Source organism: Rhinoderma darwinii, chromosome 4, assembly GCF_050947455.1.
Source record: "Rhinoderma darwinii isolate aRhiDar2 chromosome 4, aRhiDar2.hap1, whole genome shotgun sequence".
In the NCBI taxonomy this organism is placed as follows: Eukaryota; Metazoa; Chordata; class Amphibia; order Anura; family Rhinodermatidae; genus Rhinoderma; species Rhinoderma darwinii.
Window position 1 is genome coordinate 219,539,424 of NC_134690.1, and position 72,089 is coordinate 219,611,512.

The window sequence follows — 72,089 nt, forward strand, 5'->3', positions numbered from 1 at the left end:
TTTCTATTATGTTTCTTTTTTATATCAGTTTTCTGTTTTGTACCAATTTCATCCCCTACACCTTAAATCTATCTAGGTGGGTAACCTCTGTTTCTAAATTTGTTAGTGATTTTTTTTTATATTCTTCAATCTTGCTAAAAATCCTTCAAGCCCGCATGAATTGACTTTTTGATAAACTACTAAAGACATATGGGGCATGACAGCTCGTGTAAAAAAGCAGATTATTACGATCCGCAGGGCTTAGAAAAAAATCTTGTCTAAAAAACATCATTTTTTCGCCTTAATTCCACATCGAAATAATGTACACCATTGACTTCATATTTCTATGTAAATTTAATGGTTTCATGGCAGCAATTGAGGTAATTAATTCCAACAAGGTCTTCGCATCATCTTTACATAACATGAAAATATCTCCCATATAGCACAGCCATATGGATGGTTTTCTTACACATAGTTTACCAAATACATGTTGTTCCTCCTGAGATGGTAATACCCCTTTAATAGTGGCAACAGAGGTAGAAGAAAACAAGCTAAAGACAAGTCAATACAGGTACATAGTACACACACACACACACACACACACACACACACACACACACAATACTATGCAATACACAAAAAAATTTTTTTACAAGTGTTTAGATTTACTTAAATAGGTGAAGCTTGCATAAAAAAACCCAAGAGCTCATCGTTTCATATATAATAGCCAACAGATCTTTCCTAATGTGCTGTTTATCATTCCTGCATAGATCTGGCTGGCATTCCTTTGTTAGCCCTTCGAGAAAAATTTATTAGTGGTTTGGTTATTATGAAGAGATATGTCACGTCCTATAAAAGCTATTACATGTAAAGTCCATGCATTAGACCCTGTTGATTTTTTCCCTGCATTATGTGAATAATCTCAGGTTCCTGCGGAAACAAAATCCATGCAGTACATAATGAGAAAATTATTTTCCCTGTGCTTATTTTGTTGGCACTTGCAGTTTGGTTGGATGTGAGATAGATGAAACATTTGCATCTACTATCTGCATAATGAGCCCTATATGGAGTGATTGCAGCGCATGCAAACGACAGGGTGGCATGTTTTCAGTTTTAATGGGGACACTCAGAAAACTTCCAATCTTTCCTGACATTTCCTATAGCAAATAAATGTAGTCTTGGCTGGAGTGTCTATTATGAAAATAAAAGAGGAGCAAGTCAATTATATTTCAATGACTGAATAGCCAGGGGTCCTCATTAAAATGATCAGAAAAGGCTTCAGTGTTGCTTTCCTATATGTAGCCACTGATTAAGTTGTAGAAGAATGACATGGCCTTTTTGTTTTAGAGAAATACAGAGTAAGCCCTGGTGAATCGCCAGCCAGCCAGAAATTGTTGACACTTCCTAAAGTGAGATGTATACAGAATGAATGAGAAGTTGCTACTCATGGGGTCATGGACTCCTAATAAATGCAGAAGGACTTACAGCTGTTTTGCTGGAGACAGTAACAGCAAGTTTTACAGTTGCACTAGACTCAGATGAAATGCCTGTGGTGGGGTGGTGATATGCTTCGCTGTGTTTTCTGCTTCATTCTCCTAAATCTATATCTCTACATACCAGGAATATTAACTTGCTGCCTGCTCCCCAGTGAATTCATATTTAGAAATCAGTTCTTATTTTTATTGTAACCATTACCTATTTTCACTGTACAGCTTACAAATACAAATCATCATTTGTTTTACTCTTTTATAGAATTAAAGCGATCACAATCTGGCAATCATTCAGTAAAAAAAAAAAGAAATAGAGTCTGCATTGGTTTCAAATCTTACAAAATTGAATTTGTTTTTCTTTATGCTTATTAGGGTCGTACCTAAAATTCTGATGTAATTTCTGTTGGATTCTAAAACATTTACTTTTAAATATATTTAAATACTACATATAAAGTCCATGCAGGACAGTTTACTAGAATTTATTGTGTTCCCACCTAATAAACTTTTACCATCATTAACATAAGAAAAGATGTATATATGTGTGTGTGTGTGTGTGTGTGTGTGTGTGTGTGTGTGTGTGTGTGTGTGTGTGTGTGTGTGTGTGTATATATATATATATATATATACATATATTATAGAAAAAACGGAGTGTGTTTTATGTTAGTGAAGACAAAAGATGTCCAGCTGTCAGTAATCCATATGCCTATACATATGTCAATGAAAAAAAGCCAGCAAATTTCCAAATGTCAACTATTATAGTCAGATTAAAATGTCTGTTTACTATGATTAACATGTTACAGATAAGTACAATGTAATTGTAGAAATTTGCATGTAAGAAATCCAATAATTATAATAATTGATTCACGAATATATTGTAAAAAAGTGATCCAGTAAGCATGACCTAATGGCTACATTGAGCTTATTTTTAACCAGCCCTTCCCAACCTGTGTCTTATCAGAATAATTGGCCTTTTAGTTGATTTGACTAACTGACATCATGGCCACTAATAATTACCTATGGCAGCTTTTTATTTCTAAGTTTTATAATAGAATATGCTACTAATGAGTGTGTCTAGGGCCAAATAAAAAGAATGGTGAAAGCTTAAAGTATCATTTAGATAATTCCCCTGGAGTTGTGATCTCATATGTATGATCACAACACAGACATTTCATTATATTAAAATGGTTATAAAAGCACTCATGGTCAAGGAGCTCATTAGCGATAGACTTAATATTGTTGATTTTTTCTAATATAATAATAATGCTGTGACAAGCTTTCAGATTTATTTATGTATAAGCATTATAATCATTATTAGACACAATCACGTTGAATAACTTGATATGTTTAAATCTCCCAGGTCTTAGATATTAAGGCTTTGTACCTATCGAGGCTGTATGTGTAGCAATGTAAAATAATAGTAAGGAGTGTTTCAATGAATCAGTGACTAAGAGACACAACAAAAGGAAGCTATAAATTTCAAGGTCAGATGCCGTACAGAATGATATTTTCGGATGAAAGAACCACAGATTCCGATACTTGGGTAAGTTCTAATATAATATAATTTGTATGAGCTATGCAATTCTTATGTCGATATTTAAAATATTGCAATGCATTTGAATGACAGTTATAGGCACAATGTCTCAGTACCAGTACTGAATGTTCCCTTGTGGTTCTTTTCTAAGGTTTATTTAACAGTTGACACACATTGAAATTGAAAATAATTATATTCAAGGTTGACTTATTTGAATTTCAAGTATCTGGGAACCATGATAATTAATTATAGCCAATTGTAAGCAAACCCCTTTGTTTCAGCACAAATGTAAAATTTAGGCAAAAATATAAAATATATATATTTATCAACTGTTGTAAACCACATTTCCACAGCAGTAGACTTACTATAGTTTTCATATTTAAACAACATTAGTCAGTGAAAAATCTATAGTATTGTTTAGACCCATATTATTGAAATGATCTTATTTGCGAATGTAACAATTTAACACAATGGTGTACATTGCATAGCAGGGGTGCCCTTTTCTTGCTTTCGGTTTTTAATAAAATATGCCAATCAGATGCCTACGGTGCTGTGGGGTTTACATGAGTGTGGATTCTACATCCATTTAACTTGAAATTAGCTAATTTATTGATTCATATGTCAATTTAAAAAAGTATTCTACATGCAAATTATAGTTAACAATTTTTAGTCTAAAATGAAACCCATGCTCAAAATTAAATTAGATTAAGGAAAGGTTTTTTATTCTGTTATTATTTAGCAAGACTTTACGTTTTCAATAAACCTAGAAATGGAGGCAAAGTATATAAACAAATCAAACCTAATAAAAATGCATTAATAATAAAAATACAATTTGCACTCTGGCCTGAAAAATTGCTTAGATTTCTGGCAAATAGTTCACAGTGATATATAAAAATGTATGTAAAGTTAAAACTGTTAAGCAAAGAACATGTGTATGGAATATTATTATTTACAAATGTCAAAATACATAATATACAAAAAAATAAAATAAATTAATAATATTAAAATATAATTTTATTACAATTTTATTGAGATTAATTACAAAGAAAACAAAAATTAACAATATGAAACAATGTTAAATTTCCCCATCATTAAAATGTCCGCTTATCTATCTATTATTAAAAATTACTACTGATTAACCCCTTAGTGCCCAGCCTATTTTAGGCCCTAATGACTAAGCAATTTCTTTCGTTTTTCTATAGTCGCATTCAAAGAGCTATAACTTTTTTATTTTTTCGTCGAGATAGCTGTATGAGGACTTGTTTTTTTGCGGGATTAGTTGTACTTTTTAATGGCACCATTTTGGGGTACATACAATTTTTTGATTAACTTTTATTAACTTTTTTGTTTGGGAATAGAGAAAAGCCCTGAAATTCCGCCATTCTTCTGTGTTTTAAATTCACGCCGTTCACTGTGCAGCGTAAAGAACATGTTACCTATATTATATGGCTCGGTATAATTACGACGATACCACATATCTAGAGGTTTTTTATGTTATACGACTTTTGCACAATAAAAACTCTTTTGAACTAATGTAGTGATATGAGGGCTTGTTTTTTGTGGGACAAGACATAGATTTAAATGGTACTGTTTTGGGGTACATGGGACTTATTGATTAACTTTTATTATGACATTTGGCGGGAAACGGAAAAAAATAGCAATTTCGCCATTGTTTTTTGTGTTTTTTTTTACTGAGTTCACCTTGCAGTTTAAATTACATATTAAATTTATTATTTGGGTCATTATGGTCGCGGTGATACCATATATGTGTACTTTTATTTATTTTTTACACTTTTACTAAATAAAACCACTTTAAATGTTTTTATTTATTTTTTGACTGTAATTTTTATTAATAATTTTGATTTCACATTTATTAATTATTTTATTAGTCCCACTAGGGGACTTTACTATGTGATCTTTAGATCGCTTCAATAATGCTTTGGTATACTAATAATTAGTATACCAGAGCATTATTGCCTGTCAGTGTAAATCTGACAGTCTATTTGGACGTGCCTCTGGTACGTCCTAATAGGCATATGCCCAGGGCAGACCTTGCATTTGCGGGCCGCCGATGGGTGACAGAGGGAGCTCACTCCCTCTGTAAATAAGTAAAATGCCGTGGTCGCTATTGACTGCGGCATTTAACGGGTTAAACGGCCATGATCGAAGTAAACTTTGATCGCTACCGTTGGACCAGGAGCCCGGCTATAATTAGACAGCCGAGCCCCGGCTCCAGCTTGCACGAGACACTCGTGCAGTACTTAGACTGGGCCGCTGTGAAAAGGCGACAGCCTAGTCTAAGGCCTCTTAGTGACCGCCGTGAAAAGGCTTATTGGTTGTCACAAGTAGCATATTCCATATTTCATACTATCAAATATTATAATTAATATTATGACATAATAAAGGACTTGTTAAGGAAACTATAGAGTGTAAATAAGCAATATGTCCTTATTCATTGACAAATTTGAACTATTATAAATTTGGAACCTAATGTTTTGTCATTTTGAGAAATTAGTTTTTATAGTGAGCAAACAGCAATATTAAACATCATTTTTATTTCAACATTTACAGTTTGAGCAGTACAAACAATAAAACCCCCCTACCCTCCTACCTCCCCCAATCCTCTGTATCTCATGTATTGGGTCACCGCTGCGCAGGCACTATCAATACCAGTAATTGCATATCCCTTGAGCAAGCATTGAAATACAAGGCACATTTGTACCATGTATAGTTACAATGTATGATCAAGGCTATTAATAGTAATACAACAATAAATGATATATAAAACAACCATTTGTGTGTACTTATTGGAAACAGAAGAGACTATACATATGTATACAGACATACATCAAAGAAATACCCGCAGCATATTAAGGCCTCAAATCATAAAGAACATTCCAGACATTATCTACTTTCAACACCCGGTATCCGATCCCTGGCCAGTGACAAGGGAGCATACCCCAACCGATCTAGCCAGTTAGCCCAAATATTTTATAATTTAGCAGGTGTATCCTGCTTTAGATTCACCCATTTTTCAAATGCGATCAGCCAATAAATTTTATTAGTAGATTCAAGGAAGGTGGGAGGTGGTTCTAGTTAATGCCGTGTGATGAGTTTTCTTACCATGTATAGTATACGTGTCAAAGCTAATTCAACATGTTCTGTCATAGGAATGTCCTCCAAGTATTCCAAGAGTCATAGAAAGAGATCATTCAGGCACACTCTGTATACTAAAACTCAATCGCAATATCGGTTCAGCTTTGGACACTGCCCAGGGGCGTAACTAGGAAAGACTGGGCCCCATAGCAAACTTTTGACTGGGGCCCCCCCTCTGCTGGGTATCACACAACCCCCCCCCTTGTAGATAGTGCCTCCCTATAGATTCCACCACACAGCGCCCCCCTATAGATAGCACCATACACAGCCCCCTGTAGATGACGCCATACAGCCCCCCTGTAGATAACACCATACAGAACCCCTCTGTAGATAACGCCATATAGCCCCCCCCCCCAAAAAAAAAACGGCCTATAGTTTGTCCTACAAAAGACATGCATCCCCTATCCACAGGATAGGGGATACATGTGTGATCGCTGGCAGCGATAAGGAGAACGGGGGACCGAAAGTTCCCCGAAGTTCTCCATGACTAACCTCAGACTTCCGGCGTCTGCGCAGTTCAATAAAAATGAAAGGAGCGCTGGCCACGCATGCGCATAAGCGCGACCGGTGCTCGATTCATTTCAACGGAGCTGCCGACAGACCCCGGAAGTCCGAGGTTTGTCATGGAGAACTTAGGGGGGACTTTCGGTCCCCCGTTCTCCTCATCGCTGGGCGTCCCAGCGATCCCACATGTATCCCCTATCCTGTGGATAGGGGATGCATGTCTTTTGTAGGAACAACCCCTTCAGTGGCGTCGCGCTGTAGCAGCCATAGCGGCTGCTAGCGGAGCCTGCGGCCATGGGAGGGGGCCGTGCTGGCGGGTGCCACGGGCCCCCTCATGCTGCAGGCCCTGTAGAAGTCGCTACGGTTTACGTATAGGTTTGCACGGCGTAAAACTACAGCTCCCAGCATGGCCGGAACAATGGTAAGGATATGCTGGGAGATGCGGTTTCACAAAAAAATCCTATCACCATCATCTCGCTGCAGATCATACAGTGACTACAATACTGATTAGAGGCAGAATAAACATTTACATTAAGTGACTCACTGGTGACGTCTCAGATTCTAGTTCTTTTCTTCTCCCTCCGGTTCAGACATCTATGATGGATTTCTCCCGGCCATGACCCATTTCTGCAGTTTTCCGTTTAGATGTCTTCAGCTTCTCATTTCTGCACCTATGAACAAAGTTAAAATTCTCAACACATCTAAATATAACTGTCACACACACACACACACACACACACACCGTGCCCCCTGTAGATAGTGACCTACATAGAAGCCCCTGTAGATAGTGCCCACATATGGACTCCAAAGCTGCAAGGCAATAGTGCTAACCACTGAGCCACCGTGCTGCCCTACATATAGCTTCCCCTATAGTTAGTGCTCCACGTATAGCCCACCTCTGTAGATAGTGTCTCACATATAGCTCCCCCTGTATATAGTGTCCCACATATAGCCCACCCCTTTAGACTGTGCACTACATATAGCCACCCTGTTGCTAGTGCCCCACAGGTAACCCACCCCTGTATATAGTGTCCCACACATAGCCCACCCCTATAGAAAGTACCCTAAAAAAATAGCTCCCCTATATAGTGCTCTACATATAGCCCATCCCTGTATATAGTGCCCCACATATAGACCCCCCTGTATATAGTGGCCCACATATAGACCCCCCTGTATATAATGGCCCACATATAGAGCCCCCTGTATATAATGGCCCACATATAGAGCCCCCTGTATATAGTGGCCAACACCCCCACATATAGACCCCCCTGTATATAATGGCCCACATATAGAGCCCCCTGTATATAATGGCCCACACCCCCACATATAGACCCCCCTGTAGCTACTGCCCCACATATAGACCCCCCTGTAGCTACTGCCCCACATATAGACCCCCTATATATAATAGCCCACATAAAGACGACCCCCCCCCTGTAGATAGACCCCCCCACTATAGATAATGCCATTCACATTTGTATGAGGGAAAAAAAATTTTTTGACATACTCACATGATCCCGTTCACACACTGTTCACTGGCGAAACAGACATGCTCTCTTCTGAGCATGTCTGCAGGAGCTGAACGAGCATCCTCCAATGACGCTGATTGGCGGGGCAGAATGACTTGCCCCGCCAATCAGCACCTTCCAAACATGGAAGAGGCGCGATGATGTCATCGCGCCGCTAGCCAATCAGTGTCATTGTAAGGCACTGGATGGTCAGGCACGGAACATGCCCGGCCATTCAGTGCTAATACATGTATTTGGCTGCCGCTAGCACTGGGGCCCCCTCCGGTGCTAGCGACACCTACAGGCATGAGAGGGCCTGTGTAAGGCTCGGCGTCGCGGGCCCCACAGTAGCGGCGCTACCGCTGTAGCAGCCATAACGGCTACTAGCGGCGCCACCGGGCATTTGGGTGGGCGTGTCGGCTGGCGGCACGGGCCCCCTCAAGCCCCGGGCCCCGTAGCAGCCGCTACTGCTGCTACCGCGGTAGTTACGCCACTGACACTGCCATATTATATAAAGCAAGTCAGCTTGCTCAGTCTTACAACAATGACATACAATAATGGACTATCTCGCAATCCAATTTTGTATAAGAATAATGGGGTTCTATGTACTCTACGAATACGGAATATGTGGGAAATTCTATGCGCCCAACTAAGAAATATTTTCGGAGGAGCCTGCAGCACATCCCTCCACTGCTCTTGTTCAATGACACTCATGTCACCCTACTATTTATTCCTTAGTGTCAGTGGGAACCATTCTAAGGCTGGGTTCACACGACCTATTTTCAGACGTAATGGAGGCGTTTTACGCCTCGAATTACGTCTGAAAAAACGGCTCCAATACGTCGGCAAACATCTGTCCATTGCTTTCAATGGGTTTGCCGATGACCTGTCATTTTACGGGTCGCTGTCAACAGACGACGCGTAAAATTACAGCCTCGTCAAAAGAAGTGCAGGACACTTCTTGGGACATTTTTGGAGCCGTTTTCTCATAGACTCTATTGAAAACAGCTCCAAAAACGGCCAAAAAAAGGCTGTGAAATCGGCGCGAAAAACGCAGCGAAAAAAGCGAGTTGCTCAAAAAACGTCTGAAAATCAGGTGCTGTTTTCCCTTGAAAACAGCTCTGTATTTTGAGACGTTTTTGAGTTTGCATGTGAACATACCCTAAATATTTAGTAAGTAGTAGCTGAAACAATAAACAAATGAAATGTCATTCATGACCGAGGCCAATGTGATCACTCCACTGCAGGATTATCTTGCCGGCTGCATGTCAACATTCTGCCGAAAAGGCATACCTCTGATGTAAATACTTATAAAGTTTGGTGTGAGGTATCTTATATTAACCCCTTCCCGCTCCTGGACGTACTATTAGGTCATGGTAACTATAGCGTTCGCGCTCCATGACCTAATAGTACGTCTCGGGAGTAACGGCCGTTTCGGCCGTCCTCCCGACACATACAGGAGCTGTGACAGCTTCTGTCTTGTTCAGCAGCTGTCACAGCTCCTACAGCGGGGACCGATCGCTGTGTCCCCGCTGATTAACCCCTTAAAAGCCGCGTTCTATAGAGATCGCGGCTTTTTAGGGGTTAAGCTGCCATCGCCGGCCTGCTACACGATAGCGGCCGGCAATGGTGACTGTGGCAACCAGACACCAAACAATGGCGTCCGGCTATGCCATAGACGGAAGCCTAGTGGGTCCTGACAACGTCAGGACCCACTGTGCTTGCTGTCAGGGAGTAGCTGACAGTTCTAATACACTGCACTACGCATGTAGTGCAGTGTACTAGAATAGCGATCAGGGCCTCCTGCCCTCAAGTCCCCTAGTGGGACAAAGTAAAAAAGTTAAAAAAAGATGTGTAAAAATAAGAAAATAAAAGTTTTAAAAGTATTAAAAGTAAAAATCCCCCCTTTTCCCTTATCAGTCATTTATTATTACTAAAAATATATAAACAAACAAATAAACTATACATAATTGGTATCGCCGCGTCCGTAACGGCCTGAACTACAAAATTATTTCGTTATTTATCCCGCACGGTGAACGCCGTAAAAGAAAATAATAATAAACCGTACCACAATCACAATTGTTTAATCACTTCACCTCGCAAAAAATGGAATAAAAAGAGATCAAAAAGTCGCATGTACCTAAAAATGGTGCTGATCGAAAATACAGTTCGTTACGCAAAAAACAAGTCCTCGCACGGCTTTATTGATTGAAAAATAAAAAAGTTCTGGCTCTTAGAATAAGGTAACACAAAAAGTGAATGATTTTTTACAAAACGTATTTTATTGTTCAAACGCCATAAGACATAAAAAAAAAACTATAAACATCTGGTATCGCCGTAATCGTATCGCCCCGCAAAATAAAGTGAGTGTGTCATTTATAGCGCACGGTGAACCCTGTAAAAAAAAATAGAATAAAAAAACAATAGTAGAATTGCTGTTTTTTAGTCACCTAAAAATAGAATAAAAACTGATCAAAAAGCCGCATGCACCCCAACAAAACTACAATGCATTCCTCAAGGGGTTTAGTTTCCAAATTGGGGTCACTTTTGGGGGGTTCCCAATGTTTTGGCACCACAAGACCTCTTCAAACCGGACATGGTGCCTAATAAAAAAGAGGCCTCAAAATCCACTAGGTGATCCTTTGCTTCGGAGGCCGGTGCTTCAGTCCATTACCGCCCGAGGGCCACATGTGGGATATTTCTCAAATCTGCAGAATCTGGGTAATAAGTATTAAGTTGCGTTTCTCTGATTATTCCATTTTTTTTACAACACAATTGGATTTAAGAGGATTTTCTGACAAAAAAAAAAAATGTAAACTTCACCTCTACTTTGCTCTAAATTTCTGTGAAACACCTAAAGAGTTCATAAACTTTCTACATGCTGTTGTGAATACTTTGAGGGGTCTAGTTTCTAAAATGGGGTGTTTGATAGGGGTTTCTAATATATGGGCCCCTCAAAGCAACTTCAGAACTGAACTGGAACTTAAAAAAATAAATGAATTAGGCAATACTTCGCTTCTTACATTATACTGATAATGAGCCGTGCCCACCCCGAGATGACCAAAGTTTTGACCGTTTGTATAAACGGAGACCCCTATTAGACCGTTTCAGTGCCCGGTTTTCCCAAGCATACACCCCCGAGAAGTGTATTTCTATTGATGAGTCCCTGGTACATTTTAAAGGGAGGGTTCAATTCCGCGAGTACCTGCCGGGTAAGAGGGCAAGGTATGGCGTGAAGATGTCTAAGCTGTGCGAGAGTGCATCAGGGTATACCTACAGGTTTAGGATATATGAAGGAAAGGCCACCCCCAAACCAGACTGCATCCTGGACTACAATAGGTACATGGGAGGGATGGACTTATCAGATCAAATCCTGAAGCCCTACAGCGCCATGCGGTGTGGTATAAGAAGCTGGCCGGGCACATAATACAGATGGCTTTGTACAATGCGTACGTGCTACGTCGATGTGCAGGCCAGACGGGAACTTTCCTGGAATTTCAAGAGGTGATTATCAAGAACCTAATCTTTAGGGACCAAGAAGGGGGGGCACCCAGTACTTCTGGAAGCGGGGCCACACGCATCGTACCAGGGCGGCAACACTTTCCAGGAGAAGTTCCCCAAACTGGCAAGAAGGGAAAAAGTCAAAAGAGGTGCAAAGTCTGCTATAAGGGATGACACAATATATCAATGTGACACGTGTCCCGAATAACCAGAGCTCTGTATGAAAGAGTGTTTTAAAATTTATCATACATCCCTTGGTTTATAATTTACCCCAATTTTACTTACCCTGATGCACTCCGCACAGCTTATCCCCCCTCGTCTTTCCCCTCTGAGCCCTGCTGTGTGCCCAGGCAGCTGATAACAGGCACATGTAGGGTATTGCCATACCCGGGAGAACCCACATTACAGTTTATGGGGTGTAGGTCTCCGGTCAAAATGCTCACTACACCTCTAGATGAATGCCTTAAGGGTGTAGTTTTTAAAACGGGGTCACTTCTTGCAGGTTTCAACTGTACTGGTACCTCAGGGGCTTCTGCATACATGACTTCGCACTAGAAAATCCCCAGTAGGCCAAATGGTGGTCCTTTCCTTCTGAGCCCTCCCATGGGCCCAAACGGCAGTTTATCACCACAAATGGGGTATTGCGGCACTCAGAACAAATTGCGCAACAGAATGGAGTATTTTATTTCTTGTGAAAATAAGAATTTTTGAGCTAAAATGACATATTATTGGAAAAAAATATATATTTTTTTCATTCCCAGCCCAATTCAAATAAGTTCTGTGAAGAAACTATGGGGTCTAAATGGTCACATTACCCATAAATGAATTCCTTGAGGGGTGTAGTTTCCAAAATGGGGTCACTTCTGGTGGGTTTCCATTGCTTTGATACCTCTGGGGCTCTGCAAATGTGAAATGACACCCGAAAACCAAACCAGCAAAATCTGCACTCCAAAGAACACACAGCGCTCCTTCCCTTCTGAGGCCTCCCATGAGGCCAAACGGCAGTTTATCACCACAAATGGGGTATTGCCACACTAAGAACAAATTGGGCAACAAAATGGCGTATTTTGTTCCCTGTGAAAATAAGAAATTTTGATCACAAATGACATTTTATTGGAAAAAATGACATTTTTTTCATTTCACAGCCCTATTCAAATACGTGCTGTGAAAAAACTGTGCGGTCAAAATGGTAACAACAACCATAAATGAATTCCTTGAGGGGTGTAGTTTACAAAATGGGGTCACTATTGGGGGATTCCTACTGTTTTGGCACCTCAACACCTCTTCAAACCTGGCATGCTGCCTAAAATATATTCTAATAAAAAAGAGGACTCAAAATGCACTAGGTGCTTCTTTGCTTCTAGGGCTTGTGTTTTATTCCACGAGCGCAGTAGAGCCACATGTGGGACATTTCTAAAAACTGCAGAATCTGGACAATACATATTTAGTAGTGTTTCTCTGGTAAAACCTTCTGTGTTACAGAAAAAAAAATCAATAGAATTGAAATTCAGCAAGAAAAATGAAATTTGCAAATTTCACCTCCACTTTGCTTTAATTCCTGTGAAATGCCTGTAGGGTTAAAAAACTTTCTAAATGCTGTTTTGAATACTTTGAGGGGTCTAGTTTTTAAAATGGGGTGTTTTATCAGGGTTTCTAATACATAGGCCCCTCAAAGCCACTTCAGAACTCAAGAGGTACCTTAAAAAAAGGCTTTTGAAATTTTCTTAAAAATGAGAAATTGCTGTTTATGTTCTAAGCCTTGTAACGTCCAAGAAAAATAAAAGAATGTTCAAAAAACGATGCCAATCCAAAGTAGACATATGGGAAATGTGAACTAGTAACTATTTTGGGTGGTATAACTATCTGTTTTACAAGCAGATGCATTTAAATTCTGAAAAATGCTATTTTTTCAAAATTTTCTCTACATTTTGCAATTTTTCACCAATAAACACTGACTATATCGACCAAATTTTACCACGAACATGAAGCCCAATGTGTCAGGAGAAAACAATCTCAGAATCGCTTGGGTAGGTTTAAGCATTCCGACGTTATTACCACATAAAGTGAAATATGTCAGATTTGAAAAATGGGCTCTGAGCCTTAAGGCCAAAACTAGGCTGTGTCCTTAAGGGGTTAAGGCTGGAGTTGGACAAATGTTTTGAGATCCACTCCTTGCATTAGGTGTACCATACATCTCAACCTGAACAAGATTAAATTTGTCATAATCCCTAAAGGACATAGATATAACTATGCACACATACTTGAAGGATGTCGCACATTGCAAAAGAATATGACCAATATCTAAATCCATAGACAAGACATTCACAGTTATTACTACAGACTTGGACCAGTTAATGGTCAGTCCAGAATAACTACCAAATTATTAAATTATCCACATGGATGCAGGGAGGGATGTCTGCGCATTATTTAAAAACAAAAGTATGTGTAACGTCCGTGGTCGCTGACCACGAAATCCTCCCATCCTGCCGACGCCTTTCTCTCCAGAGATGCCAGCACAAGCGGCCGTCTTGTTCCGCAGTGACCACTAGGGTGCGCGCGCGAGCTCAGTCCAGCCTTAAAGAGCCGGAGCGCACACATGTGTGAGATTGAGCTGATTGCTCCCAGATTACCCTGGACTATAATAAGGGCCCTGCCCCTTCCTGCATTGCCTGACCGCTGTTTGTACCTACCCGTGTCTGTCTTTGCAAATTGTCCCTTGAGTCTTTTCCAGTTCCAGTGTTCCCGTTCCTGCTACCTGTATCCTCTGTCCCGTGCTACCGCGTTCCTGTGCTGTACAGTGTTGGAGTCGTGTTGTGTCGCCTACTACACCCGCTGTGTTTCATTGCACCTGTTGTCTGCCTGCTACCAGAGTTCCATCCGAGCCAAAACCATCGCTACTGTCTGAATTGCCACAGGTACCTTATCCGAACTATAGACATTGACTTTGCACCCTGTTTGGCCAGCTGCTATACCGCTATGGCAGTACGGCCCAGTGGGTCCACACCACTGTCGTGACAGTATGTCATCAGCATAAAGTGCACATTTTTCTTCTAAACCACCATACAAAAATTACTACATCCACTAAGACACTTGCAGCTGCAATCCTGTCATCAAAGGAAACCTGTCACCAGCATTTCACCTATTAAACCATCAATACCTGGTGGTAGGGGGTGAAAAATCATTTGTATATAACCTATAATTGTCTTCTTAGTAGCTCTGTAGCTTTAGTATTCAGTTTTTTAGTGTTCCCACACGTATGCTAATAAGCATAAAAGAGTCATATCTTCATTTGAAAAGAGTCATATCTTCATTCCTCGAGCCTTTCCGAGTTGACCCGCCTCCTTACTTTTGATTGACAGCTCCTCGCCTTCCCCCAATACACAAAATCCCGCGCTTCTGCACTGATGTCCTTTTCTGCTGTGTGCGCACAAAGGGACACCGGATTATTATGATAAAAGGAGCAAAATGTTTGCAGACCGTTATTTACAGTCGGAGGAGGAGAACTTTTGATAGCAGCGTCCAGTGAGGAATAAGTAAAGTTCAGTAGGTGAAATGCTGCTGACAGGTTACCTTTAATGCCAGAGCAAATAGCAGAGGTGATAGAGGGAAACCCTGATGTGTTCCTCTGTTCAACGCAAAGTCTCAGTACTATATCCATCAACTCATATAGACGACCTGGGATTCTAATACTGTATAACAAGTGCATCCATGATATAAAAACTGGCCCAAATCCCATTTATGACAATACAGTGCAGACCACAGATCCATTCGACATTGCGAAAAGATGCAGACAAGAATGATTACTCCCAGTTAGTATCCCATATGAGTGAAATATAAATAATGCCCCATCCATGCTCTATGTATAGTTTGAAATTTATCATTAGTTAAGTGAATCTCTTGGAGACAAATAATACCAAGTAGGTATGGTTTGATATAATTAAACACATTAGCCCCTTTAGTTAAGTCTCCCATGCCTCTCACGTTCCATGCCATAATAGTTTTCACGATCTATGGGTATGTGGACCCACTAGGCCTCCCCGCCGTAGCGAAGTAGCAGCAACAATCTATAAAGTCTATGCAAAGTCCTTAGTACAACAGTACCTGTAAGAGTCCAGACAGTAGCAGAGGCTTTGGCATGGATGGAACTTGATGTGGCAGATGATACCATGCAGGGTACATACAGCTGCATGGCAGATGACACCAGACGTGGTATATTACAGCAGGCGTGGCAGATGACACAACACTGGATAATACACAGGCACTAACTCAGCACGGGATACAGGAGACAGGATTCGGGAACACCGGGAACAGGATAACACTAAGGAACCAGTTGCTAAGACTAACATACAGAATAACGCTCAGGCAAGGAGTGAAAGGGCAGAACTCTTTTTATAGTCCAGGGGATAATTGTTAATAGTTTGCGCACCCTAGAGGACACTTCAGAGCAGAGCAGCCGCGTGTGCTGGCGTCTCCTTTGAGGGAGATGCTGGCAAGAAGACAGAAGTCTGCGTCTTCGAGGGGTAAGTGAAGGCGACGGCCCCCCTTTCGCCCCCTCTTCTTGGGTCCAGAGCGTGAGAGGAATTTTTGAATGTGGGTAAGGGCATTAAGGTTCTCTTCTGGACCAAACCCTTCTCCAGTCCACTAAATAGAAAGTCCTTCCTCCTACACTCTTAGGGTATGTGCACACACACTAATTACGTCCGTAATTGACGGACGTATTTCGGCCGCAAGTCCCGGACCGAACACAGTGCAGGGAGCCGGGCTCCTAGCATCATACTTATGTACGATGCTAGGAGTCCCTGCCTCGCTGCAGGACAACTGTCCCGTACTGTAATCATGTTTTCAGTACGGTACAGTAGTTCCACGGAGAGGCAGGGACTCCTAGCATCGTACATAAGTATGATGCTAGGAGCCCGGCTCCCTGCACTGTGTTCGGTCCGGGACTTGCGGCCGAAATACGTCCGTCAATTACGGACGTAATTAGTGTGTGTGCACATACCCTTAAAGTCCAGGATCTCAGGAGAACCACTGGGTGCAACTGCAGAACTAGGAGCTTTAGGCTATGTGCAAACAGAGTTTCTTGACGAGTTTTTTGATGCGGAAACCGTGCCAAAAAACTCGTCAAAAACGGCCCGAAAATGCCTCCTATTGATTTCAATGGGAGACAGAGGCGTCTTTTTCCCGCGAGCGGTAAAACCGCCTCGCGGGAAAAAGAAGCGACATGCCCTATCTTCGGGCGTTTACGCCTCTGACCTCCCATTGACTTCAATGGGAGGCAGAGAAAGCGTATTTAGCTACGTTTTATGCCCGCGCCGCTCAGTGGCCGCGGGCAAAAAACGCCACAAAAAACGCTGTGAAAATCGACGTGTAGGGAGAGGAAATTCTGCCTCAAACTTCCAAATGAAATTTTGAGGCAGAAATTCCGCCTGCAAAAAACTCAGTGTGAACATAGCCTAACTGTAGAAGATCCGAACCACAGGTTTCAGGAGAGACACATGAAAAGAGTTAGGGATTCTGAGGGTAGGAGGCAGCTGAAGCTTATAGGAGACAGGATTTATCCGTTGCACAAAAGGTCCTAGGAACCTGGGAGCAAACTTATATGAGGCAAACTTCAATTGAACATTCCTCGAGGAAAGCCAGACTTTGGTTCCAGGAAGAAACTGAGGTGATCGACTGCCAGTAGAATAGATGACCTGGTCTGTTGCCAAATGTGAAGAAAGTCCCTGAACGCAGAGTCAGCTGTGGGTACCTGAGATGTAGCAGGAAAAGGAAGAGGAACTCGTGGATATTGGCCGTAGACGATGTAAAATGGCGTGAAAGCAGTGGACTCACTTGTGTGGTTGTTATAGGAGAATTCGCCCAAGGAAGAAGCTGTACCCAGTTGTCATGCTGCATGGAGATAAAGTGACGAAGATAATTCTCCAAAATTTGGCTAAGCCTCTCAACTTGACCATTAGACTGAGGATGGTAGGCTGAGGAAAAGTCCAAACTCACATCGAAGAGTTTTACAGAGGGCTCTCCACAGTTTTGAGATGAACTGATCAGACACGATATTAAGAGGCAAGCCATGCAGGCGATGTGTAGAATGAAGAGATATGTCAGACGAGAAGCAGAAGGTAGGCCGGTTAGCGGGATAAAATGTGCCATCTTAGAGAACCGATTCACAACCACCCAGACAGTATTGCATCCTATTGAGGGAGGAATATCTGTGATAAGTCCATAGCAATATGCTGCCAGGGAGCATTGGGAACAGGTAGAGGTTGGAGCAGACCGGAAGGTCTGGAAGGTCTGGAATGGGCAACTTTATTAGAAGCACAGACAGTGCAGGAAGCGACATAGTCCACAATATCTTTGGGCAGCGTAGGTCACCAGAAATTACTATATATCAAGTCTCGTGTTTTACGGACACCAGCGTGCCCAGCCAGTTTGGAGCTGTGTCCCCAGCAAAGAACCTCCTCCTGTCTGCTGACGAACAAAAGTCCTCCCCGGAGGGATGTCTCTAACTTGCAGGGGATTAGCAGGGGATTAGCAGAAACAATACAGGATGGGTGTATGATACATTGAGGGGTCTTCACAGTGTCCTCCATTTCAAATTACTTTGACAGGGCATCTGCCATCACATTTTTGTCAGCAGGACAGAAGTGGAGCGCATACTGGAAATGGGTGAAAAACAGCGACCACCTGGCTTGACGGGGGTTTAACCATTGAGCCGACAGAAGATAGATGAGATTCTTGTGGTCGGTGTATATCAGGATGGGGTGAACTGCACCCACTAGCAGATGTCTCCACTCCTCCAGTGCCAGCTTGATGGCCAGTAACTCCCGATCCCCAATAGAGTAATTGCGCTCTGCGGAAGAAAAAAAGTCTTGAATAATAGCCACACACTATTGCCTTCCCCTTGAAGCTTCTCTGGAACAGAAGTGCACCTGCACCAACAGAGGAAGTGTCCACCTCCAAAGAGAACTGTCGAGATAAATCTGTATGATGGAAGATCAACGCTGAAGTGAAGGCACTCTTGGGGCTATTAAATGCCGACTCTGCCTCCAGAGTTCACACCCTGGCGTTCACACCCTACTTAGTAAGGGTAGAGATGGGAGTAATCAGCGACGAGAAATTTGGGATGAACTGCCGGTAGAAGTTAGCGAATCCCACAAAATGCTGTATGGACCACAGGCCCTGAGGACGTGCCCACTCAACTTCTCTCAATAATGCATTTCTCCGGCTTGGCATACAGGCAATTCTCCCTTAATCGCAACAGGACTTGACGGACATGCCTCCGATGTGTCATCGGGTCTGCAGAGAAGATTAAAATATCATCCAGATAGACCACCATGCAGAGATAGAGGAGATAGAGGAATATATCGTTCACAAATTCCTGGAAGACCGTGGAAGTGTTACACAGACCGAAGGGCATTACCAAGTACTCGTAGTGCCCATCTCGAGTGTTGAATGCTGTCTTCCACTCATCACCCCGATGGATTTTTTCTTGACCGTGATTTGGTTGAGACCATGGTAGTCGATGCAGGGTCGAAGATATTCATCTTTCTTTTTAACAAAGAAGAACCCCGCTCTGGCCAGGGAGGATTTTCATATAAACCCCCATTCAAGATTCTCCTTAACATAGGCCGACATGGCCTGAGTCTCTGACAAGGAGATAGGATATGCCCGTCCACAGGGAGGTGAGGCGTCTGGGACTAGCTTGATCGGACAGTCGTAAGACTGCTGAGGAGGAAGCATCTCAGCCTCCTTCTTGCTGAAGACGTCTGAAAACTGTGCATAGTTAGTAGGTAGTCCCGCTAATGACTGGAGCAATGGGGCTGAACAGGACGGAACTGTGACAGGCAGCGGTGGAGACACTTGGAGCCCCATTGGAAAACTTCTCCAGAATTCTAGTCAAGAACTGGGGCATGTAGACGGAGCCAACCCAGGCCCAGCAAAACAGGATTGATGGCTTTAGGCAGAACAAGGAAAGTTATCAGTTCAGTGTGAAGAGCTCCAACTTGGAGCCTCCGTTGCTTAGTCTCAGACGTGATAGGATCAGCCAGAAGAAATCCATTCACCAAGGCAACAGCCAAGGGTATCTCTAGGGGGACAGTGGGCAACTGAAGACAATCTACTAGGTCCTGTTGTATACAGTTTGCCGCGGGCCCGGAGTCCAGGAAGGCAGAGACCTAGTGCATTCTTTCGCCGGACACAATGGTCACAGGAATGGACAGTTTGGGAGAGGATTTATGATTTAGCACCGTTCCACCTAGGGTTGTCACTCCAACCAATCGTAGGCGCTGGAGATTCCTGGTTTCTGGGGACACAAACGCACAAATTGGCCTCCGAGGCCACAATACAGACAGAGTCCCGAAGTGCGTCTCTTTGTTTCTTTTGGACTGACAACTTGAGTCGGTCCACCTGCATGGGTTCCTCTAGTGAAATAACTGATGAGGGCAGCAGGGGTCGCCCGAATGTAGGAGCCAGTCTAGGAAATCTTTTGTCCCAGCGAGCCTCTTGGACACGTTTCTGGATCCTCATGTCAATCCGGGTGGCCAAAAGAATCAGAGCATCTAGGGTAAGTGGCAGATCTCGAGCGGCAAGCTCATCTTTAATGCAAGAGGACAGTCCCTGCCAGAAGGTAGCCACAAAGTCATCGTTGTTCCAGGCCAGTTCTGCGGCCAAGGTATGGAACCGGACTGCATACTCGCCAACGGAGGTGTCTCCTTGTCGAAGTGTCAGCAGGGATGCAGCTGCAGAAGATTCTCTCCCAGGTTCCTCAAATACCATACGGAAAGTCTGTAGGAAAATTTGTAGATTATAGGTTTCTGGACCCTCACGTTCCCAAATGGGGTTTGCCCATGCCAGGGTCTTGCCAGTAAGAAGGGAGATTATGAAGGTGATCTTTGCGTCATCAGAAAGAAATGACCTCGCGTGCAGTCTGAAGTGGATCTGGCATTGATTTAAAAATCCCTTGCTGGTTTTGCCGTCCTGATCATTGCGAGGAGGTAGTGGAAGGGAGAGTCTGGGATCAATACTGACAGGAGGTGTAGCAGGAGGAAGAGCAGGCGAAACAGGAGCAGGTGCCTTGAAGTGCGGCTTGAGTATCCAGACGATGTTCAATTGCATTCACCGCCTGGAGGAGTAGGTCCTGCTGTGATCAGAGGTTTCGCATGTCTGCCTGCATTACTTGTGATATCGTCAAGGTCTTAGGTTGACCAGCAGGATCCATGGCCTGAGCTTACTGTCACAATCTGTGGGTATGTGGAGAAACCCGGCCGCACCGCCGTAGCAGCTGACCAAACAACAGTCTATAAAGTCTATGCAAAGTCCTTAGTACAAGAGTAGCTGTAAGAGTCCAGACAGTAGCAGAGGCTTTGGCACAGATGAAGTTTGATGTGGCAGATGACGCCAGATGTGGCGGATGATACCAGACAGGGTATATACAGCAGGCGTGGCAGATGACACCAGACGTGGTGTATTACAGCAGGAGTGGCATTTGACACCAGACGTGGTTATAGCAGGTGAGGCAGATGACACAACACGACTCCAGCACTGGATGAAACAGAGGAACAAACACAGCACAGGATAAAGGATACAGGAAGCAGAATACGGTAACACTGGGAACAGGATGACACTAAGGGACCAGTTACTAGGACTAATATAGGACTAATATAGGAATACACAACAACCATCAGGCAAGGAGTGAAGGGCAGTGCCTTTTTTTTTTATAGTCCAGGGTGTTCTGTGGATAATTGTGAATAGTTTGTATGTGCGTGTGCTGGCCCATTAAGGCCTGGAATGAGCGCGCGCACCCTAGAGGACACTTCATAGCACAGTGGCCGCGTGTGCTGGCATCTCCTGGGAGGGAGATACTGGCAAGAAGACAGAGGTCTGCGGTCGTCGAGGGGTAAATGAAGGCGGCAGTCCGCGACCGTGGTCGTTACAATAGTGAAACAATTAGCCATGGCCTTATGAAAAGACAGAAATTGTAATCCATTAGTACACACACAGAATGAATAAGTCTATTCTCCACCCCAATACAGAAGTCTCATACCAAATAGATATGGAAATCAGAAGCCGCAAGCAAAAAAAATATAAAAGTTCAAAATAACCAAAGAACTTGTACTGTAGCACAAAACTTGTAGCACCAGTCCTACGTGAAGCTGTACACGTGAATAAGTCTTACCATCAAACCAATAGGATCCTACTCCAATTCCACAGGTACCAGGTTCCCATGTGTGTGAGCAGCAAGGTTTGAGTTCCTGGGAAACAAGTTTGCAATCTCCTCACTGATAAATCCTCATCACTCTGGAAGAAGCCTTAATTCTGCTGACCTCTCAGGTGACCCCCAGTCTATTCTGCAAAGTCGTCTTTTCATGTTTTAGAAACATACTTTCTTTGGTTGCATCTCTGCCGAGTAATCGGAAGAAAGCCACCTTTGAACCATCCACCACAAAATCTTTCATGTCTCTTGCATTGCGCAGGATAATATTCACTACACTATATTCACATTTTCACTACAACCGACCTAGACGGAGTGCCAGGTGTGTAAGGTCGCATAGGAACACGCTGCGTTCGCTCCACTGCAAACAAGGGGTTGAGAGAGTCCTTGCCAAAGGTGTTCAGGAGACAGTTTTCAGAGAATTCAGATGAGTTAGCGGCTTCAATCTTTTCAGGCTTACCGACTATGCAGATTTTATTTCTGTGCAGTTTGTTTTGACTAGTAATGCATTTACCGATTTCCCGTTTCTGAAAACATTACGTTATAGAGGCTTAAACTAGTACTCCATAGTAAGCTCTTCCACTGCAGTCATCGGCTCAGAAGCTCCATGATCTCCCTTATTACGAGTAGTCTTTAGGGAGCAGTAACAGAAGACCTTGGTCCATTCAGCGGCTGTTTGTGGGTAAGAGGAGCAGGTTTCTGGGTAGTAAATATACCCTAATTGGTATCCCAGGACAGGATAATAAATGAAGGTGTAGCTGGAGTGCTCAGTCTTTGAATGCTCTCTCATCGCCAGCCACGCCCACGTAAACTGTAATATTAATGTTATGTGAATTGACAACTATAAATATACTGATTAATATTTGACTGAAATTTATATTTGTACTTTGTAGACTAGTTAACAAATGAATATTCATTTTTTTTCTTCTTCAGGATCTTATCAGTGATGTGGAGGGCTAGTCCTATCAATAGGTTATAAATGTTAACTAGACAATAACATTAAATTGTATAAATATTGTCCTTCCATTTAAAAATAAATCCAAATTGTCCCAATTGTGTGTAAGACAGTGAAATTAGATTGTGAGCCCAATTGGAAATAGAGATAAATGAGAGTGATGACAATCTCAGTATATTGCTGCAAGATATGTAACACTATATCAGCAACAGGAATAAATAAATATTATTATGAGAGCCTATCCCCAATTATTAATAGGTTTTACCATTTTGAATATATACAAGAAAAGAAAAAAAGAATCCTACTTTTCTATATTTTTCAATTTTGTAATTCTTGCCCAGTTGTGCACCACCAATGTAAGTCATAGAAAATTGTGGGTATGGGGAAAGAGGGAAAGTGGGGCAAGAATAATTGATGTTATGTCACCTACATATATTGTCTATGTTGATACCGACAATTATAGGAAAAGGAATGTCCAGTGCAATGTCTCCTTGAGTTGCACAGAGAGATACAATTTTTATTTTTATTATGCTTTGTTATTTTTATTTATGTTGTATATTTCTCTTTATTTCAAATCCCATCAATTAAACCTTCCATCCTGTATGGATGGCAATGTCTGCATTGACTCTGATCAGCGAAACGTACGTCGGGATAATACCGACCTAATAGTAGGGAATGTAACAATAGAGGGAGAGATTAGTGTAGCAATATACAATCCTTTCATACTAACTTATTGCCTCCTAGCCGTAGCGAGAGTGAGCGAGAGTAGCGCTCACACCGCTCGGTCACGCCGCTCAGTCGTCGAGCACTGATGACAACATAGTCATTCTCGGTTAACACTTCAGCCGCCAGCAGCTCTAACCAAGCTGCGGCTCTGTTCACCGATGGTCTCGCTGCCCAAGAGAGAATTTCTCAGAGCAGCGACACTGTGAGTACTACTAGCGGCAGCATCGTAATAGTAAATTGTGGGCTGGTTGCTCGTGCGAGATATTTGCCTGCATGACGGTCACATAAATAGTGCCGCTGACCAGGAGAGAGTAGCTTCTCCTGGCCTGCTATACTATGGCTGTCTGCCACCACCAGCAGGTTATGTGTATGTCACCTTATGGATTGAGGTTCCATCCAGGCAATTCTCAATGAGAGGATTTTCAATGAGAACAACTGGAGGTTAACTAAGTCCTTAAAATATATATATGTGGTTTACCACATTGTTCTCAAATTCAGAGATCTATGAACTATTTTACTAGATCTTCAAGCCACACAATCATAGCTCTAAGAGCACTCCCTCCCAATTCCCATTGATGCAGATATTGCCATCCATACAGGATGGAAGGTTTAATTGATGGGATTTGGAACAAAGAGAAATATACAGCATTAATAAAAATAACAACGTATAATAAAAATAAAAATTGTATCTCTCAGTGCAACTCAAGAGGCCATTGCACTGGACATTCCTTTTCCTATAGAATAAAAAGAGGTTCCAGATCCAAATAACATAGGCATGAGCTCAGTAGAGTCAGTACGGTGCCAACCTGGGGACAACACTATTATATTCAACAAAAGGGGGGGGGGGGAGGCAAAAGAAAAAGAAGGAGGGGGAAAAATCAAAAATAACCTCTGGAAAAACAGGCACTCGGCTAAGCACAAATATAAAAAAAAATATATCAAGTTTATTAGCAAAATTAATTGAATAAAACAAGGTAGCATAGATTGCAGTCCCTTGTATAGACAGCAAAATGAAACAACACAAAAAACAAACACATACATAAATTACAAACATAAAAGACGTCACATACCCGGCCAGGTCAGAGAACAGTTAGCCCACATATAAGAGCGTATAAAATATGCTCAGAGTGCAAAGCATGTGATTACAGCCAAGTTTTAAACACAAAGTGGAGTCATGCAAAATATTTGGTCGAAATTTAAGCACATATAACTAGTGCAGGTGTGGACCTAAGTGTAATCCCATACAGTGAAGGGAAAACAGGAGTGAATGGTCCAGCTGATATATCTCACGTGAGAACAGACGTCTGATCAGCTGTGGCTGTATAGTGAATGTTCGTACGGCCCAGACGGTGATCAGTCAAACAAATCAACACTAACAGACATCAAGCTTTAGCCACAGAGTGGAACTGGTTAACGTAGCTTCAATAGCATGTGGAGAGATTTATACTGCAGCATATACTCATCGCTTTAATAGCATGTGGGGAGACTTTCACTGCAGCGTATACTTATCGCTGTCAGGTGCATTCTCTATGAAGATGATCAGTGCATCGTTCTCCACCGGCAGATTTAGCTTTGTAGTTTGGGAATAAGGATCATCCGTCCTAGTCCTATGTCTCCTTCTGCAGCTTGTTTGTGGAGGAGATGTAATATGAGCCCCAGTATCAGCAAGCTGATTAGCAAGTTTAGTCCGTACAGAGCCCAGCAGGGCAGATCACATACAGCATCGATCAGACCACGCTTGTATTCAAGCAGTGTGCTGGATCAATCCACGAGCTTCCAGCATGTGACGTCAGAACACAGACAACGCTGACGAGTTTCGTCACCACGTGACTTCATGCACGCTCTGAGGAAGTCACGTGGTGACGAAACGTGTCAGCGTTGTCTGTGTTCTGATGTCACATGCAGCACACTGCTTGAATACAAGCGCGGTCTGATCGATGCTGTATGTGATCTGCCCTGCTGGGCTCTGTACGGACTAAACTTGCTAATCAGCTTGCTGATACTGGGGCTCATATTACATCTCCTCCACAAGCTGCAGAAGGAGACATAGGACTAGGACGGATGATCCTTTTTCCCAAACTACAAAGCTAAATCTGCCGGTGGAGAACTATTATATTTATTGATATACATGGCTGTGTCCATAACCACGATCGCACCCCCTTTGTCCGCGGGTTTGATCGTAAGATTGTGGTTATGGACCAGCTCATCAAGAGCCATAATTTCAGAAGAAGTCATGTTAGGGTGTTTGAAAAATTCATTATTTGTCTGAGTTCTCAATGCATTTATATCCTTCTGAACCAATTCTCTAAATGTCTCTATAGCATGTGACATAATAGGCGGTTGGAACAAACTTTTGTTACAAAGTCCCACTTTACCAAGAGACATGTAGAGCTATTTTTGACATCAAATTATTTTTTGTTCAATGACAATTATTACATTCAACTTAAAGGGACGGCCATGGGGTCCAATATGGCACCGACCTTCGCCAACATTTTTATGGACACGATGGAGGAGATGTCTATCTATGTATCCCACCACTTCCAACATGTCCTGAAGTGGTGGCGTTGCATAGATGACATCTTCCTCATCTGGACTGACACAGAATCTTCATTAAAAGAGTTTCATCAATTTCTTAACTCTTTGGATAGTGACATTCAAATTACCATGGTACATTCTACAGAATCCATTAAATTTTTAGATGTAACAGTGATGATTAGTAATAATATTCTGAAAACGAAATTACACACGAAAGACACTGATCGCAATACATTATTGAGATATGAGAGCTGCCACCCTAAAAATATGATTAGATCATTACCTTACAGCCAGATGATTAGGGTGAAACGGATTACTGATGATCATGATGATCTGACTAAATCATTGGATATCATGACTTCCAATTTTTTGGAGAGAGGATATCCCAAATCATTGATATCAACACATAGAAACAAGATTTGTGACATACCGGGGGAAAAACTCTTTAAAACCTCAAAACAGCACAGACCTAAAGTATCCCATTTATCTCCACATACAACGAATTAAGTGGGGACATATCTAGGATAATGAATAAACATTGGCCTATTATCAAAGATAGCTATGAACACATTGATGAACTAAATAATAGACCATTGATGTCATACAGACGAACACAAAATTTTCGAGATAGACTTGTTAGGATGAAGGTAAAAGAAAGTAAAAATGTTTCACAGTCTTTATTAAAACCACTGAAAGTGGGTAAGTTTCCATGCCATAATTGTGTTAACTGTACATATATGTGCAGAGGTAGCTTTTTTACACATCCTCAGACTGGGAAAACATGTAATATCAGACACACTTGTGATTCTGATTGGGTCGTCTATGCACTATGGTGCCCTTGTCAATTAGTATATGTAGGTGAAACTACCTGTACTTTTAAAACTCATCTAAACAATCATAGATTTTCAATTAGGAAGAAAAAATTGGATTTGCCTGTTGCAAAACACTTTTCTGAGAAAGGACACACTGAGAGGGATCTAAAGTTTATGATCCTCGATCACATCCCACCACTACATAACGGTGGTGATAGACATATGGCATTACATAAGAGGGAACTGAGATGGATATTCTCATTGAATACATTGAGACCTAATGGGCTCAATGTATAGTTCAATGTAGATAGGATTACCCTTTCTGCCCCATGCATTCTCGTGTATAGGTCCTCTTTGGTTACTTTTTGGTGACACATGTTTTAATCATATTAATTTTTATTAAGTGTTCTCTTGATATTAATGCATTTATTTTGTATCATTCTAGATCCCAGCAGAACTTCAGGACCATTCTCTCGTCATGTACACCAATAATAACATCACCATCACTTTAAATGTAATCGTAAATGTCATTGTTTTTGGTTTGTTTAGTTCCAACCCACATAATAAAGGTAATTTTGCTTATATATTGATTTATTTCTTGTCTCCATTGGTGATAATCAGTAGGGAGATATTGGGATTGTTACACAGGTACACATATTTTATCAATATAAATATCAGTATCTTGGAATGGTTATCGCATCGATATACGCAGGTCCGTTACACGTTTGTGATCTTTTGGACTACCTATATGCATGAAAATGTAATCGGTTTAATCCTGCAGATCCTGGGGACTGGAACCCTTTGACCACAGAAGTGTGGTCAGGGACCTTGTATACCCGCATGTGGACCTTTTGGTGCCTTTTACCTGTCAACATAAATGAATCGCTAGACATGCCTATTTGTACCATTATATCAACACTGATTATCCCTTGGAGCGTATTTTAGATTATGTTATGATCTTTTTTCCGGTTGGAACTACACATTACACCATCAACAATCGCGTTACAAACCTTACCCCTTTGATGAGAAAGTGTTTATTGGGTGATGGTTGCCTGACAACGGTGGACGCTCTGCGCGTGATGTTTAAGGGGCGGAGCATACATTGTCGTCATTACGTCCCTGGAGCATTCTGTTGCATAGCGACGTATGACTTCCAGTCTTTTAACCGGATGTCGGCAATACACGTACACACTCACATACTTTGCACACAACGTGGTGTGGAATGATCACCGGGATACATACAACCTGATGGTGATTTTCATCAAGAAGGTCCTGAAGCTCTGATTGGTGAGTGGAACTATTATGATTAGTTCTGACACAACTTGCGCATTTATGATCATGTCATAATCATTTAATTTTATGTATTTGCTATGTTGTATTGTTATTTATTATATATGTGTATGCACCTGCACTTTATGTATCAATTTTGTTATTGTATTTGATACCGAATAAACACATGAATATAATGTATTTTTTGCACTATGCACTTTATCTGTATTTTAATGAGATCAATTATGTAAATGATCTCTTGCTCTATATAACCTGTTACCACTTAGTGTGTCACCATGCTTGATAAAGGTCCTATTGTTGGACAGAAACGTCGCTATTTGTTGGCTGAATAAAACCACTATTTTTTCACATTTGAAGTGCTGCAAGATCTCTACTTTTGTATATTGTTCTGTCTTTGGATTGGGACGACTTGCTTGGCACCTATACGTTTACATCTAGTGAGTGCTGCTGCTTTCTGCTGTGTTATATATATATGTATTGACCCGCAGAATAAAGTTAACATGTCGTTTTTACCATGCGATGAACACCATAAAATAAAAACCCACAAACAATTTTCTAAAGTTTCTCAGTACATTAAATATTGCCATTAAAAAATGCATCTCGTCCCACAAAAAAACAAAAAACCCTCATGCGATTATTAGGATGAAGGAAAAATAAAAAGGTTATGGCTCTTGAAAGACAGGGAGGGAAAATGAAAATAAAAACTGGCGGTGTTAACTTGTTAAAGTATGGGTATGGTATTGTGGCTGGCACTATTATAAAGGCATTGTAATGGATATTCTTAGTGGGTACTGAGCTTGGCACTAATATAGTGTACCTGTGGATGCCACTCATGGGGTACCGTGGTTGGCACTATACGGGTGGATTTACACGTGGCGTAACTTTACTTCACTGATTTGTTCGCAGCGAATCCACCCCAAAATCTTCATGTTTTACCATATATATATATATGCCTTAAAGAGTGGGAAAAAACGTTGAATTTTCTTCAAGCTACCTACCTTTTTGTCTTTCTTTACATCCATGTGACACTAAAACAAGAACTTCTAACAGCAATAAAATAATCACAATTCCATTGACGGTTTGGTAGTTATTACAAAAAAATGTATAAGGGCATGTTTAGACGTGGCAGAATTGCTGTTGAATTCCGCTGCAGACAGTCCGCAGTGCAAATCTGCAGCAGACGTTTTTTTCATTGGATTCTATACCATTTTAGGAAACTTAGGTCAGAGGTTGCGGAAAATAACCGTGTGGATTTTTAGTGTGCGGTGCAGAACTTTAACTCCGCAGCATGCACATTCTGTTGCGGAGAAGCAGCGGAATTTCACTGCGGATTTCAGCCTTTGCAATGCAAAGGTTGAAATCTGCAGCAGGGCCATTGTGATATCTAAAAAGTCGGAATTACATGTCAATTATGCAAATGTTGCTGCAGATTCATCGCGTAATTGGCGTTAGTTTGCAGCAACATTTGCAGCGGAAAAATTCTGCCATGTCTGAACATGTCCTAACTTCCACTAAGAAATCATTGATTTACATGACAACCTTAAAAATAAATTTAGTTCGAGTGGACAAGAGAATAGAAATAGATAGGGGATGGCTGCATGGACAGAAAGATGTACTTCTATCGTCCTTGAAAACATTCTATGAAATACTATAGCAACTCACTTCCTCCTTTATAGTGAAAAACTATTTAAACACAACGGCATCTTTCTTTAAAAAAATAACAAAAAATGTTATTATGATGTAAAGTTTTTTTAAATGCAGAAACATACTGTATATAAAATAAAATACTTCCAACCAACATGGCTCATAGACAGCAGTCACTAGGAATAAAATTACTACTAGGGTAACTTGGATAATTATTTCATTGTTTTTCTATTATGCATCTTTTTGCCAAAAAAATAAAAAAATGGATTAGAAAAATCCCTTCACGTTGTATTTACATTGTGATTGCAGTGTACATTTAATGTATATATTATACGTGTATATACGTGTCCTTTTGGCCCCTGATATGGTGGTAGATGTCTGTATACCTTTTTTTTTGCTATATATATTAGTGTAGTTTACTACTCTATTCTATTCAGAGGCATCCAGGAAAAAAACTAAAAACCACAGTATAGTTTTTTCTAACATGTCAGCCTATGGTCGGCAGATGCCACTGTACGCCTATACAGTGTAATTTGTCGGAGGCGTTAGTTGGAGGTATACATCGGGAATTCTGACTTGTACCCATGACGTTGCATTTGGTCCAAAATGTCACCTATAAATCTACAACCTGTGACATGTGACATGTCCTGCACACTACTCCCACTGTATGTGATTGAGAACCATACAGCCATGTACATATATATGTTTGTAAGGTAACGTCAGTGTGGGCAGCAGACATCGCCACTCAGTGCACTTCTAATCATCACCAGTTTGTGTGGACCCTAATCATCATTGCCCACCTCCTAATCCCTGCCTCATATCGGCATAGGATATATCGGGATATAGGAGCCGCTCCTCCTTCATAGTTACTCCAGTCCTCTGCTCCACCGATGCTACAGTGCCTGCAGGGACATTTTAAAGCATCTATGTTCAATAGCTGGAACCCTCCCCTTGAGGACACATTTGGGTATGTGACAGACTTGTTGCGGGTTGACAAGCTTTGCAGATGGGGGTAGGCTCTATGCAAAAGGACATTGACAAAAAAAACAAAAAACGTATACCGTTCAGTATACATTTTTGTTTTTTACAATGGGAGCCTATGGGTGACATATCACACTGTATGACTATACAGTGGGATATGCTGTAGTCCATCCTCAGATGTATATGTCTGGAGTCCTAATGATATATACCACTGATATAAACCCTGATGTAGTGTAAACAAAGCCTTACATGACCAGCCCGAACTCTTATTAGGATTAGATATTTGAGTATTTAAGAATATTCATCATAAAAGCTCCGGGTAAGGGGCTACTACTCATTAATGTACAATGTACAGACAGTATATGCATGTTAGTGAAAATCAAAGTTGAACCTGATGGACATGGGTATTTTTTCAACCAAAGTAACTATATAACTGTCACAAAATGTGAAAGCTCTCTGACTGTGTAAGTGTCTGCCTATCTTAAAACTTGTGAACTATTTCACTCTGTCACTTTTTTCTGTCACTTCACATATTTTTTGTTGAAAGCATAAAACTGTGTAAAACCTGCAGACCATTTAAATGTCAGTTTTTCACTAAACATTTGAAGATGTTTCTGTTGAAGTATCTAACACCTTTAGGAATTGTATTATATTGTAAAAATATGTGTGGTATTTTATTAACAAAGTATTTAAAAGGCTGACAGTTTAATACTGTAGAAAAAGATATATAAAGAAGTACAGGATAAGACTCTGTTGACAACTCGTTTTTGTCTTATATCGGACGTATATGTCGGGAGTATTCCCCAGCGTATATCACTGACAGAAGGCTGCGACGTATGCCACTGTATTAACATACGTCGCCCATTGACTCTGATTGTACTAATACGTATAGTACGCGGTATACGTTTTTTTACCGTATGCCTATATACAGAAAGACCAATGCGTCTACCAAAAGCACACTCTTGGCATATGCCAGGTGCATGGGGCCCTATGTATATGTTCGGTGTATACACAGGGAGGTAGGACACAAACGAAATAGTGGCAGAAAATAATAGTATAAAATTAAAAAAATGTAAAATCTCCAAAGGTCTTTTCTGACTTTTGAGGAACAGAGCATAATAATAAAAAATGTAAGTAAAAAAAATACACGTAAAACACCCCCACCAGAAAAAAACGCTTCCCTGACAATTATTGTCGTTACGCTAGCACTGACCCAATTACCCAAAAATAGACATGTAATATATCAAATTTTATGGCAGATAATGACTATTACAAATAAAAAGTCTACTTTAGGGTAACTCTATATTATTACCAGAAAAAATTAGCTAGAATGTAAAAAAAAGAAAGAGAAATTATTATTATAGTTTATATTAAAACACCATTAATTCCAGGGCGCTGCACATTTAAAATGAACATATGTTTAAGTACATAACATGAGACAACAAAAGCAACAAATACAATAAACATGTGATTAATGAGTGACAGACTAGTACAGAAGGGGAGAGGACCATGCCCGTGAGGGCTTTCAATCTACAAGGAAATTAATAAGATATTCCGTATCTTATCGTAGTTCACTACTCCAATATTGTATCCAAGCATCCCAATTAGATCTCAATTTCAGAATTTTTATTGGTGGTATTATTATCTCATCATATTATTCACCCACTCACAGATGGAATATTCTTAGTTAAGCCTACTCTATCTATAACTAGCCAGGCCATTTCACAATTCCCAAAGTGTCCCACCTTGCGACAAAACCACCATTCTTGTTTTAAATGCGTTTTTTTTTTTATCAGAACACCTATTACACCCTGCAGATGCTCTTTTCCCTATCTTGTATAAATTTACCGAAAAGTGTAATACAATCTATCCACCACCAAAAATTGAGACACTTTGTGCGTTCTAGCTGTGAGGCAATTAGGACTTAAAGAGGCTCTGTCACTACATTATAAGTGGCCTATCTTCTACATAATGTGTTCAGCGCTGTAATGTAGATTACAGCAGTGTTTTTTATTTAGAAAAACAATCATTTTTGACAGAGTTATGGCCTATTTTATATTTATGCTAATGATTTTCTTAATAGACAACTGGGCGTGTTTTACTTTTTTAAGTGGGCGTTGTGGAGAGAAGTATATGACGCTGACCAATCAGTGACCAATCAGCGTCATACACTTCTCTCCATTCATTTACTTTGCACATAGTGATCTTATTAGATCACAATGTGCAGTCACATACTCACACACTAACGTTACTGAAGTGTCTTGAGAGTTAATAGACATCACTTCCAGCCAGGACGCGGTCTATTCACAATCCCGACACTTCAGTAACGTTTGTGTGTGTGACTTACAGCACAGCACATCGAGATCACGCTGGGCTGTCATTTACAGCGTGATCTCGCGAGATTACGCTTGCTCTGTTTTAAGTCCCACACAAACATTAGCGAAGTGTCGGGATTGTGACTAGACATCGCGTCCTGGTTGGACACTATGTCTATTAACTCTCAAGACACTTTAGTAACGTTAATGTGACTGCAGATAGTGATCAACGCAGGATCACTATGTGCAGAGTACATGAATGGAGAGAAGTGTATGACGCTGATTGGTCACTGATTGGTCAGCGTTATACACTTCTCTCCACAACACCCACTTGGTCAAAAAGCAAAACACACCCAGTTGTCTATTAAGAAAGTCATTAGCATAAAGCTAAAATAGGTCGTAACTCCGTCAAAAATGAAAGTTTTTCTAAATAAAAAACACTGCTGTAATCTACATTACAGCGCCAATCACATTTATGTACAAGATAGGGCACTTATAATGTGGTGACAGAGCCTCTTTAAGTCGTAAATAGTACACCAAAATTACCATACCCCCGCTCCTCCTCCCTATATATTATCAGCAGTGTTCATTTGTTACTGTTTGTAAAATGACTTTTTACTGTTATCATGATACCTTAACAATTCTTTTTACATATTTTATATTTTTTGTTATTTTGTCAGTCCTTTTTAAAATTTATCACTACCCACATATGATAATTTTTGTCTTATTGCACCTGATGAAGGGGAATATTTTAAGCCCATGAGACTTACCACTTGTCACGATCACAGGTTATGTGGACCCACTAGGCCGCTCCGCCGTAGCGGAGAGACAGCTGGCCTAATCTCAGTCTATGAAAGAGTCTATAACAGTTCATAGTACAAGGGTACCTGAAATAGTCCAGACAGTGGCCGAGGCTTCAGCACGGATGGAGGTGGGTGCAGCAGGTTGCGCCAACGGTGGCGGATAACACTGGTTGTGGCAGATGACACAGATGTTGCGGATGGCACTGGATGTGGCAGATGACACTGGTGCAGTAAGACATGACTCCAACACTAACAGACTCAGGAACAAGGACACAGCACGGGATACAGGTAGCAGGGCACGGGTAACAACAGGAACAGGATAACACTAAGGGACCATTTGCAAAACTAACATGGGACAAACCAACAATGCTCAGGCAATGAGCAAAGGGGCAGGGCCCTTCTTATAGTCCAGAAAGTCAAGGGCAGTTGATGGTGATGATTTCCCTTGTGCGCGCGCTGGCCCTTTAAGACTGGGCATGAGTGTGCTGGCGCACCCTACGGGACACAGCGGACTGGAGCAGAAGTGAGTGCTGGCGAGGGGTAAGTAAACTCGACGGTCTGCGGCCATGAACGCTACACCATTCATTTAATAGAAAATTGTTCCCTGCCCCTTCGTTACTATTCCCTATGGTATTTATATATAATACATACTCCCCATTTCCATTCACACCTGTCCACCACTACACACGTGCAGTTTTCTTTTCTTTTTAAATTCTCTTGTAATAAAGTTTTATAAATAAGAAATATTAACTTAACTGGAGGCAGTAAAGTGTTTAGCATACAGCAATCAGAAGATTGTCTAGCTAGTGTTTGGCAAACCACTTCAGGTGTAAAGTAATAAAATAGTATAAAATGTAGAAACAAACTTACACTGAAATAGTACAACAGTGACAGACGTGGGATAGGGGAGAAGGGGCCAAGGGCGGTTACGTGTAATGACCAGTCACATAAAAATATTAAGTTCGTTCATCCGTGCATATCAAATAATAACGGTCAAAATATTTCAAAATAAACTCTAGAGAAGCATGAAATATTACTCACGGTTTCATCCACACTTTTTGCAAGACATGATAAGTCAGAGTTTTCCTGGTGGATAGTTCCTTCATATGAAAAATGTGATCAACTTTATTTTGCCATTAAGCTATCGAGGGAGGAATCGATTTTATCCTATGAAAAGGCACATTTTTGTTTTTTTTAGTATATGCAGGTTTGAAAGCTATAAACATTTTTCTTGTCCAGTTGTTAGAATTTTTACGTCTTTTTTTCCAATATATATGGGGCTTTATTTTCCTGACATTTTTATATTAGTATTTAGTATTTTTTGTGATATCAGGGGGGAAAAAACAGCAATAAAGTGTCGATTTGTTTCCTTTTTTTAAATTTTCTAATAGCACAAGGTGCGACTAAATTAAAAATGTTCAATTGTGTCCACCATTCCATTACAGTCGGTCTTTTTTAAAGGGTATTTATAGTTTTGGGTCATCATGGCTAGAAGCTGTGGTTTGGGCTATCAGTGGAGTTCTTTGTGTATTTTATTTTAATTTATTTTTTACTTTGTTTTGTCTTTATTTGTTTTTTGTCGTAAATAATTTACCTTTATTTAAAAGTAACAAATAACGGATAGTATGGTGCACATTTTTGCACATATTGGGTACTAATATACGTTGATTGGTCATAACGTTAAAAACACCTGCCTAATATTATGTAGGTCCTCCTCGTTCCGGCATGGACTCCATAAGACCTCTAAAGGTCTATCTGTGGTATCTGGTATCTGTGGTATTTGGTACAAAGACATTAGTAGCATATTTGTTAAATTGTGTAAATTGCGATGTGGGGACTCCATGGATCAGACTTGTTTTTTTTTTTTTAAATATCCTTTTTATTGTCAATTTTCACATTTTCTTACAAACATTTCACGTAAAAGTTACATCATGAGTGCGCAGCACTCAACTGTCATTGAATTAACTTTGAATTAAATTCAACATAACATAACATATAAACATGGCATAAGTGTCGATCTTCATATGGACCGAAAACATGACTTCCCCCAACCCCGACACGACTTAGGTCATCAATGAGTATCTACTTATCATTTATCCCCCAACTAGTTCAAAGTTGCAACCCCCCTAAAGTGCCTGCCAAGAGCTGTGTGCAGTACCACTTTGTGTGCTGGAAAGGCTTAACAATTTCCGCTATTTCGGCTGCTGTACATTGCGATTCTATGAATATTTGCCACTTATCAAATAGCTTCTTGGTTCCCGTTTCCTTCCGCCTTTCCACCTCCACCCTTTCAAGAACTAATAACTGTTTCAGCCGTGACACAATCAGTTCTAACCCCGGCGTGTCTGCCTCCAACCATTTACTCAGCAGGCATCTCAAGGCTACCAGTAAAATCGTGTGCACCAGCGCTGGAGGTGATCTCACTCCTCGAGCACCCTCTTCCTCTGGCGGCCGCGCCTGATGGAATAGTAGCGCTTGAGGCGTCAGTGGGAGGTTCGCTTTCCAATAATCCTCAATATATTTTTGTACCATGCCCCAAAATCGTTTAGTATGTACGCACCCCCACACTCCATGCCATAAATTCGTCAGAGGTGTATTGCATTTGGGGCAACACGTAATGCGGTCAGGGAAGGATTGTGAAGGCAGAATATTAAAGCCATATATAGCTGAATGCATCAACTTAAAATAGGTTTCCCTCCAGCTCTCATTTATAACACTCTTCCGTACCGTCTCCCAACCCCCCAGTATGATCTCTCCTATACCTGGATCTTGGGTCCACCGTTCCCAGATTTTGAAACTAACCCTTGATTGCGGACGAACAAAACCATCTCTCAGTGCTCTATACAACCCTGAAATGGTCTCCCGCCCAGTTGTTGGACCTATGACCTCATCTAGAGTGTGCGAGGTAGCTTCCTTACTCAAATTCCTGAGCCTGGAGGTGCAAAATGCTCGTACCTGAAGTATTTGTAAAAAATTGACCCTACCTTCTATGGGTCTGAGTTTAGTGGTAATTTCCTCCCCAGTTAACCACCTCCTTTCCTCTATGTGCATAAGATCCCCTGCGTTGTCAATGCCTACCATCCCCCATGAGGCAAATCCGTCCCCCTTGCCTACTCCCGGTAAAAATTCCGGGTGTCCGCTCAACGGCATATATTTCGATACCAGGTGAGGTAACCCAAACTGCTTACGTACCACTTTCCAAGCTAGGACTGTATCTCTCAATACAATGGAGGTTTTGAGACGGCACGGAAGAGAAGCAACTCTACAATGTAACAAAGCTTTCAGGTTCCAGGGTGAGGCATACTCCCCCTCCAGATCTAAGTTGGAATAATTGCTCGTTTCGTGAAGCCAATCTACTACATGACGAAAAAGACAGGCCACATTATAAACCCTGACATTCGGAAAGTTCACACCCCCTTCTTGTTTGCCCATCATGAGCTTGGTAAGTGCGATGCGAGGCCTTTTTCCTGCCCATATAAATTTAGTGAATGAGGCCGTCAGTTTAGAGACATCCACATGCTTCAACAAGAGAGGGATTGTTTGGAAGGGGTATAGCAATCTGGGGAAGCTAACCATCTTAATCAGTTGGCACCTTCCCAGGAGGGACAACGGCAATTGGCCCCATCTAGTGAGTTCCGCTTGTATTTTTTTAATTAACGGGGGATAATTTAGGCCATACAGGGTGTCCGGCACCCTCCCTATTCTGATACCCAGATAAGTAATGCAATGTTCAACTGGGGATATCCCACACCCCAAGGATTGCCAAAAGGTCTTAGGCAATGGCCTGCCCAACTCCAGCAGTTCGCTTTTAGCTAGGTTGACTTTATATCCCGAGCATTGCCCAAATTCCTGCAAAAATTGAAAAACCGTCTGTAAAGGATCTGCCAGGCACTGCTTCGGGGTTAATTCCCAGAATTAATCAGTCAACACCTGAGTGTACATCCCTGAGACAGACACCAGCTTCCTCCACTCAGGCTGGCAGGCTTAGGAGTGGGAGAGCCTATCGCAACCTGGCCAGACTCAGCTAGCTCCCGCCCTCGGTCTATTTAAGCCTGCTCTTCCTGTCCATCTGTGCTTGTGAATTCTTTCCTTGAGGTTTCCTGGCCCAGCTACAGCTCCTGCTACTTTTTGATCCTGCTCGATACAGACCCCGGCTTACCGACTACTCTTCTGCTTTTCGCTTTGTACCTCGCACTCTCCTGGCTTGACTCGGCTCGTTCACTACTCTGTTGCTCACGGTGTTTCCGCGAGCAACTGCCCATTTCCCTTGCTTGTATTCCCTTGTTTGTTTGTCGTGTTTGTCATGCACTTACTGAGCGCAGGGACCGCCGCCCAGTTGTACCCCGTCGCCTAGGGCGGGTCGTTGCAAGTAGGCAGGGACAGAGTGGCGGGTAGATTAGGGCTCACTTGTCCGTTTCCCTACCCCCCCCACCATTACAAATTCACAAGCCCTATACCTAGTCTACCCTGGTCCCTGACACCATTATGGAACCCCGTGAAACCCTGGCTCAGCAAATGCAGGGTCTCTCCCTACAGGTCCAGGCCCTGGCTCAGAGGGTCAACCAGCCTGATGCTACCTTGGTAGTTCCCCTCACCGCACCCCTTGAACCCCACCTCAAGTTGCCCGACCGGTTCTCAGGTGACCGGAGGGCTTTTCTCTCCTTTCGGGAGAGTTGTAGGCTTTACTTTCGCTTAAAGCCTCACTCCTCAGGTTCTGAGAGCCAGCGGGTGGGTATAATTATGTCCCGGCTCCAGGAAGGGCCCCAAGAGTGGGCCTTCTCCTTGGCTCCTGGCGCCCCTGAACTTTCCTCCGTTGATTGTTTCTTTTCTGCCCTCGGACTTATTTATGACGAGACCGACAGAACTGCCTTTGCCGAGAGTCAGCTGGTGACCTTACGTCAGGGTAAGAGACCTGTTGAGGAGTATTGCTCTGACTTTAGGAAGTGGTGCGTAGCTTCTCGGTGGAATGACCCTGCCTTAAGGTGCCAGTTTAGGTTGGGTCTGTCGAATGCCCTGAAAGACCTGCTAGTTAGTTATCCCTCTTCTGACTCCTTAGACCAGGTTATGGCTTTAGTGGTACGACTTGACCGACGTCTCAGGGAACGACAACGTGAACGTTTATGTGTTTTTTCCTCCGACTCCCCCATGATGCCTCCCGAAGTCCCGTTGCTTCGTTTCTCCCCTAAAGACTCAGAAATACCTATGCAACTCGGGGCCTCCGTGTCCCCTCAACAACGTAGAGAATTCCGCAGGAAGAATGGTCTCTGCTTCTACTGTGGGGATGTCAAGCATCAAGTAAACAACTGTCCCAAGCGTAAGAATGCTGTCAGAGAGCTCCCGCGTCTAAGTGATCATCGGGGAGGTCACTTGGGCGCACAGGTATTTCCCGTAAATATGAAACGTACTAAGATATTGCTTCCCTTTCAGGTCTCTTTTGGTGGTAGGTCTGCTACCGGCAGTGCCTTCGTGGATTCAGGGTCCTCTACTAATATCATGTCTGTGGAATTTGCTATGTCTCTCGCTATGCCTCTGATTGATTTGCCTAAACCTGTTCCGGTAGTGGGTATCGACTCCACTCCTCTTGCTAATGGTTATTTTACACAGCATACCCCTGTTTTTGAACTCCTTGTTGGCTCCATGCATTTGGAGCAATGCTCTGTACTATTGATGCAGGGATTATCGTACGATTTGGTTCTAGGTCTTCCCTGGTTGCAGTTGCATAATCCTACGTTTGACTGGAATACTGGGGAGCTAACCAAATGGGGTAATGAATGTTGTACGTCATGTTTTTCTGTTAATTCTATTTCTCCCCCTAAGGAGGTGAATACGCTACCCGAGTTTGTTCAGGACTTCGCTGATGTTTTCTCTAAAGAGGCCTCCGAAGTATTACCGCCTCATAGAGAATACGATTGCGCTATCGAATTGGTACCAGGAGCTAAGCTTCCTAAGGGTAGGATATTTAACCTTTCTTGTCCCGAACGTGAAGCCATGAGGGAGTATATCCAGGAATCCCTGGCCAAGGGTTACATTCGTCCCTCTTCTTCTCCGGTAGGTGCTGGCTTCTTCTTCGTAGGGAAGAAGGATGGGGGTCTTAGGCCATGCATTGACTACCGTGGCCTGAATAAGGTCACGGTAAGGAACCAGTATCCCCTTCCTTTGATTCCTGATCTCTTTAATCAGGTTCAGGGGGCCCAATGGTTCTCTAAATTGGATCTACGGGGGGCGTATAACCTTATTCGCATCAAAGAGGGGGATGAGTGGAAGACTGCGTTTAACACGCCCGAAGGCCATTTCGAATACCTCGTCATGCCCTTTGGGTTGTGCAATGCCCCTGCGGTCTTCCAGAACTTCATAAATGAGATTTTGAGAAATTACCTGGGGATATTTCTTGTAGTGTACCTTGATGACATATTGGTGTTTTCCAGGGACTGGTCCTCCCACATAGAGCATGTCAGGAAAGTGCTCCAGGTCCTTCGAGAAAACAAACTGTTTGCCAAAATCGAAAAATGTGTATTTGGGGTACAGGAGATACCATTTTTAGGTCAAATCCTCACTCCTCATGAATTCCGCATGGACCCTGCCAAGGTTCAGGCTGTGGCTGAATGGGTCCAACCTGCCTCCCTGAAAGCGCTACAGTGTTTTTTGGGGTTCGCTAACTATTACAGGAGATTTATTGCTAACTTCTCGGTCGTCGCTAAGCCTCTTACGGACCTCACTCGCAAGGGTGCTGATGTTCCCCATTGGCCCCCTGAGGCCGTCCAGGCTTTTGAGACCCTCAAGAAGTGCTTTATCTCGGCCCCCGTGCTGGTTCAGCCCAACCAAAGGGAGCCATTTATTGTGGAGGTTGACGCGTCCGAGGTGGGAGTGGGGGCCGTCTTGTCCCAGGGTACCAGCTCCCTCACCCATCTCCGCCCCTGTGCTTACTTTTCTAGGAAGTTTTCGCCCACGGAGTGTAACTATGATATTGGCAACCGCGAACTTTTAGCCATTAAATGGGCATTTGAAGAGTGGCGCCACTTCCTGGAGGGGGCTAGGCACCAGGTAACGGTCCTTACCGACCACAAGAATCTGGTTTTCCTAGAATCTGCCCGGAGGCTAAACCCGAGACAAGCTCGATGGGCGTTGTTTTTTACCAGATTCAATTTTTTGGTTACCTATAGGGCCGGGTCTAAAAATATTAAGGCGGATGCACTGTCGCGTAGCTTCATGGCCAGCCCTCCTTCGGAGGAAGATCCTGTTTGTATTTTGCCTCCAGGTATAGTCATTTCCTCTATCGAGTCCGATTTAGTCTCTGAAATTGCTGCTGATCAAGGTTCAGCTCCTGGGAACCTTCCTGAGAACAAGCTGTTTGTTCCCCTGCAATTCCGGCTAAGGGTACTTAGGGAAAATCACGACTCCGCACTATCTGGCCATCCAGGCATCCTGGGTACCAAACACCTCATTACCAGAAATTATTGGTGGCCTGGTTTGCCTAAAGACGTTAAGGCCTACGTCGCCGCCTGTGAGGTTTGTGCCAGGTCCAAGACTCCCAGGTCCCGACCAGCGGGCTTACTGCGTTCGTTGCCCATTCCCCAGAGACCTTGGACACATATCTCCATGGATTTTATCACCGATTTGCCTCCATCCCAAGGCAAGTCGGTGGTGTGGGTGGTGGTAGACCGCTTCAGTAAAATGTGCCACTTTGTGCCCCTCAAGAAACTACCCAACGCCAAGACGTTGGCTACCTTGTTTATCAAACACATCCTGCGTCTCCATGGGGTCCCCGTCAATATTGTTTCTGACAGGGGGGTACAATTTGTTTCATTGTTTTGGAGAGCCTTCTGTAATAAGTTGGGGATTGATCTGTCCTTCTCCTCTGCTTTCCATCCTGAAACCAATGGCCAAACGGAGAGGACTAATCAGTCTCTAGAACAATACTTAAGATGTTTTGTCTCTGACTGTCAATTTGATTGGGTTTCTTTCATTCCCCTCGCCGAATTTTCCCTTAATAACCGGGTCAGTAACTCGTCAGGGGTCTCTCCCTTTTTCTGTAATTTTGGGTTTAATCCACGGTTCTCCTCCGTTTCACCTGGTTGTTCCAACAATCCCGAGGTGGAGGTCGTTCATCGGGATCTGTGCGCAGTCTGGGCCCAGGTTCAGAAGAACCTAGAGGCGTCCCAGAGCATACAGAAGGCTCAGGCCGATAGAAGACGTTCTGCTAACCCCCTGTTTGTGGTCGGGGATCTGGTGTGGTTGTCATCCAGGAACTTGCGTCTCAAGGTTCCGTCCAAAAAGTTTGCTCCCCGGTTTATTGGGCCGTATAAGGTCATTGAGGTCCTCAGTCCTGTCTCTTTCCGGCTGGAGTTACCCCCGTCTTTTCGTATACACAACGTGTTTCATGCCTCCCTCCTGAAACGCTGCTCCCCGTCCTTGGCCCCCTCGAGGAAACCTCCTGTTCCCGTCCTCACCCCTGAGGGGGTGGAATTTGAGGTGGCCAGGATCGTGGACAGCAAGATGGTCCAAGGCTCCCTCCAGTACCTGGTCCATTGGAGAGGATACGGGCCCGAGGAGAGGACTTGGGTACCCGCCCGGGATGTTCACGCTGGGGTATTGGTCAGGAGGTTCCACCTGCGTTTCCCCAGTAAGCCAGGTCCACTTAGAAAGGGTCCGGTGGCCCCTCATAAAAGGGGGGGTACTGTAAAGGATCTGCCAGGCACTGCTTCGGGGTTAATTCCCAGAATTAATCAGTCAACACCTGAGTGTACATCCCTGAGACAGACACCAGCTTCCTCCACTCAGGCTGGCAGGCTTAGGAGTGGGAGAGCCTATCGCAACCTGGCCAGACTCAGCTAGCTCCCGCCCTCGGTCTATTTAAGCCTGCTCTTCCTGTCCATCTGTGCTTGTGAATTCTTTCCTTGAGGTTTCCTGGCCCAGCTACAGCTCCTGCTACTTTTTGATCCTGCTCCATACAGACCCCGGCTTACCGACTACTCTTCTGCTTTTCGCTTTGTACCTCGCACTCTCCTGGCTTGACTCGGCTCGTTCACTACTCTGTTGCTCACGGTGTTTCCGCGAGCAACTGCCCATTTCCCTTGCTTGTATTCCCTTGTTTGTTTGTCGTGTTTGTCATGCACTTACTGAGCGCAGGGACCGCCGCCCAGTTGTACCCCGTCGCCTAGGGCGGGTCGTTGCAAGTAGGCAGGGACAGAGTGGCGGGTAGATTAGGGCTCACTTGTCCGTTTCCCTACCCCCCCCACCATTACACCGTCCTTAAATGTTCTTGAGGATTTGACATAAAAAGTATAACGTCATCAGCAAACAGGGCTAACTTCACTGCCTGAGACCCTACTTGAATGCCTCTGAACATATCCGATTCCTCCAGAAATCTAGCCATAGGTTCCAATGCGAGATTGAATAACAGGGGCGACAGGGGACAACCCTGTCGTGTTCCTTTATGTAATTGGAAGGGATCTGACAGGAACCCTGAGGAGTGAACACGTGCCTGCGGGTTATTGTAGACACCCTTCAGGAAGACCCTGAAGTCTCCCTGAACGTTCATTTTGTCCAGCACCATCCCCAGCCATGCCCATTGTATGTTATCAAAGGCTTTCTCTGCGTCTAACGCTAATAGTGCCGGCCTGGTACCTGGCTGGGGACCGTGCCTGACTGTTTCTAGCACCGTCAACACTTTGCGTAGATTCGTCACTGCTGCCCTGCCCTTTACAAATCCTACTTGGGATTTTCCCACCAGTGTGGGTAGATACATAGCCAGCCGATTGGCCAAAATTTTTGTGAGCAATTTCTGATCTTGGTCTATCAGTGAAATGGGACGGTACGACCCCGGGTCAAGAGGATTCTTCCCCTTCTTGGGTAACACCTTTATATGCGCTACTTTGGCCTCTGCTTGTAAAGCACCCGTCCTTAGTAAAATATTATAGTATGCCACCAAGGTAGGGCTGATTTCTTCTCTCAGAGATTTAAAAAACTCTCCTGTGAATCCATCTGGACCCGGGGCCTTTCCGTTAGATAAGGTCTTAATGGCGCTCCGAACTTCCTCTAATGTAATCTCTGCGCTCAAGTGACCGTTCTGCTCCTGAGTGAGCCCTGGCAGCTTCACCTTCTCCAAAAATTCCCTCCCTTTTTGGAGATCTATGGGTGTCTCTGAGTAAAGGGCTTGGTAGTATTTACTTAATATGGTGTTGTTTTTTTTTGGGTCTGAGGTAGAAGTTCCATTAGATTTGTTAAGTGTTGAAATGTGTGACGGTGCATACCTCCCCTTCGCTAATCGCGCTAATAATTTGCCCGCTTTATTGCCGAAACGCATTAGATCGGCATCAAATTGGGACCGGTAAATACTCTCTCTTTTGTCTAACCACTGATGAAACTGTCGATTGGCTTCCCTCCATTTCTCCCCCAATGGCGGTGATGGAGAATGTAGAAATGCTGTGTATGCACACCGTAATCTGTCGCTCGCTGCCTTGTATCCTTCAGTCGTTTTGCGTTTAAGATTAGACATAAATTGCATAACTTTCCCCCTTATTACCACTTTGGCTGTACGCCAATACAATGACGGATCCGAACGATGCGATACATTATCCCCATCAAATTCCATCCACCACCCCTTAAGCTTCTGTATAAAGCCCTCATCCTTTGCCAGAAAGGCGGGAAACCTCCAGATAAAATCCGTTCCTCTAGCTACTGTGTCGGCCAAGGTAATGGTAACCGGGGCATGGTCCGAAATAACTAGATCTTCAATCGCCGCTTCACGTAATCGTCGCGATAATGCGTCATTAACTAGCAAGTAATCAATACGCGACCATGACTGATGAACATGGGAGAAATGTGTATATTCCCGCGCATCTGGGTGTAGACTCCTCCACGCATCTATTAGGGCCGTGTGTCTTAAAAATTCGGGCAAGATCCTATCTCTATTTCTCTGCGAACTAGTCCCTGCGCTCCTATCTTCCCTTGAAGACCTCACAGTGTTAAGGTCTCCCCCCAGAATCAAAAACCTAGTGCGATCCTGCTGGAGTTGGGTTTCCAAATGACCAAAAAAACCTGCGTTAATCGTATTTGGGCCATACACATTATGAATACTGATAGTTTCCCCTGCATGCTCCATCACTAGATGGATCCAACGGCCCTCGTCATCCCGTTCCTGGGACACCAGCGTAAACGCAAAATTTTTATGTATCAAAATTATAACTCCCGCCTTACCCTCCCTTGCTGACGAGCCAAAAACCTGACCCACCCAAAATTTTTGCAAATACTTAAACTCTGGCTCGGTAAGGTGAGTTTCCTGTAATAGGGCCACATCTGGGTGCAATCGTTTCATGTGTCGCAAAAGTTTGGTCCGTTTCTGTGGGGATCTCAGCCCTTTAACGTTCCAAGAGACTATTTTCATGTTATTGGGCCGTGCATAAGATGAGCTAAAATGCCTAAAAGTCGTGATAGGTTCGGGGAGTCAGATCCGCCTTTTTCCAAGAGCCATGTATAAACATTAATAACATAACCAAAACCCGGCTTATAAACCAGAACCAAACTCCATGTCAAGGCCAACCGGCCTTTATCTAACAACACCATAAAATCACCTACGGCAAGGGTTATCAGCCCCTTAATAACCACTGGTGTAAGTGACTTCACTTTTTTCTGTTGTGTCAAAACACGCCCCTCCCTCCCCCTCCCCCCCAGACCTGCATATATGTCTCCTTCAATGAGGAAGCAGCACCTGCCCTTACCACCTCATTACCCCTTTGTCGCCTGTGCACACATTTATACATTCTCATACCGTCGGTTTAACAACCTAGAGTCCGTTTGGATTATATCCTCACATAAATCTTGTTTCGCCTCTAGGTTTCCCTGCCACCTTTTCCCAGATCTCCTACCGCAACTTCCCCCAGTATGCCATCTGTGGCAGATATAACTAATCCCTTGCGTAGGGGAGGCATTGTATCATTCCCGGTCGATCCCGCCCACAAGGAAAAATCTCAGAACCTGATCTAACTCCCTCACTAATCTCCTGTAGCGAGAATGCAGGGAAATATCAAAAATGCATACATTTCAACATTGTAACATTATAACATTAGGTCAGCTGTTGACCGGTACAGAGTGCCGTATAAGACCGCCAAATATCGCCCTCAAAACTTTCAAATTATCTGCAAACTTATCTGTAGCCGGTCGGAATCTGCAATTGGTCTACAGCGTCCACAAAATCATCATCACATCAGCTTAAATAAAATGGTGTTGAAAAGAACTTCGTCCGTCAATCAGGAGACGTAGATCGGGTGCGGTCCCGCGTTCGCCTCTGCGGCTTCGGAGAGTCCCCTCCATTTCCGGCTCGACCTCCCCGGGATCTTCCTGGTGTGGGCATTAAAGCTTCTGCCCAGGTTCGCTCCATATTTTGTCGGTTCCGTTTGGCTTCTCTTGACTTGCGATTTGGACTGTATGCTGGACTGTGACGCTCCTCTTCTTGCTGGGGTCTGTGTCTGCAAAGCTCTGTAAGTGCGTCCTCCGCTTCCTGTGGCGTGGTGAAAACCTTGTTCCGCCCGTTCTCTTGAAACACCCGTAAGATGGCTGGGTACTGCAGGTTAAAGCGTATTTTCGCTTGGAACAGCGCGGTGCAGATCTTGCTGAAGGCCCGCCTTCGTTTTGCAACCTCCGCAGAGAAATCCTCAAAAAGTAGCACTTTCATGCCCATTATTTCCAAAGGACGCGATCTGCTGCGGAAAGCTTTCATGAGTGCCACCTTGTCAACAGCTTAAATATTACTTGTCTGGGACGAAGCGAACTGTGGTCATCTGTTGCTGGGAGGTTTCTAGGGTCCGGCCCCACTCTGTGCGCCCTCTCCACCCGGCAGGGACGGGGAAGACCTAAAGCTGCTGGCAATGTCCTCTCACATAGTCGCTGTAAATCAGAAGATATCACCGCTTCCTTCAGCCCCACCAGTCGCAGGTTGCTCCTCCTGGAGCGGTTCTCCAGATCCTCCACCTTGTCCCCCAACTGTGTAGTAACAGACAGCACCCCTTTCAGTTTGGATTGCAGAAGCTCATTTTCATCCTCCAGCAGCGTCATACGCTGTTCTAACTCATCAGCTCTGGTAGTGACTTGTGCCAGCTCCGCCTGCACGCGGTTTAGGGAATCTTGCACCGTTTTTTCCAGCGCCTTTTGCAGTTCTGGGGCTATCTGTTTGGCTACTTCCCGTGCCAGGGCTACATAATCAATGGCTGCAGGATGAGAGGACATTATGTGTTCTGCCGGGCTTGAAAGCTGGGACTGATGGTGTTGCAGCTCATCTTCCTGTGTGTATAGCAGGGTCGCAGTGGCGGGAAGCGCCGCCATCTTACCTCCCTTTACCACTGCCGCGGCTGAATATTCCATGGCTGGCTTCTGCGGAGGTACCTGTCCATACAGGCACCACCGGGTATGTTTCCGTGTGCAGGGCTGGTTGCTTCACCGCTGATTGTCGTCGCCGAAGCGACTATTGCGATCAAACAGGCTGGACGGGAGCGGGAGCTCAGTCACTCGCGTCCTGCATCGCCAGCGCCGGAACCGGAATTCGATCAGACTTGTTTTTACAGCACATCCCACAGATGATGATTGGATTGAGAACTGAGGAATTTGGAGACTGAATCAATGAATCATTCTTGAAACATTTTTTCAATGCGGCAGGGCACATTATCCTGCTGAAGAGGCCACTGCCATTAGTGAATACAGTTACCTTAAAGGGGTGTACTTAGTCTGCAATAATGTTTAGGTACCAGACATGCAGATTGTAGGTGCATTCAGCGGTGGAGCGTGGCAGCATGGCCCCTCTAACAGGTCTGATGCTACGCAGCACCAGACACAGCAAGCTGTGATGCACTGTGTGTTCTGACACCTTTATATTATAGTCTGCAATTTTTTTTACAGTAGTTCATCTGTGGGATGGGACCAGACTGGCTAGCCTACACTCCTCGCACACATCAATGAGCCTTGGGTGCCCATGACCTGTCGCCTGTTCACCAGTTGCCTTCCTCAGACTACTTTTGGCAGGGCCTATCTAATGCATACCAGGAATACACCACATACAAGACCCACCGTTTTGGAGATGCTCTAACTCAGTTGTCTAGTCATCACAATTTGTCCTTTGTCAAAGTTGCTCAGATCCTTATGCTTGCCCATTTTTTCTGCTTCCAACATATAAACTTCAAGAACTGGCTGGTCACTTGCTGCATAATATCTCCCACCCCTTGACAGGTGTCATTGTACCAAGATAAATAATGTTATTCACTTCTGCTGTCAGTGGTTTTAACATCATGGCTGATGTACATATACCCTTATAGTTCTAGATTTCATAAAAAAATATAAATGATCTGTCTCTTAAAAACACAAGTGAGTGTCTGTCCACTGTTTCTGCTGTCATGTACTCTATACAACTTATGTTAGGAAATGCCGTCCCTTTAAGATACCATGACTACTAGTCTAGCTTCTGGTCGGTTCTGGTTTTAGTTGTTGAGCCTATCGCACTTCTGTAAGGTCTATGGCCACGGTCCGTCGTTCTGACTTACCCCTCGACGGCCGTGGCCATGGACATCCGAGTTGCTTGCAGCGTCGTCCTCCTGTGAGGCGCCGGCACTCACTTCTCGATATCGAGACTGTCTCCGGAGGGCGAGCGTGCCCGCGCGTGCACGGTCTTAAAGGGCCAGTGCACACATAATTACATGAAGTCTGAAATCTAGCCCATTATGCTCTGGGCTATAAAAGGGACTCTGCCCTCTTATTCCTTGCCAGGACGTTGTTCGTTACCCAAAGTTTTTCGTGCTAATGGTCCCTTAGTCTCTTCCAGTTTCCTAGTGTTCCCTGTTCCTGTATCCTGTTCCCGTGCTATCCTGATCTAGTGCTGTGCTGAGATGTTGCCGAGTTGTGCTGCTTTCCACGCCTGTTCTGCTATGCCACGCCTGACGTCTACCTGCAGCCTTCCACGCCTGTTCTGCTATGCCACGCCTGACGTCTACCTGCTGCCTGGTCCCAGCCGTGCCTGCCTTGCTACGGTCTACATTGCCTCAGGTATCCTCTCTGATCTATGGACTCTGTACTTTACCTGTTTGGCCAGCTGCCATCCCGCTACGCGGTACGGCCCAGTGGGTCCACACCCCGAATTGTGACAACTTCTCTGTTTTTCTTCCTATCTGATTGAAGGGTTTAGTATTTAAAGCTGGCTTGGTTCTGTTTTATTTGCTTGAGAATTTCCTTGCTACATGTGTTTCATTAAGCTTCTGACTATACCCTGTACTTTGACCATTTGGACTTTTTGGAAATGGACCTCGGCTTGTCTCTGGATTACCCTTTGCTTACTGATTTGGACTTTCTGTTCCTGGCTGATTTTGACTTCTGCAATATGATATCCTCTAGCTGTGTGATTTGGATTTTCTGTTTACCCTCTGGCTGTCTTGTTATCTGTTCTGGTCTTGCCTGCATTGCACCTCTTATCCAACACCCAACTCTGTTAAAGCAACCTGGGTTTTATGCTGCAAAATCCAACCTGCCTTGCGCTGGGCTTCGGCGAAAACCGTAGAGTAGCCTTAGACTCTGTTAATCAGAGTTGTGATGGATTTGGGGTTGCGTATTTATTTGCATGTTCATTCCTAACAGTCTCCAGCAGCCTTTGGGGAATCACATACATAACAATTCCATAAACTTCCACCCTGGGAATTGCTCAACCAGTGATTCCATAACATCTTAAACTTAATCTTTCTAAAACTGACCTCCTTTTCTTTCTACTATTATCTTTTTCATCTAAACCTGATTTCTCCATCTATTAAACTATCAACCTTCCTAGACATCAGGCCCAATGTCTTAGGGTATGTGCACACACACTAATTACGTCCGTAATTGACGGACGTATTTCGGCCGCAAGTCCCGGACCGAACACAGTGCAGGGAGCCTGGCTCCTAGCATCATACTTATGTACGACTCTAGGAGTCCCTGCCTCCCCGTGGAACTACTGTCCCGTACTGAAAACATGATTACAGTACGGGACAGTTGTCCTGCAGCGAGGCAGGGACTCCTAGCATCATACATAAGTATGATGCTAGGAGCCCGGCTCCCTGCAGTGTGTTCGGTCCGGTACTTGCGGCCTAAATACGTCCGTCAATTACGGACGTAATTAGTTTGTGTGCACATACCCTTAGAGTTATACTTGACTATGTTCTGTGTTTTCTTCCCCACATTCAATCCATTGCCAAATCCTGTAGCCTTGACCTAAAACACTTATCCAGGCCCTAAAAATTTTATGCAACTCACTACTAATTAGCAATCTGCTAAACAGACATGGCTATCCTTCAATTCACCATGAAATCTCCAACCGGGTTGATTTTTCTGTTTAGCCGATATATTAACGCTTTTGCTCTCTGTCGCTCTTTACATTAGTTACACTATAAATCTCTTACTAGTCTATAAAGCTCTCCACAAGGTTGCACCATCATCTCCTCTCTTATTTCCCTCTACCAAGCCACTCTTCTCTCAGCCAATGACCTACATCTCTCATCTAAATCCTCTGTGTCGTCTGCAGGACTTCTGCCACTCTGCACGCATTCTGTGGAACTCACTGACTCCGACCACTCACTGTTTCAGGACTTGCTCCTAAAATTTTAAACGTGCCTTAAAATGCCAATTCTTCAAGGAGGCGGCTGTCACATAGCCATTGTGCATGGCCCGTACACAACCTGATGAACCTGATCACAAATATCTCCATTCCACCCTGTTCTAAACGAGCTTGTCTTGTCACATATCTCTACATATTATATCCGTGTTGGATTAGATACTGGATGAGTGACTGACACATGCAGCTTTGTTTATATTTCCCTTGCCAACACAAGGGGATGATCCCCTGGACAAAATTGTCACCATGTATCTATTGTGTTACAACCGTAATTCCATTATTTATATTGTAGGCTTTATTGGCAGGAATCTCTTTTTTTTGTCTCTTTGTTTTAATTTGTCTTGATTACTTTCAATTTTACTTGTTAGTTACTTCCCAACTATAAAGCACTGCCGAATATGTTTGTGCTATATAAATAAATATTATTATTAACCCCTTCCCGCTCCTGGACGTACTATTAGGTCATGGCAGCTGTATCGTTCGCGCTCCATGACCTAATAGTACATCTCGGGAATAACGGCCGTTTTGGCCGTCCTCCCGACACATACAGGAGCTGTGACAGCTGTTGTCTTGTACAGCAGCTGTCACAGCTCCTACAGCAGGGACCGATCGATGTGTCCCCGCTGATTAACCCCTTCAAAGCCGCGTTCTATAGAGATCGCGGCTTTTTAGGGGTTAAGCTGCCATCCCCGGCCTGCTACACGATAGCGGCCGGCGATGGTGACTATGGCAACCGGACACCAAACAATGGTGTCCGGCTATGCCATAGACGGAAGCCTAGTGGGTCCTGACAACGTCAGGACCCACTATGCTTGCTGTCAGTGAGTAGCTGACAGTTCTAATACACTGCACTACGCATGTAGTGCAGTGTATTAGAATAGCGATCAGGGCCTCCTGCCCTCAAGTCCCCTAGTGGGACAAAGTAATAAAGTAAAAAAAAAGTAAAAAAAAGGTGTAAAAATAAGAAAATAAAAGTTTTAAAAGTATTAAAAGTAAAAATCCCCTTTTTACCTTATCAGTCATTTATTATTAATAAAAATATATAAACAAACAAATAAACTATACATAATTGGTATCGCCGCGTCCGTAACGGCCTGAACTACAAAATGATTTAGTTATTTATCCCAGAAGGTGAACGCCGTAAAAGAAAATAATAATAAACCGTACCACAATCACAATTGTTTGGTCACTTCACCTCCCAAAAAATGTATTAAAAAGAGATCAAAAAGTCGCATGTACCTAAAAATGGTACTGATCGAAACTCCAGTTCGTTACGCAAAAAATAAGTTCTCGCACAGCTTTATTGATTGAAAAATAAAAAAGTTCTGGCTCTTAGAAGATGGTAACACAAAAAGTGAATGATTTTTAACAAAACGTATTTTATTGTGCAAACGCCATAAGATATAAAAAAAAAATATAAACATCTGGTATCGCCATAATCGTAACTCCCCGCAGAATAAAGTGAATATGTAATATATAGCGCACGATGAATGCTGTAAAAAAAATAGAATAAAAAAACAATAGTAGAATTGCTGTTTCTTAGTCACCACGTCAACTAAAAATAGAATAAAAACTGATCAAAAAGCCACATGCACCCCAAGAAAACTACAATGGATTCCTCAAGGGGTCTAGTTTCCAAATTGGGGTCACTTTTGGGGAGTTTCCAATGTTTTGGCACCACAAGACCTCTTCAAACCGGACATGGTGCCTAATAAAAAAGAGGCCTCAAAATCCACTAGGTCCTCCTTTGCTTCGGAGGCCGGTGCTTCAGTCCATTACCGCACTAGGGCCACGTGAGATATTTCTCAAAACTGCAGAATCTGGGCAATACGTATTAAATTGCGTTTCTCTGATAAATTCTTTTTGTGTTATAAAAAAATGGTATAAGGAGGATTTTCTGACAAAAAAAATATGTAAATTTCACCTCTACTTTGCTCTAAATTTCTGTGAAACACCTAAAGGGTTCATAAACTTTCTAAATGCTGTTGTGAATAGTTTGAGTGGTCTAGTTTCTAAAATGGTGTGTTTGATAGGGGTTTCTAATATATGGGCCCCTCAAAGCAACTTCAGAACTGAACTGTAACCTAAAAAAATAAATAAATTAGGCAATACTTCGCTTCTTACATTATACTGATAATGAGCCGTGCCCACCCCGAGATGACCCCAGTTTTGACCGTTTGTATAAACGGAGACCCCTATTAGACCGTTTCAGTGCCCGGTTTTCCCAAGCATACAGCCCCGAGAAGAATATTTCTATTGATGAGTCCCTGGTACATTTTAAAGGGAGGCTTCAATTCCGCCAGTACCTGCCGGGTAAGAGGGCAAGGTATGGCGTGAAGATGTATAAGCTATGTGAGAGTGCATAAGGGTATACCTTCAGGTTTAGGATATATGAAGGAAAGGCCACCCCCAAACCAGACTGCATCCTGGACTACAATAGGTACATGGGAGGGATGGACTTGTCAGATCAAGTCCTGAAGCCCTACAGCGCCATGCTGTGGGGTATAAGAAGCTGGCCGTGCACATCATACAGATGGCATTGTACAATGCGTACGTGCTACGTCGATGTGCAGGCCAGAGGGGAACTTTCCTGGAATTTCAAGAGGTGATTATCAAGAACCTAATCTTTAGGGACCAAGAAGGGGGGGGGGCACCCAGTACTTCTGGAAGCGAGGCCACACGCATCGTACCATGGCGGCAACACTTTCCAGGAGAAGTTCCCCAAACTGGCAAGAAGGGAAAAATTCAAAAGAGGTGAAAAGTCTGCTATAAGAGGGCGATTAGGTATGACACAATATATCAATGTGACACGTGTCCCGAATAACCAGAGCTCTGTATGAAAGAGTGTTTTAAAAATTATCATACATCCCTTGGTTTAAAATTTACCCCAATTTTACTTACCCTGATGCACTCCGCACAGCTTATCCCCCCTCGGCTTTCCCCTCTGGGCCCTGCTGTGTGCCCAGGCAGCTGATAACAGCCACATGTAGGGTATTGCCATACCCGGGAGAACCCACATTACAGTTTATGGGGTGTATGTCTCCAGTCAAAATGCTCACTACACCTCTAGATGAATGCCTTAAGGGTGTAGTTTTTAAAACGGGGTCACTTCTTGCGGGTTTCAACTGCACTGGTACCTCAGGGGCTTCTGCATACATGACTTCGCACTAGAAAATCCCCAGTAGGCCAAATGGTGGTCCTTTCCTTCCGAGCCCTCCCATGGGCCCAAACGGCAGTTTATCACCACAAATGGGGTATTGTCGCACTCAGGACAAATTGGGCAACAAAATGGAGTATTTAAATATAATGGTGGTTTCTCTTGGCTCAAATACCCACAAAATCTCTCTCAGACCGGAGCAGGCAAAACTAAATTGGGTATGATCCAACAAATACCCTAAATAGCATATATAAAGTACAGTGAAGTTTACCGCTCAGACGGCACTGGTAACAGTCCAATATCATTCAGTATAGACACTCTCTCCCAGAAAAATGCAGTGGACAGTCCGCAATCCAATGAGGGTGTGGATGGTAATTCTTATCCTTGTAGTTCCACCAAGCTCCTTATCGTCTCCCTCCACATTCAAAGAACTCCTGGTAGGAAAAGGATCTTATGTCTCTAATAGATGGAAAAAGGAAGACACATAGTGCAACACCCTCTGAAAAAGATTGCTCCACGCCAAGTTTAATCCATACTCACAGAAGTAACAAGAAATAAAAGCATCAAGGTAAGTAAAAATCTTAAAAATTCCTAGGCGGCACGCCAAACACTCTCGCCCGACCCTGGGTTTCGCCCTTCCGGCTTCCTCTGGGGCATCTTATATTTTATTTCTTTATTTTTTTAGCTAAAACGACATATTATTGGAAAAAATATATTTTTTTTAAATTCCCAGCCCAATTCAAATAAGTTCTGTGAAAAAACTATGGTGTCTAAATGGTCACATTACCCATAAATGAATTCCTTGAGGGGTGTACTTTCCAAAATGGGGTCACTTCTGGTGGGTTTCCATTGCTTTGATACCTCTGGGGCTCTGCAAATGCGTCACGGCACCCGAAAACCAAACCAGCAAAATCTGCACTCCAAAGAACACACAGCGCTCCTTCCCTTCTGAGGCCTCCCATGGACCCAAATGGCAGTTTATTGCCACAAATGGGGTATTGCTGCACTCAGAAGAAATTGGGCAACAAAATGGGGTATTTTGTTCCCTGTGAAAATAAGAAATTTTGATCACAAATGACATTTTATTGGAAAAAATTAATTTTTTTTCCATTTCACAGCCCAATTCAAATAGGTGCTGTGAAAAAACTGTGTGGTCAAAATTGTAACAACAACCATAAATGAATTCCTTGAGGGGTGTAGTTACCAAAATGGGGTCACTATTGGGGGATTCCTACTGTTTTGGCACCTCAACACCTCTTCAAACCTGGCATGCTGCCTAAAATATATTCTAATAAAAAAGAGGACTCAAAATGCACTAGGTGCTTCTTTGCTTCTAGGGCTTGTATTTTATTCCACGAGCGCAGTAGAGCCACATGTGGGACATTTCTAAAAACTGCAGAATCTGGACAATACATATTTAGTAGTGTTTCTCTGGTAAAACCTTCTGTGTTACAGAAAAAAAATTGAATAAAATTCAGCAAGAAAAATTAAATTTGCAAATTTCACCTCCACTTTGCTTTAATTCCTGTGAAATGCCTGAAGGGTTAAAAAACTTTCTAAATGCTGTTTTGAATACTTTGAGGGGTCTAGTTTTTAAAATGGGGTGTTTTATCAGGGTTTCTAATACATAGGCCCCTCAAAGCCACTTCGGAACTCAAGAGGTACCTTAAAAAAAAGGCTTTTGAAATCTTCTTAAAAATATGAGAAATTGCTGTTTATGTTCTAAGCCTTGTAACGTCCAAGAAAAATAAAAGAATGTTCAAAAAACGAGGCCAATCTAAAGTAGACATATGGGAAATGTGAACTAGTAACTATTTTGGGTGGTATAGCCGTCTGTTTTACAAGCAGATGCATTTAAATTCTGAAAAATTCTATTTTTTCAAAATTTTCTCTACATTTTGCAATTTTTTACCAATAAACACTGAATATATCGACCAAATTTTACCACGAACATGAAGCCCAATGTGTCACGAGAAAACATTCTCACAATCGCTTGGGTAGGTTTAAGCATTCCGACGTTATTACCACATAAAGTGAAATATGTCAGATTTGAAAAATGGGCTCTGAGCCTTAAGGCCAAAACTAGGCTGCGTCCTTAAGGGGTTAATAATAATGATTAAATATGACATAATTTTTGCATTTAAGTTGTGTCAGTGCTGCTTTATAAGACAAGACTACTGTAGTACATAAAGTTTATTTAATTTATTTCATTGTGTGGTCTGATCTTTCTACATGCACTAGTATTCGGCTCTGTTGACAATTGTGCTAGCTCAGGTATTCTTTGCTTTTTGGTGGCAGAATAATGCAGCATGCTGTAAAGTCCTATGTAGTTAAAAAAATACAAATGGACCAAGTCAATAAGAAAAATAAACAGATCTTAAAGAGGCTCTGTCACCAGATTTTGCAACCCCTATCTGCTATTGCAGCAGATAGGCGCTGCAATGTAGATTACAGTAACGTTTTTATTTTTTTAAAACGAGCATTTTTGGCCAAGTTATGACCATTTTCGTATTTATGCAAATGAGGTTTGCAAAAGTACAACTGGGCGTGTTGAAAAGTAAAAGTACAACTGGGCGTGTATTATGTGCGTACATCGGGGCGTGTTTACTACTTTTACTAGCTGGGCGTTGTGTATAGAAGTATCATCCACTTCTCTTCAGAACGCCCAGCTTCTGGCAGTGCAGACACAGCCGTGTTCTCCAGAGATCACGCTGTGACGTCACTCACAGGTCCTGCATCGTGTCGGCACCAGAGGCTACAGATGATTCTGCAGCAGCATCGGCGTTTGCAGGTAAGTCGATGTAGCTACTTACCTGCAAATGCTGATGCTGCTGCAGAATCAACTGTAGCCTCTGGTGCCGACACGATGCAGGACCTGTGAGTAACGTCACAGATCTGCACTGCCAGAAGCTGGGCGTTCTGAAGAGAAGTGGATGATACTTCTCATCAGAACGGCCAGCTAGTAAAAGTAGTAAACACGCCCCGATGTACGCACATAATACACGCCCAGTTGTACTTTTACTTTTCAACACGCCCAGTTGTACTTTTGCAAGCCTCATTTGCATAAATACGAAAATGGTCATAACTTGGCCAAAAATGCTCGTTTTTTAAAAATAAAAACGTTACTGTAATCTACATTGCAGCGCCGATCTGCTGCAATAGCAGATAGGAGTTGCAAAATCTGGTGACAGAGCCTCTTTAAGGAGTTGTAACAGGTCAGTCAAATCATGATGGATCACACTCTTAAGGCCCTTTTACACTGACCAAGTATAGGGCAAACGAGCGTTCATCAGCTGATCGCATCGTTTATGCAGCAGAAGATATTATCGTTGTCAGCAGCATATCTCCCTGTGTAAACAGGAAGGTGTGCTGCCAACATGATCAAAATATATAAGGACGAGCGATCATAATAACGATGGCTTATCCCTAAGCATAGCTCCTTGTAAGAGAAACAAACGAGCGCCAATCAACGAGCTGTCCCGTTGATCGGCGCTTGTTTACACGAACCATGTCGGGCGGTGTAAGAGGACCCTTACTGATTATTTCATAAAGAGAGAGGTATAATTATTTACCTTTAGCCAAAACAATTTCTATACAACATGCTGTGTAGATTTACCTCATATAGCATCCATTCTTAAAATTTGAAGGGTATGTAAACCTTTGAGCACATTTTTTTTTAATATACCATCATAGTAGAGGATTTGAAACCACCTTTTAATTGTATTTTACTAAAAAAATATTTTTTGTTTTTGAGCTACAGCTTCCATATTTCAGGGATACATAGAAGCTGTATCTTGCATCTTGCGCTTAAACCCGAATCCGTCAGGTTAGCAAGACTGTAGGTATATGAAACGAAAAAGATTCCCAATGAACGGCGCAGGTCCTCCCAGAGGATAGATAAAAGAGGTCCGACAAGCTCCTTCGATCTGGAGACGCTAGACAGCTTTCAAATTAAATCCAAGAGTTCTATAAAAATAGTCCTTAGTACTTTATTGCGTTTTTTATATATATAATAGAAAACATTGAATGCTACGCGTTTCAAGACCGGACCGGTCTCTTCATCAGGCTGTTGAAAAGACCGGTCCAGTCTGGAAACACGTAGCATTCAATGTTTTCTATTATATATAAAAAACGCAATAAAGTACTAAGGACTATTTTTATAGCAGTCTTGGATATAATTTGAAACCTGTCTAGCGGCTCAAGATCGAAGGAGCTTGTCGGACCTCTTTTAACTATCCTCTGGGAGGATCAGCGCCGTTCATTGGGAATCTTTTTCGTTTCATATACCTACAATTTGTGCCAACGGAACCCTGTGGGTCACTAGACAATTCCCAGGCTGCGGACCCTCCTATCTCTCGCTAAGAAGGACGTTGTGCTCCCAGCACAACACTACCAAGTGAGAACCATTCTTGTTCCAACCTTACATTTTATACACCCTAGGATGATGCACCATGTGCGCCGTGTATCTTTTATCTTTCTCTACAGGCTAGCAAGACTAACGGCTTCGGTGACAGCGGGTTGAATCCACCTGTTATCGATCACATCTAAGTTCATGACTTAGATGTGATCACTAGCAGTTGGAACCTGCATGTCAGACACTTTTGTCACCAAAGCTGTCAGTCCTGCTGACCTGACAGATTCGGGTTTGAACACAAGATACAGCTTCTATATATCCAGAATACAAAGAAGCTGTATATCAAAAAGTATTTTTTTCCATAAAATACAATTAAAAAGTTGTATTAAATCCTCTATGTTGATTATTGGGGAAAAAATGTGCTTAAAGGTTTACATAGCCTTTGAGTATTTACAGCAGTAGATAAACAATCATTTAGGCCTCATGCACACAAACATATTTTTTTCCTCCCGTAAATACTGGCGTAAATACGGGTCCTTTGTCACACGTATTCGACCCGTATTGCACCAGTATTTACGTACCCGTGCCCGTAAATACGGGTCCGGTCTCACCAGTATTCCACCCGTATTTACGGGCACCTTTTCGCTGCAAAATTGCACTGCACTAATCGGCAGCCCTTCTCTCTATCAGTGCAGGATAAAGAGAAGGGGCAGCCCTTTCCATAGTAAAAGTAAAAGAAATTCATACTTACCCGGCCGTTGTCTTGGTGACGGGTCCCTCTTTCGACATCCAGCCCGACCTCCCTGGATGACGCGGCAGTCCATGTGACCGCTGCAGCCTGTGATTGGCCTGTGATTGGCTGCAGCGGTCACATGGGCTGAAACATCATCCTGGAGCCTGGACTGGAGGAAGAAGCAGGGAGTTCTGGGTAAGTATGAACTTCTATTTTTTTTACACGTTGATCTATATTGTGATCGGTAGTCACTGTCCAGGGTGCTGAAAGAGTTACTGCCGATCGTGTAACTCTTTCAGCACCCTGGACAGTGACTATCCCCTGACGTCGCCTAGCAACGCTCCCGTAATTACGGGTGCACACACGTAGTCACCCGTAATTACGGGAGCCCCATAGACTTCTATGGGCCTGCCCGTGCCATTATTACAGCCTGAAATAAGACATGTTCTATATTTTTCAACAGCACGGGCACCTTCCCGTAAGCATACGGGAAGGTACCCGTGGCCAATAGAAGTCTATGGGCCCGTAATTAGATAAGGATACGATTCTTGTCCTTCTAAACATAAATGTAGGATGTTCTGGTATTATTTCCCCTATTATTCTACTCTGCTTAAACATTTTGAATGTTTGATTACTTTTTTGGCTTATGATCAGAACATTTTTATACCTCTGCTCTTGAAGCATGTATAACTTTAAGGCTATAACCTTTATACATGAACTGTTCCCCCACCTGGAGTATATATATACACACACATTATATATATATATATATATATATATATATATATATATATATATATATATATATATATATATATACATATATACATACATATATGTGTATATACATATACACATACACATATAGTGTTTTGATCAGAAGAAATGAATCGTAAACCCCATGAATGGACTCTTTAAAATATTTAGATATTCTGGATTATTAGCAATCAGAAGTTATCCCTGGAAAAAAAATTAAGATGGCTACACCTTTCCCCTGCAGCAATCATTTTGCACCATTGTTTGGCTAAAAGAAGGGTCACTTAATTTGAAAAGGATCATGAGTGCCCATTACATACATCTGCAAACTGAGAATTACATTACTTCACAAACTGAATTCCCATCTTTACATCTGCATGGATGTAAGTTGCACCAATGTGCCTAGTATATGTAAATTGATATATGATGCAAAATCTTATAACATAGTGAATACTGCCATTTTATTTAGTAGTTGGAATTAAGTATAATCTCACAAATTAGGTCACACAGTAGGAAAAATAACAAATAAGAAAACAAAACAGTGGCCTATAGAGTTTCAACTGAAGCAACATAAACAATTGTCTTTTTTTTTTTTTTTTATCTACAAAGATAACAGATTTAGAAAATAACACGATCAGGAAAAATTATAGCACTAAAAGTTAGCCAAGCAGTCTTTTTATATATGAATTTAAATACAAGCCTAAACTATAGTATGTGAAGATATAAAACAATATTGTATATCTTTCCTGAATGAGACAGCTGAACATTTCAAAAACTGTAACTTGCGTCTTCCTTACACTGTCAATTAAGACTTATTATTTTTCCAATGGATAAAAGGGAACTAATTATAACATGAAGTAGGGTGGTGTTCAAAAAAAAAGCATGAATAATAATGGGTAACAAAAAAATCACTACTTATTTCAAGTAGTGGGTGTTTTCTTCTATCCTCATCTTATTATGGTGGTAGCAGGGAACATCATCCTAGTAACAATACATATCCAGCAATAGATGACATTTTATGATCCTATTCATTATTTATTCTGTTACAGAAGTCCTGCAGATTTGGTCTATTTTTCAATTAGACTTCCACTTACTTGCAGGTATTGTGTGAAGCTGTATGCTCATACATCAGGCCCTCTGCACTATTGTAGTGGTCAACAAAAGACAATGATTACATTCTACAAAGCGTTAGAGGAGATGTCAGTACAATGGGCACATGCAATGAGTGGCATAATCACTTTCTGTTAGATATCTGCTAGAATAACATGAACTGGAGCGCACTGCTAGCTTTGAAGTTCATTTTTATTTTAACATCAAATGCTCTGTAAGGTTTATACTTCACAGGTTTGAAGTGTAAATTTACACCAAACCCAGGTCAAGAGATAATTTAACAGAACATTGAGGGAAAATATGTTTGTGGTTTATCTTTCTCTAAAGTGACACATCATGTTTACCAAAGCAATTCCATAAAATGTTTAACTCGATTTTGAAATTACTTCATAAACTACTTTTTAGAAAATCCTTCTGATTTTTTTTTTTATCATAGTGAATACATTTCTTAAGAAAAATACATGAAATCCCTAAAAATACAGAATTCAAATTGTACTTAGTTGTAATGAAGGCAATGCCAAAACTTCTACTAAGCTGTACCACACTACATCCTCTACAATACAACACTATGATCTCAAAACTTCTATGACACTACACCAGGGGTGGGGAACCTTTTTTCTGCCAAGGGCCATTTGGATATTTATAACATCATTTGTGGGCCATACAAAATTATCAACTTAAAAATGAGCCTGCTATATTTGGTTAAACTTTGAATTAACTCACCCCCAATGGGATGTCTGGAACTGCTTCTCTTTGGAGAGGCGTGTGATGTTAGCCGGTATTGATGATGTTTCTCCTGCGTCGGTCAGTCTGGAGCTGTCGACTCTCTACAATGGTAAGTTTTGAAAAGAAGTGCTTGCAGCAGTAAGTTGTTCCGACTTAATTAAAAGGGTTTTCCCATTAGGAACATTTATGACATATCCACAAGATATGTCATAAATGTCAGATATATGCGGGTCCCACCTCTGGGACCCTCACCTATCACTAGAACGGGGCCCACTAAACCCATTCTACCTCTCTGTGTTCCAGGTGATTTCCGACCAGGAAGAAAAAAAAAGCATGGCTCGCTGAGCTACGCTGTTTCCGTAACTCCCATAGTAGTAAATGCTAGTTACGGAAGCAGAGAAGCATGTGTGTTACGCTGTTTCCGTAACTACTATTCAGTTCTATGGGACTTACATGGTCGGAAACCAATCGGAACACAGAGAGCTAGAACGGGGTTCATGAGGCCCCGTTCTAGAGATAGGTGCAGGTCCCAGATGTGGGACCCGCATCTATCTGACATTTATGACGTATCCTGTGGATATATCATAAATGACCTTGATGAAAAAAAAAACATTTAGTCACCTGACCTCACTTCATGCTTTTAGGACAGGTCCTTCATGTCTACACTACAGCTAAATTTCTACATTTAGGCCTCAGCTAAGCTTCTAAATTTTAGGTCAGGAGCAGAAGGAGGGCAGATGGAGCCAAGTACTGAGTATACAGCGGTCTGAGGGAGGAGGTCAGTGCGTGCCAGCTCGCGAGTGGATGAGTTCAGTCACCTGACCTCACATCAGGTGACTAAACTTGTCCACTGCCGTGCTGGCACGTACCGGCCTCACTCAGACCGCCATCATACTTGGCTAAGACCGCCGCCCTCCTCCTGCTCCATCCGCGGCAGCGCTATTGATTTCATGTGTTCAATGGTGAGGGAAACGGAAGCTAAAGTTTTAGTTTGCCTTTCCTCAGATGGAACCCGTCAGCGGAAAAGAACGTTGATGTGAAAGGGCCCTAAGGTTGCATTCACATATATCAGTTGCATCAGCATAAATTTTCTTGTCTCTCAAGTGATTACGACTGATGCAAAAATATATCAGTGGCCATCAGGCTTTTTTACAAACCATCAGTTGTCATCAGTTGTCGTTAGTTGTCATCAGTGTTTACTATCCGTTTTTACCATCAGTTTTTACCACAGTGGTTCACCAAAAAGGTAGTCTAGGGTCGGAAAATGTGCCAATTTTATCAGAGGGTTGCATAGCTTGTGGTAGATTGGATACATGACAGATTAGATACATGTTGTGTACCATGTCAGAGCTCTCCTCTGCTCTGGCGTTGGCGCTACACTGAAGCTTGACACACACATTGTAATGTCACGAGTGTCATATTCAGTTGAGGCTTGTGCCGAGGGATTGCCCAGAAGGCAACTGCTGTCCACTGACCTTAGATCGGATCTTTGAAGCAGCCATGGGAGTCTGCAAAGAGTCGAAACACTAGCCCTAACTTCAGGGGATAGCTAGTGTTTGGTGCCTTTAAAGCTACCCAATCCCACCCCGCATCTCCTACCCACTGCACACCATGCTGGGATTGCTGTTGTATCTATTTACACAACAGGGTCTGGGTGTCGGTCGTTAAAAAAGGCTGTCTCGGTCCCTTTTTGACGACCATTTTGCATTTATTTTGTATCCGTTCCATGTCCATGTTTCAGTTTTTGACGAATTTTTAAAAACAGATGAATTTCATGTGTATATAATGAAACAGTGCCCTCTGTAGATAATGCTGCAGTATCCCTGTAGATAATGCCGCAGTGCCATCTGTATATAGTACCGCACACCCCCTGTAGATAATGCCAGTGCCCTCTGTAGATGGTGCCATATATGGACAGTACTATCAGGGGCTCTGCCTGGAGTGGAATCCCCGGCGCCACAAATGATGTCCCCTGTGCCAGAACAGATCCCATATAAAGTTTCCCAGTTTCCCTCTGGCTGTTCTGCAAAACGCCAGAGAGAAACTGAAACGGACAACGGACATATCTACGAAAGTTGGAAATCATTGGTGTTTACTTACTGGGGGAAATACCCACCCATGTTTACAATAGCATTATCTGATTATATCTGATGCTTTGTTAACATATTTACACAATAATTCAACCAATGCATAAAACAGAAGAATAAATTGAACTCCATGAGCCAGTAATTCACTTCTTACTACCTATCCTGACATGTTTTTGTAAATAATGGTATTCCTCATGAAGTTGAAACTCTGGAATATATTTTCTTAGAGCTCTACTTTGTGCCATTCCTCTGTTATTCCTCCTAGAAATTTATGATTGCATTGACAACTGAGTGTTACCAGTTGGGTAAACTTTTTGCTATAGTTGTTTATGTTTAAAATGTTCTGTATTTTCAACCTTAATATTTTTTTCAAATTGAATGGTTTCCTCCGCATTACCAATTCATAGTGATCCATCTTTCAATAAATAACTATAGATTCGGAAACCACAATGCTGACATTTGTTTTTCCCACAAAAACAGACACAATATATAATAGTCATATAGCTCTAACACGCATTTTACTCATTGCGATGTTGCAGGATTAACACCTCGGAGCACCTTCATGTGCTAAACAGCCAGCTTTTAAGAACACGGTTACTAAGCTAATATCTTCTGATGTAATTCAAAAACTATTCTAAAACAGCATTTAAAAGTACTGTTTTATTTTTTACTTTCTCTCTTTATGGCTACTAGCATATAGTCATCTTCAATGTTACCCAACACTTCATAAGCTTTATGCCTAAGGAACTCATCACACAGTAGATTGTATCTTTCATTTGGATACCTCCCCATCCAACATTCAGGCAAAATATTGGAAAACTAAGGGCCTTTAGTAAGTACTCTTGGATTTGGTCAGATTTGAACCTTACATGTCTTACTTTAATATGATTTTGAACATTATTTTTAGATACAACAGAAACACATTATTTTTATATCCAAGTGAGTACTTTCTACTCAGCATCCTGCCCAAGAATTAATAAGAGTGTAATCCATACAAATCCACAGGTAGAACCTAAAGATTTTAGCCCTTGGAGAATTTTTGTTTTGATATGTGCTATAAAAAAGATTAAGATTTCTCTTCACTGGAACTAAGGGGCCTAGACCAACACTTGAAAAACAACCCCCTAGCATCATCCCTCCACCACCAAACTTTACAGTTAGCACAATGCAGTCAGGCAGGTAACGCTCTCCTGGCATTTGCCAAACCCAGACTCTTTCATCGGACTGCCAGATAGAGAAGCGTGATTCTTCCCTGCACAGAACAAGATTCCACTTTGCCAGAGTCCAGTGGCGCCGTACTTTACACCACTCCATCCGACGCTTGGCATTGTGCTTGGTGATGTGAGGCTTGCATGAAGCTGCTCGGCCATGGAAACGCTATAAAAATGTATGAAAATCTCAGAATCAGCGTGACAGGGACCGGAATGTATATTAGCATGTGTACTCACATACTGCAGTAAGTACACCGCTAATACATTTTGGTCCCTGCATAAGTCCTTTTAAATAAAATATAACCAGGTTGGTGCATTCCACTAAGGGGCTTAGGCTAGATATTTAAATAAAAGTTCAACAAAAATTTGGAAAATACACGATTTCTGTGGCAAAAAAAAGAATATATATCTCTCTAGAGCCCTAAGTGAGAGAATTTTAAGTGTGTATAGTCAGCTGTACACAACACCTAATACCCCATCACTAAACTAATGACAGCAGTGTAGGGTAAGATGGAGCATTGGACCAATCTCCAACCATTGGAGTAAAGCATGGGCCATGCACCAGACTGTCAATCTAATTAATATTACTCTTCACAGGGTTACTACCCAGGACATTACACTGTGTGCAAGCAAATACTTTTTGATGACGGTGATTTGGTATCTTTCTGGTTCACTTGCTGTTTTTCCTCATTCTACCCTTGCTCTCGATTCTTGTATGTCAGTACTTGTCTGATGTCAACCTCAGTTTATGCCTGACCTTGACTGCAGATTGCTGCAGTTTTGTTCTTTGCTCTTTGTCCTTTATCATAATCTGTCTATTGTTTGATTTTCAATCTTTCCTATCAATAAGCACGTCTGATTCACGAACAAGACCTGAGAGCAACTGAGAACCAATAAAGAGAGATGCAATAAGTGAAAAGCGTACAAGCCTGTACAAAGTAGGTTCACAATATTACTTGTTTTATTTATAATTTTAGCATAAAATATCACTTTCATACCAAACCTGATTAAACATTTCCTTGAATGATTGTACGTTGGATTTAATCTATTAGTTCACAATCCTCAACTCATTCTTATTAAAGAAATGCATGAAGAACAAGAAGAAGCTGAAAGGTAGAAACTGGGGTCAGCCGTGTCTTGCTAGTGTTACTTGTGGATATGTTATTAAAAGCACATTTGTACAATTTTCATTGTTCCACTTCGCTTTGTGCGTAGAATACATATTCAGGCATCGCCTCTGAATATATAAAGTGGTATTGTCATCCTTTATTACTGCATTGAAACACTTGGAAGGAAGTATTCCTTCACAGAATGGTTTCCCTGCTCTGATGAAACGTGAAATAATTAGCTGGTGTCAGAGATGTCTAAAGGTAGAACAAACCCTGTTTCTATTTTAACATTGGGGTAAACTACCTTTATATAAACTCTTATTGTCTGGAGATCCAGAGACAGTGATCTTCTTGTATAGCCTAGTGAGAAATTTGGGAACCGTAAGATCTATACTTCTGTTTAGTATATAAGAAATGGGTTGCCTTGGATTTAATTTTCTCAGTTTAAAAATGCTCAAAGATATTATACAGATAGAATAGGTTGTGTGAACATACTCTTACTGATAAAATGACAGGTTCAAACACCAGTTCCCAGCAGGATGCAGACCAGCCACAATGCTACATAGAGGGCGATTGCTCAGGTGCAAAATACTAATGAACAGCCATTGTCATATCTACCATTTATGAGGGGGTGGCTGCTTATTATTATCATTGTACAAACATAAGACTTCTATAAGTCTTAGTTCACACGTTGCGTAAATACTGCGGATTTTCCGTAACGGAATTAGTTGCGGAACATCCACCGCAAATACAGTAGCAGCAAAGTGTATGAGATATGAGATCCGCAGCATGTCAATTGTATTTGCGAAAACACTGCTCATTTGTTGTGGGTTTTCCCCATTGAATTCAATGGGGAGCTAAATCCCGCAACAAATAGCAGTTGTTTTTTTTTTTGCGGCACATTCGCAAGCGATTCCACCACAAAAAAACGCAACTCAGAATTTTTTTTCTAGTATTAACCAGTTCAGGACGAGCTATTTTGAGCATTCAGGACCAGACACCGTTTAGACATTTTTAACACGCGTTAGTTAAATGGCTAGAACTTTTTTATTTTTTGGGCTAGCGACGTGATTTTTGCGATTGTTTTTTCCGTAGACAATGCAGGTTTATTTTTTTATCATTTTTATACACATCGTTTTTGCTATTTTAGAATTTTTATTCTGAAACTTTGAAAATAATAGTAAAAAAATAAGCTTTTTTACTTTTCAGCTATTTGTTTTGGTAATAATATAGTTTTACCCTAAAATAGACCTTTTATTTGTGATCGTCATTGTCTACCATAAATTTTAATATATTACATGTCTATATTACGGTAATTGGGTCCGGGCAAGCGTTACGACAATGATTGGCGGGGGGAACAGGTTTTTTGGGGTGGGTAATTTATTTGTATTTATTTTTTATTGAACTTCACTTTTTTTATTATTATGTTCTGTCCATCAAAGGTCAAAAAAGACCTTTGGGAAACTTTATGTATTTTTTTTCTTTCTTTTACACCATGCTTTTCCACTGTAACTGGAGCTGCACAGCAGCCCCAGTTACAGGGGAATTCAGCCCTCTCCTAGTGACGATTGTCAGTAATAGGGCTGTGCTGGGTCTAGTAAGACCCAAAAAAGCAGTCTGTCCGTAACAGCACCCGGCGATCATGTGACCAGTCACATGAACACCGGGAGGAATAGAGACAGCGGCGCGGCCACTGCCGCTATTCCTATACACAGCGTTCATTGAGCGCTGTGTAAAAGAGATCGGAGAAGACAGAAGCAACGAAAGCTGCTTCTATCCGCTCCTCAGGGTCCCCGGCAGCCACTGACAGTCGGAGACCCGACATTCAGCTGCCCGATCGCTCGGACAGCAAGTTAAAACCCGCTCCGCAAAATTCTATGGCACAGGTTTATGGACCCTGACCACTGGCCGTAAAAACGCAGCCAGCGGTCGTGAACCAGTTATACTTACCTAGGAGTCTGTGTTTCTTCCTCCAGGTTGACCTCCTGGGATGAAGCTTCATCGCCTGTGACAGTCGCTGCAGCCAATCACAGGCTGTAGCGTCGGTTACATGGATGAAATGTCATCCCAAGAGGCTGGCCTGGATGAAATCAGAGGGCCGGCCTTCTGGGATGGCGCTTCATTCCATGTGACCGCCGCTGAAGCCAATCAGATGAGACACCACATTTTGGTGTGAATTCCCTGCAGCGCACAGGGCAGATACGCTGCGTGCTTTTACACAGCGAATCCGCCCCGTGTGAACAGAGCCTTAGTGTGCCAGTCGCACGGTTACATGTAATGCACCAATCTGGTTTACAACCTTTTAGTTACTCCCATACTATTAGATCAGATGGGCTGCCCAGCACCTTCCAAGGCCCGGCTGCAGTCTGCAAGAATATCCATGATAAACATGAGGTAATAGTTGATATTTTGGCCAAAATATGCAAGCTCGCAAACTGCGTCAAGAGGAGAATGGGGTATCAGTGCTTAGTGTGGTACACATAAAAGGTGCTCGGCAGCCCATATGATCGAAGAGTTTGGGTGTAACTACATATAACTACATATAACTGTAAAACTGGTACTTTGTAAAAGCCTTCTGTGTACAATGATTATACTAAGCAGCCACCCCCCTCATAAATGGTAAGTGTGAGAGCCCTATATTTCCCATGTGAAATCTCCCTAATGTAACAGTGTGGCTTGTCTGCATTCTGCTATGAACTGGTGTTTGAACCTGTTCTTGTATCAGTATTAGTAAGTATGGCCTTTTTCAGTGATTTTAAGTAAATATCATTTTGTTTTTAGGGATTTATATGTAATATGAGTGCAGGGACTGGCAATATGGTGAGGACACTTGACGCGGGTTGCAAGCTTGCGTATTTTGGCCAACATATCTATTAATAACTCATGTTTGTAATGGATATTTTTGCAGGATGCAGCCTGGCCTCGTGATGCTGGGGAAGAATGGGGTAGACTTAGAAGGTGCTGGGGAGCCTGTCTTATTTAATAGTATGGGCGTGATCAAAAGGCTGTAAGCCAGCATGGTGCACTACATGTAACCATACGAATGGCACACTTATAGAAGCCATATCTGTGTACAATGATAATACCAAGCGGCCACCCCCCTCATAAATGGTAGATGCGACATTGGCTGTTTAATAGTATGTTGCACCTCTGAAATCTCCCTCTTTGTAGCATTGTGGCTTGTCTGTATCCTGCTAGGAGCTGGTGATTGGACCTGCCTTTGTATCGCCTTTTTAGTGATTTTATGATCAAACTAAATCACATCAAATCATACTGCATATTATACTGTATATGAAAAAAGAGAGAACCTCCTTCTCAAATGATGTTATTTTGAAGTTCTTGCCCAGGTGTACGCCACCAAAGGAATTCTAGAGTATTGTAGGGTGGGGAAGAAGGGAAAGTTAGGGCAAGAAATAAATCTGCACAATAATTTCTTTCCCATTACTCCTGCCGGTATTTTTATTATAATTAAAAATAAAAGGCAATATTCCACATGTATTTCTTGCCCTAACGTTCCCTTCTTTCCCCTCCCTACAATACTCTATTATACTGTATATGAATTTCGTCACCATTTTGCTTGGCATACACACTTTATTTTTGGGATATGAGTACCCAGACATAAACCAGATATTTCTTCAGTATAAATCCATTCAAAATATTTAACCTTGATAAGGCTACAGAGATATCCACTTATTTTTAATCTCTGACTACCTTGACTTTCTATACATTCTCAAATATTCAAATATTACCCAGGTCATTTATAAATCGTAGGATAGAGAGCAAAAAACCACGGCGCCACTTGGTGTGGATCAAAGGAGATGGAGTTGAGGAATAAAGGAGATATATATGCTCACCGTGAAGTTAGGAGAGTTGAATGGAGGGGTCCACGGGATAGCTGCTGCCAGATCCGAGCCGGTTACCGAGGTGACCGCTTAGTTACGAGAAGTGCAGGTAAAAACAATTGGGATCTAAGTTGGCGCTGCTGCGTGGTGTGGACAAGGTACAGATCCAGAAGACCAGTTTTTGTAAACTGTTTTATTGCTAAATTTGCAACGCGTTTCAACGCCGAACTGGCGTTTTCGTCAGGCATAGGGATACAGAAAAAAAGAGACATGCTTATATACAGGAATAAGGCCATCTGGTTAGGGCCAGTTCAGACTGATCAATTTGGGTAAAAAACCGCGAAAAACTCGGGCGGGTCAAAGTTCAAATGGAACGATCTATTACAGTGACAGTAAAGAGTTTTAATACAAACAAATAAATGAACGAATCTATTTGATGGTTATGCTGTTCACATCCCAAACATAACTAACATTTTATGACCTAACAAATAATAATAAACATCAGATAGAACTTGCTCACCCTCCTCCCCCGATGACACTAGCTAACGATACAAGCAACCAAATGTTGCCGTCCGTTACACACGACACAACGTTTTTATCTAACCCTGTATATCGCTCCAAAATCACTCTCTGACGTGACACCCCGTCTTTTATTACGCATATACTTTTATTTGTTCATTTATTTGTTTGTATTAAAACTCATACTGTCACTGTAATAGATCGTTCCATTTGAACTTTGACCCGCCCGAGTTTTTCGCGTTTTTTTACCCAAATTGATCAGCCTGAACTGGCCCTAACCAGATGGCCTTATTCCTGTATATAAGCATGTCTCTTTTTTTCTGTATCCCTATGCCTGACGAAAACGCCAGTTCGGCGTTGAGACGCGTTGCAAATTTAGCAATAAAACAGTTTACAAAAACTGGTCTTCTGGATCTGTACCTTGTCCACACCACGCAGCAGCGCCAACTTAGATCCCAATTGTTTTTACCTGCACTTCTCATTTATAAATCGTCTACTTCTTAGCTACTAACACTTTTTAATTGACATTCTGGGATTAAATAAATTCCCTGTACAGAATGTTTAACTCGATTTCCACACTATGTATATAATTACATAGGCCTACATACCTACCTACCTACCTACCTACCTACCTACCTACCTACCTACACATTATACTAACCCTTTCAGGACCAGACTAATATTCGTTTTCCTGCATTTGTTTTTTCCTCCCCGCGTTCAAAAGGTCATAACTTTAGTTTTTCGTTGACACAGCCATAGGAGGGCTTAATTTTTACGGGACAAATTGCACTTTCTAATGATACTATTTAATATTATGTTTGATGTAATGGGAAGCTGGAAAAAAAACATCAGATTGGTGTGGAATTGGAAAAAAATGCAGTTCCTCCATTTTCTTATGGATTTAGTTTTTACAGTGTTCACTGTACAGTGAAAATAACACATTATCTTTATTCCACAGGTCAGTATAATCATGGTGATACCAAAATTATAAAGTTTTTGTTATGTTTTAGTACCTTTTAAAAAACTATTTACATTTTGAAAGAAACTAAAAATGTTTTTCATTGCCATATTGTGACCCCCGTAAATATTTTATATTTCTGTATACAGAGCTGTGTAATGTGCCTTTTTGTACGTGGAAATATTTTGGGGAATGTCGGGCATTTCAATCTCTTTTTATTACATTTTTTTTGGGGGTTGTAGTGGCAAAAAAAACGGCAATTTGGCCATTTTGACCTTTATCCCGCTATGACTTTCACCGTATTGGATAAATATTTTTATAGTTCGGCTATTTTCAGATGTGGGGATACCTAAATTGTTTATTATTGTCTATTTATTTTTATATGTGACCTAGGGAAAATGGGTGATTTGAATTTTTATATATTTTTATATTTTTTTAAATACGTTTTTTTTAATTTAATTTAGTCCCCCTAGGGGGCTTGAACCTGCGATCATTAGATCGCTTATGCCATAAACTGCAATATCACAGTATTGCAGTCTATGGCAAAATTAGGTCATTGCTATTGAGACCTGCCACAAGGCTCCCAGCTGCTATAGGAATACACCGGCCGCCACTATCTTGTGGGAGTCAGTGACCGGCCCTGAAGTGGAAGGGGCAGTAAAAACCCCTCAGAAGCCAGTGGTCACATCTGAAACCGGCATCTTAGAGGTTAAATTTTTGCAATCAGAAATTTCTCTGATCAAAAGCATTGCTGCTGGGTCCCTGCTGTGCAACACAGCAGAGATTCGCAGCTATGGCGCCAGCTCTGCTTCTGAATGGGCGCCATATTTCAATTTTCTCAACGTAAATCGCTGGGTGAGCGACGGGAAAGGGTTAAACTCAGCCATTATGTATAGAACTATATGCCCAAATTCAATATCCTAAGCGTGCTCAGCCCATTTAGCTAGGCTGTGCACTGTGAGAAGGGTACAGGAA